General features: G+C 43.2%; 9 protein-coding genes and 2 non-coding genes across 11 annotated transcripts; 8 read left to right on the top strand and 3 right to left on the bottom strand.

Moving 5' to 3' along the window:
• The first annotated feature begins 338 nt into the window (after positions 1 to 338).
• Positions 339 to 1,617, top strand: LOC108103403 (proline-rich extensin-like protein EPR1). Its single transcript, XM_017208860.2, is given in 3 exon segments — positions 339 to 449; positions 590 to 1,082; positions 1,085 to 1,617. Coding segments are annotated over 3 exon segments (870 nt in total). The 5' UTR covers positions 339 to 446; the 3' UTR covers positions 1,459 to 1,617.
• Positions 1,618 to 2,066: 449 nt separating this feature from the next.
• LOC108103402 (remodeling and spacing factor 1) lies at positions 2,067 to 12,234 on the bottom strand. Its single transcript, XM_017208859.2, has 8 exons — positions 11,750 to 12,234; positions 11,032 to 11,213; positions 10,529 to 10,975; positions 7,232 to 10,471; positions 5,367 to 7,086; positions 3,713 to 5,267; positions 3,557 to 3,660; positions 2,067 to 3,336 (listed from the first exon to the last, which is right to left on the bottom strand). Exons 1-8 carry the CDS (start codon positions 11,988 to 11,990, stop codon positions 2,840 to 2,842), a joined length of 7,986 nt encoding a protein of 2,661 aa, XP_017064348.2. The 5' UTR covers positions 11,991 to 12,234; the 3' UTR covers positions 2,067 to 2,839.
• Positions 12,235 to 12,945: 711 nt separating this feature from the next.
• On the top strand, positions 12,946 to 22,813 carry LOC108103406 (WD repeat domain phosphoinositide-interacting protein 2). The gene is made up of 4 exons (XM_017208864.2): positions 12,946 to 13,253; positions 20,707 to 21,437; positions 21,504 to 22,058; positions 22,117 to 22,813. Exons 1-4 carry the CDS (start codon positions 13,216 to 13,218, stop codon positions 22,215 to 22,217), a joined length of 1,425 nt encoding a protein of 474 aa, XP_017064353.2. The 5' UTR covers positions 12,946 to 13,215; the 3' UTR covers positions 22,218 to 22,813.
• LOC108103405 lies at positions 13,277 to 17,841 on the top strand. The gene has a single exon (XM_017208863.2). The coding sequence runs from the start codon at positions 15,395 to 15,397 to the stop codon at positions 17,507 to 17,509; it is 2,115 nt and encodes a 704-aa protein (XP_017064352.2). The 5' UTR covers positions 13,277 to 15,394; the 3' UTR covers positions 17,510 to 17,841.
• Positions 18,604 to 18,743, top strand: LOC121529882. Its single transcript, XR_005993670.1, has one exon. It is a non-coding gene; the product is annotated as a U4 spliceosomal RNA (small nuclear RNA).
• An 822-nt stretch (positions 22,814 to 23,635) lies between the features above and the next one.
• On the bottom strand, positions 23,636 to 28,786 carry LOC108103404 (glutamate receptor ionotropic, kainate 2). The gene is made up of 11 exons (XM_017208861.2): positions 28,621 to 28,786; positions 28,401 to 28,547; positions 28,282 to 28,344; positions 28,018 to 28,221; positions 27,753 to 27,964; positions 27,355 to 27,696; positions 26,780 to 27,211; positions 26,333 to 26,691; positions 25,844 to 26,274; positions 24,989 to 25,257; positions 23,636 to 24,846 (listed from the first exon to the last, which is right to left on the bottom strand). Exons 1-11 carry the CDS (start codon positions 28,694 to 28,696, stop codon positions 24,373 to 24,375), a joined length of 3,009 nt encoding a protein of 1,002 aa, XP_017064350.1. The 5' UTR covers positions 28,697 to 28,786; the 3' UTR covers positions 23,636 to 24,372.
• LOC108103407 (cilia- and flagella-associated protein 299) lies at positions 25,387 to 31,815 on the top strand. Its single transcript, XM_017208865.2, has 3 exons — positions 25,387 to 25,398; positions 30,799 to 31,179; positions 31,294 to 31,815. Exons 2-3 carry the CDS (start codon positions 30,808 to 30,810, stop codon positions 31,681 to 31,683), a joined length of 762 nt encoding a protein of 253 aa, XP_017064354.2. The 5' UTR covers positions 25,387 to 25,398; positions 30,799 to 30,807; the 3' UTR covers positions 31,684 to 31,815.
• On the bottom strand, positions 29,656 to 30,750 carry LOC108103409 (cilia- and flagella-associated protein 299). Its single transcript, XM_017208866.2, has 2 exons — positions 30,248 to 30,750; positions 29,656 to 30,158 (listed from the first exon to the last, which is right to left on the bottom strand). The coding sequence occupies exons 1-2, from the start codon at positions 30,575 to 30,577 to the stop codon at positions 29,763 to 29,765; spliced, it is 726 nt and encodes a 241-aa protein (XP_017064355.1). The 5' UTR covers positions 30,578 to 30,750; the 3' UTR covers positions 29,656 to 29,762.
• A 289-nt stretch (positions 31,816 to 32,104) lies between the features above and the next one.
• Positions 32,105 to 36,069, top strand: LOC108103416 (glutamate receptor ionotropic, kainate 2). Its single transcript, XM_017208874.2, has 12 exons — positions 32,105 to 32,431; positions 32,488 to 32,637; positions 32,700 to 32,762; positions 32,839 to 33,045; positions 33,101 to 33,318; positions 33,375 to 33,524; positions 33,579 to 34,015; positions 34,074 to 34,251; positions 34,311 to 34,534; positions 34,590 to 34,727; positions 34,876 to 35,306; positions 35,369 to 36,069. Exons 1-12 carry the CDS (start codon positions 32,329 to 32,331, stop codon positions 35,791 to 35,793), a joined length of 2,724 nt encoding a protein of 907 aa, XP_017064363.2. The 5' UTR covers positions 32,105 to 32,328; the 3' UTR covers positions 35,794 to 36,069.
• A 371-nt stretch (positions 36,070 to 36,440) lies between these two features.
• LOC108103379 (glutamate receptor ionotropic, kainate 2) lies at positions 36,441 to 42,168 on the top strand. The gene is made up of 13 exons (XM_017208826.2): positions 36,441 to 36,846; positions 36,909 to 37,055; positions 37,119 to 37,181; positions 38,495 to 38,704; positions 38,773 to 38,984; positions 39,051 to 39,209; positions 39,270 to 39,428; positions 39,528 to 39,808; positions 39,946 to 40,135; positions 40,198 to 40,559; positions 40,735 to 41,165; positions 41,423 to 41,682; positions 41,747 to 42,168. The coding sequence occupies exons 1-13, from the start codon at positions 36,750 to 36,752 to the stop codon at positions 41,930 to 41,932; spliced, it is 2,757 nt and encodes a 918-aa protein (XP_017064315.2). The 5' UTR covers positions 36,441 to 36,749; the 3' UTR covers positions 41,933 to 42,168.
• A 3,039-nt stretch (positions 42,169 to 45,207) lies between these two features.
• LOC121529883 lies at positions 45,208 to 45,351 on the top strand. The gene has a single exon (XR_005993671.1). It is a non-coding gene; the product is annotated as a U4 spliceosomal RNA (small nuclear RNA).
• Positions 45,352 to 59,290: the final 13,939 nt, after the last annotated feature.

The raw sequence follows: 59,290 nt of genomic DNA, 5'->3' as shown, positions 1-59,290 counted from the left end.
TTGGTTCTCAAAATAATAGAAATTTGTAACCTGTTTTTATAGGCCTTATAATAAAAAAAATTAAGAAAAACAACTAATAGCAGAGATCCACAACTCAATTAACTTTTAAAACTGATTTTCCATATGATTTCTTGAATATGATTTCTTAGATATGTATCGAAAACTTTCCTGCACAGCTCAGCTTTGATTGAATCCGCTCGCCCAACACCTATCGCAGGGTTAAAGATCTCTGCTCTACTCTCTCGAGACCCTCAGCTAAAACGCGAAGTCGCGAAGACAGGTAAGCAGCTGGCCCAATCTTGGTTCAGACGTGTTGAACCCGGCTTTTCGGTATAAAAGTGCCGGCCCATCTGCAGTTGGTCATCATTCAGCTTCAGCGTCTTGCGACCAGAGCTTACCAAAGCAATCCAACGAACTTTAAAAGCCCAATCAACAAATCAACAACAATGGTGAGTACTCACTCCACTGGGTAGATCGTCGATCGAGATAGCCGCTGACCTTGGTCAACCGCTCACCTTGGCCGTCCGTTAGCACGTCTCGTATCCCGAATGGACACATTGCTCAGTGTTTCCCGGTTTCCTTCTTTCAGAAACTCTTCGTGTTCGCTGTGTGCGCCATTGCCTTGGCCTCCGCCGATGTTTCCCATCTTAACCTGGGCAGTGGTTACAGCTACAACAAACCCACTCCTACCTTTAACATCCCCTCGGCTCCGGCTCCGGCCTACCTTCCTCCCGCCCAGGAGGTGATCTCTGCACCTGCTCCTGTGTACTCCGCACCAGCACCAGCTCCAGCCTACTCCGCACCAGCCCCTGCACCAGTTTACTCCGCCCCTGCCCCAGCACCAGTCTACTCTGCTCCGGCACCTGCTCCTGTCTCGGAGTACTTGCCTCCTGTCCAGGACATCCCGGCCCCAGCTCCAGTCTACTCGGCTCCTGCACCCGCACCTGTTTACTCCGCTCCTGCTCCAGCACCCGTTTACTCTGCTCCTGCTCCAGTTCCAGAGTACCTGCCCCCTGTTCAGGATATCCCGGCTCCAGCACCAGCTCCAGTGTACTCCGCTCCTGCACCAGCTCCTGTCTACTCCGCCCTGCACCAGCTCCTGTCTACTCCGCTCCAGCTCCAGTTCCTGAGTACCTGCCCCCTGTTCAGGATATTCCAGCTCCGGCCCCAGCTCCAGTTTACTCAGCTCCTGCACCCGCTCCTGTTTACTCCGCTCCTGCTCCCGCACCTGTTTACTCCGCTCCTGCTCCCGCACCTGTATACTCCGCTCCTGCTCCTGCTGCAGAGTACCTGCCCCCTGTTCAGGACATCCCAGCCCCAGCACCAGTGTACTCTGCTCCCGCGCCAGCTCCAGTTTACTCGGCTCCTGCACCCGCACCTGTTTACTCTGCCCCAGCCCCAGCTCCCGTGGAGTCAGGCTACCAGTACAACGTGCCCGCCAAGCGTTTCCGCTTCTAAATGGGCTACAGGTGAACCCCAAAGAGCAGCCATTCGCGAAACGACGACTTGTTAAATTAACAAGCGCTGTCACCCATTGTTGTTGAATATTTGTTGTTACGCAAAGTTCCCGTTGAGATTTTAGCTAATAAATAAACATAAAAATTATTAAAATGTAAACACGGCCGCTGTTAATTGCAGATGGATCGAGCGGGCAAAGTGTTGCGCGATCCGCGACTGCTTTTTTATATTTAAATTCGGCGCCATAAAGCCTGGTGAAAGACGAGATCAGCAGATTCGCAGATATACAAAGATGACCTCATATGTAGGCCATAACTGCGTTGGCAAACTTCGTTGGTAGCTTTCATTAAGACCACTCTATATACTTGTAGGTCGATTGTATGAGGAAAATCTCTTTAGAGCTAGAGATTGACCCTTACACTTTGTACTTCAGCTGAGTCCCCGAGTTCAAATTATTTCCCAATATCTCTCCATCCTTAGCTTGTGATTTCCTTTCTTTTGTATGAAGTGTAGCTAAAAATTGTGGCAGGCGGAGGTTTAATTGATCAAACGATTAGCCCAACAAATTTCGTTAAATGTCTTTAATTGGAAATTAATAAAACAGGTGGTTTTTAATACTTGCAACTAATGATAAATAGTTTTATTATGAACATTAGGCTTTCGTCCATCTTTGACTTTAGTATACCATTGCCATACTATATAATGGCAACGTACGTATAATTTCAGAAGTTTGCACTGCATTATCGATTCACTTGCTTATTTAATTAACTCAAACTTTAAATAGTGTACAAGCCTACGCAAACCAGCTTTTCATTGTATTTAGTGTGTATTTATTGACTACATTTATGATCATAGGTTTCTTTTATTTATGTGTAATATTAATGGTATGTATCATATTTAACTTATCCTTACTTGTTAGCCCAAAAATATACAGCTAAATTAGAATACTAGAAGTAGATGCTTGCTTAAGCTAAACATTAAGAGCACGAAAGAGAACCAAGGTAAAGTAAGGGTAAGGTTTAGGGCCAAGAACGACAAATAATCGTCAAGGTTTTTCTGTGGCTTTCAATTATAACAGTACATTAAATTATAACTTAAAAACAAAACAGTTTGCTTTAAATCAATCAATCATACAAATTCACAATTTTGTAATCGATTCAACATTAACTGACCACCAGAGCGGCATAAAGAGTATCCTTGGACACCGTTTAGAGAATTAGAATCAGGTTTTTAGCGTTACTCTTCTGATTTGGATTAAACATAATGCTACTAAAAATAAATTAATGCCAAGATTGCTTTCTAGTCCTTAAATGAAATTTCTATATTATCTCTATAGATCGATCGTTATATACAAAGTCCCTTATGCGCCAGGTGGCGTTTGTTATGTGTCATAATCATCCTGTTGCGAGCTGAAGTAGCTTACCAAGCCACTGAACTCGCCAACGGCGGCAGCTCCCGTTCCCGATGACGGAGCTCGAGTGTCATGGGCCGATCCCGAGTCATCCTCGGCAAGAGCGGCCGGAGAATTTGTTGCTTCTGGCGGAGTCGATACTTCAGCAACTACAGCAATCGGCGATTTTCTGATGGGGTACGCCTCAAGAGTGGTCAGCTTTTTGCCGGTTATCACAGAGGCTACTAATGGCTTGTGGATGCCGGTATCGCTGGTTATTGCAGATGGCGGTGCGGCGGGTGGTGGACCTGAAGACTGCGCCGTAGGTCCTGGCGGCAGAGGCTTTCCATGCGTGAGAGTGGACACTGAGTGGTTCGTTGGCGTGAGTGTCGGCGGAGCACTTACGATCACTGAACTCGGCGCCGCATGAGCAGGTGGTGTGGTCAACGGCGGAGGCGGGGGATAGTAACCATAAGGGGAATACCCACCTGCAAAATATTAAGTTATGAAATGCTATTACTAAGATGGATTTTCAGTAAATAAACGGGAAAAGGTCTGTAAGTTGGGCAGTCTACTTTAGTTAATAATTTTACTAATACATTTATTCGTATTTAGTAGCGAACTCACTTTCTTTTCGATTGAGATTTAGTTTAGCCAAAATACTAATTAAATGTAAGCGAAAACAAGTTAGGGATTAATAATTCTTACGTGGTCCGGCCGCATAGTCAACAGATCCAGGACGCAATGCTCCAGATCCTGGTGGTCCACCGACGCGAGGCGAATAATTGGGATTACCATAAATTGGCGGGGCTCTGTAATAAATCCGGATTAGAAATGTTTCTAGCGTAAATAAATGTGGCCTACCTGTAAGGATTCAAGTGAGGCGATGCATGTCTCGCTGGCGGTGGTCCGGAGCCAAAGACACCTCCCATTGGAGGGCCAGAAGGGCCCCCGTGATGATCCGCTCCGTGAAGGTAAGGCGGCCTTGAATTGGACGGAACACCGCTTGTCGTGGATGTGGATGGTACAGACCCGCGAAGTGGAGGCGGTGGTCCATATGTAGGTCGCAAGGATGCGTGGGGTGGAGGCAGACCTGGCGGCAGTTGCGGTCGCAACAAGTGTCTAGGAGGTCCCGAAGATGATGAGGGAGAACGGCAGCCAGTGACGGCGGAGCTAGGCTGCTGGCCAGCTACTTGACCATAAAATCGAGCCAACTCCGCGCTACTTGGGTACATTCCACCGGGCGGGCCGTGACTTCGTCCATGGGGCAGGTGCGCCGGCATTCGCGTAATCACAGAAGTTTGCGGAGTGGGAGCATCCTCATGCGGCTTAAAGAGCGGCGGACCTTTGGCCTTTTCCGGAGGAGCTGGTACCGGAGTTGATGTCGAAGTAGCTGCCGTAACAGCCGCCGCTGTTTGTTGCTTCTGCAACTGATCCCTAAGGGGTGTAACCTTTTTTCGTCTACCTCTTGGTTTGGAATCAGTTGCTGGGTTCCCTGCAGCTTTGTCGGGTGGACGAATAGAGGCTGCCGATTGTATTAGATGAGCAGCTGCCGCTGCAGCCGATGGCATGGACATGACCAAAGGCAGGTGTTGTCCAGATCCGGGGCCGGCAGCATAATTAGCACAACCCAACGGCTGACCAAGGGGAGCAGAGAGCGCGTTTTGCAGTAGGTGCATGGCCTGAGGTGGGGGGACAGTCTGCGACAGATGACGCTGTAGCATGGGATGCATACTGTGAGGTGGATGGGGAGGAAGCAGTGATGAGGGGGGATGGGTCTGGCCGGCCGAGAGGGGAAACTGATGGCGCAAAAGCGGCGGATGGATGGTGGGCATGGGAAGACGTTTTCGGTGTGGCTCCTGCAAGCCTGATGCACTAGGAGATGGATTTGTAGATTGAGTCTCAGGCGTAGCCTTGCTGGTTTGCTTGGACTTGGAAGGCGTAGTGCGCAGGACCTCCTCTGCTCCAGGCAACTCTCGAGCTGCGACCGCCGCACTGAACTGTTCTTCCTCCTCTACCATTCGTGCGATAGCGTCCTCCATATCCTCGGGCAAATCGTCAGGCAGCTCAGCATCGTCTAGCTCGGACTCGTCCACGTCGTCTAGATCGCCAATTGTCTCTCCCTTCCGTTGCAGGTAATCGATGTCCAGCACCTTGGCCTGCCGAATAACTGAGAGCGGCACTGTGGAAAGCGAATCACCTCCTGCTGCCTTGCCTGGTGTGCGCTTTTCCGGCGCAGTAGCTCCCGATTTTATAGGTGTAAGACGTGGTGTAGCCGCCAGCTTAGCGCCTTCAGAATTCTTCTCTGCCAGCATACGCTTGATCTCCTCCTGCCGCTGAATGAATTTTTGACGCTCCTCGGGCGGCGTGTCAGGTCGATGAACGCCAGGCTTGATCCCGCCATCCGAGCTGTCGTCGTCTACATCAAGGATAAAAAATACAAAAATTAGATTTCTAACCACTTTAGGGATATCTCTTTTCCTGAAAAATTTCGAACAAGCATAAAGTTTGTACTTACCGTCCTCTATATAGGCGTATCGTCGTCCTCGAGTCCGAGTGCGATCGTCAGATGCGGCACCGTCCTCTTCGTCGGAGGACACTGTTTTTTTCTTTTTTGCCTTGCCTTTTCCTTTTCCTTTGCCCGACTGCGTGGCGGATCCACTTGATTTGAGAGGTTGGGAGCGAGGCTGCTTTCCGGAGCCTTTGCCCGATAAGGGCGCGCCCCCTTCGTCTTCCTCATCCTCATCCTCCTCCTCTCCCAAGTCGCTCTCGCTGATATCATCATCTGAGTACTCCAGGCGCTTTACCTTCTTTGCAGCCTGGGTGGCTAGCTTCTTTAATTTGGGAGATTTCCTGGCGATGCCCGCCCCCGAACACGACTTCTTTACCGCAGCAGCCTTTTTCTTTTTGGAAGAAGGGTTCCAGGCACCATCTTCACTCTCGGAAGTGGTGTCGTCGCACAAATCGGCACTGTCAACATTTTCAGATAACTCATTATCGTCGTCATCTTCGGTTTCTGTTTCCGTGTAGTCCGAATCCTCCTTCTTCTTCTTTTTTGACTTTGTGGTTCGCCGTTTCTGTTCCTCTTCTTCACTTTCGTCGCTCTCTTCCACCACAAACTTTCGATCCTTCCGCCTTTCACGTGCAGCTCTCCTGGCAGCCTTTCTCTGCTTTTTCCCTCGGCCAGGTCGTCTATACACCTCCAAACTAGAGTCTGAGTCACCGGATCCGGACTGTGAAGTATCTTCATCCGAGTAACTGGAAGTTTTGAAATCCTCATCGCTGCCGTGATCTTCCTCGCTACTAACATCCAAGGTTGTTAGTTTTCGAGGCTTTTTCTTGGCAGGAGGTTGCTTGAACTTGTTGCTACGTTTGAGGGGTACCTCGTCTTCCGACGAAGACGGGCTACTCCCGCTGGACTTGGCCTTCCCTTTATCATTCTTATCGGTTTTCTTTTCGTGTGCCTCTCCTTCCGCAGGGAGATCTTCACGCCGTGCCTTCTCCTTGTCCGCTTCAATTATAGTGGATATGTCCTTGCCACGGCCAAGATTTCCAGCTCCGGCTACCTCGTCCATCTCCTTTTTTAATGCCGAATTGATAAGGTCGTCATACTCATTAAGCCGATAGCTCACATTGATCTGGCGACGCTTACGCAATTTGTATATGGGTTCATCGTCGGAATCCGAGAAGCTGCTGCTATCGTCACTGCTTGAGCGGGATCCAGATCCAGACCCGGATCTAGAACCACTACCAACGGATTTCCCGTTACTGGAGTCGGACTCGTTACCTCGGCGGCGCCTAGTGCCCCGCTTGGCAGCACGTCTGTTACTGCGCCCATCTCCCCGACGTCTCTTAACCTTTTCAGCCTTTTTGACCACTTCATTGTCGTTTTCGTCATCATCCTCTTCCTTTTCTCCGTTGGAATAATCGTCCTTCGCCGCCAGTGTGGCTGCCTCCTGCTCCTGCCGCTCACGTTCAGCCTGTTCCTGAGCCAAGATTCGTTCCTGTTGCTTCTGGGCTACTAATGTGTCAAACTGCTGCAGTTGACGCTCCAGCGCACTTATGAGCTGCTCCTGCTGACAGGGAGGGCAGTGCCAGTCGCCTTCGGGAATATAGAAGAGCACTGGCGAAAGGCAGGAGCAGTGGTAGCCTTTGTTGCATGCGGGAGTGTCACAGAGCAGAATCCACTCGGGGTGGTCAGACTTACCGCATTTCTGACACGCCTCTTCCGCATCCTCCTGTTAATGAAATGAGTTTACAACTTTACTCTTAATTCGATAACTAATTAAGTAAAAATGTAAATATAAACGGCTATAGTAATTAAATCAGTTATATATCAAAATTTTATAGATTGGTACGGTTGGTCTACAATAGGATTCTTACCTCCTCGAGTTCATCGGCGTTTTCCTTGCGAACGGTGCGTGCCCGCTTCATCGGCACAACCTGGGACTCATCTTCAAGCTCGGATTCTGGTGAAAATTCGTGGTCGGAGCGGAAGAGTGGCGAACCAGGATCTGTTTCGTAGTGCGGTGGTTCCTCTTCCTCCTCCTCGCTTTCCTGCTGTTCTTCTGAGTCAGACGACCAGCCATCCTTGCCAGGACACTTTTTTTTCTTCTTGTTTCTGGCCTCCTCCTCCGCCTCGCTGGCCTCCGTCTCAGATTCCTCTCCCGAGGGCTCCAACACTGTAGGATCTGCTTCCTTCTCGGCCTTCTTTTTCTTCTTAAGTTCTTGCTTCATGCTTCGCAGGGCCACCTCCTCTTGCTTGCGGCGTTCCGCTTCTTCTTTGATCTTCTGCTGGGCAATACGCCGAGATTGGCGGACTGGAGTCTCAGAGTCGTTGGTCTCAATGATATTGGTGGTATCCACCTCTCGCTTTTTTCGCGGGCCTCGACCCCGTCCCACCTTAGGCTTTGACTCCTCTTTAGGGTCTTCCTTGATTTCCACTTCCTCTGGTTTCTTTTCTTTCGCTAGTTTTTCCCCTACTGGATCCTCTTTGACTTCTGGTTTGAGTTCGGTAGTAGCTTCCTCATCATCAGCAGATTCCTGGTTCACCTCAGCCTTTACCTCTGTCGCCGTTATATCTTTGGCGATACCACGCGTCCTTTTTGGCTGAGGTAGCTCGGAGTGAACGACAGCAGCCCCACCTCGACGACCAGAACGACGACCACCCTCCAATGGAGGCGATTGGTCTTTTACAGATAACGACTCCTTTACAGGCAATGCAAGTGGATCTTTAACCTCCTCCTCGATATCCACTTCGTTGTTGCGCTTTAACTTCTCACTAACGGCGGAAATTGGAGGTTCACAGGGAGAGGATTCTTTAGAAAAGGACTCCTTGGTGTCTTCGCTGCTTCGGCGCTTCCGATGACGTTCCTCTGGGTGACCAAGAGTAGGATTGGGTGCTGAAAGGGCAGGTACAATGGTCTCACTATTTGTTCGTTTTCTGGGGATAGCCTCCTCTTCACTTTCCTCCTGCCGCAGTTGAGTCAGGAGATTTTTCTTTAGCGGCTTAGTTACCGGCGATTTCTTTGGCGGACTAAAGGAACTGGTTGATGGTGTTGTTTCTCCAACTGTTTGAAGCGTCTTCTCGACGATCTTTTCAGTCGGTTTATCTAGCATGTCCTTCTCTTGAAGGTCCCTCTCCATTGTTTTCTTTAACTTCTTTTCAATAATTTCCTCCAAAGTAGGTTTTTGTTTAGGGTTAGGGGCAACAATCTTTCGCCGGCTGCGCGTATCCTCCTCTCCGCTGGACGATGTTGTTTCCTCTATCAGGGTCTTTTGCGCCTCCACCTTACGTCTGGCCTCTATGTTAGAGGTCTTCGGTCTCATTTTAATGCGCTTGCCCCCCACATCTATATCATCCAGTGCCGGATCGTCATTCTGCGGCTCCTCCTCCTGCACTTCGCTTTCAGAGGTAGAATTCCTAAGAGCGGGCTGAGAGTCATTAAGACGCCTCTTGCGGTTTAAAAGCGAAGAAGGTTTAGGTAATGAACAGGTCTTTTCGCTTAGGTTTGGTTCAACATCCGGCCTAGACTTAACAATACCCACGTTGCAGTTTTCATTATCTTTGGACAACAGGTTTTTGGAAGGGCTTGGAACTTCGTCTTGTATATTTTCCTTTAACCTGTCTTCTGCAGAACAGTTCTTGATTTCAAGAATTGTGGTCGGATCATTATTAGATCGTTCCTTGGGAGGATCAGAGGCTTGGTTCTCACTTGAAAGTGTTTTTTCAACACTTTCAAAGCATCTTTCAACCTCTTCTGGCTTTTCTTTTGTTTCATGGCTTTTACAAATTTCAATTTCTCCTACATTGGGCTTTTTTAATGATTTCAAATTAGCTGATTTAATTTGCGCTTCCGTTCCAAGTGTACCTTCCGTCGTTTCCTTAGCCCATGTACCCGATTCCGACGCAGGTTTTGTTATCGCATCGTTTTGGTTCAGTTTATTGGCTTCAGCTTCATTTGAAACATTGTCATTATGTACCGTCTCGTAATCTCTATTCGAAATATCTTGGACAGTTTGCAACGGCTCTTCCTTTTGGGAAGATTCGTTTTCAGGTTTTAGGGGACCATTTTCCTTGACGATTTCTTCTTTGATGTTTTCTGGGTCCTGGTTCTTAATTTGTTGTACGACTAACATATCTTTTTTAATATTCGGTATTCCATCTTTTATTTCTTCATTCTGTTCTTGTCCTTTGCAGATTGCCTCCTTTTCTTCGATCACCTTTACTTTGAATTCCTGCTCCGTTTTAGCCGTTGTGCCGGATTTCTTCACTTCGGAATGTTCTTCTGAGATTTCATTTTTGATAGCTTCTAGGTTTTTGTTAGTCTCCTTGGTTGTGGGCGCTGTTGCAGCTTCGCAATGTGCTGGAGGGTCATCGTTGCCATTTCTCGGCGGAGTTCTTTCCCTGCACTTTTCGCTCTCTCCATTGATTTTCTCGTCGCTTAAGCTGTCGAAAATACTGCGCTTTGCTTCCGGTTTTGGTGTTTGCTTCATGGGACTCAGCTTGAGACATCCTGGCTCGCCAAAGAAAAAGGTGGCCTTAGGCTCTGGTAAGTCTTTGGTTGTCTCCTCAACGTGAGCTTCGTTTTTTCCATTCCCCACAAGACATTCTGCGCCCCATCCTTCTCCCATCACATGAAGGACAGGATCTAAAATGCTTTCACTGATCTCTAGTTCATTCTCGTAACCGATGTGGCCCAGATAACCACCCATAAAATGGTGAGGAAGGGCCTCACAGTCGCGTCCGGACCCTTGGCCCCGAACGACTATTGTTGGATCATCGATGGATTCACTAACTTCTTCCTCTTCATCGTCTTCTTCAATATCCGCGGCCGCACTGTCGATATCCTCCTCCTCCTCTTCGCCCTCGTCCAGCTCAGAATCCTCATCGTCCTCTTCCTCCTCCTCTTCTTCTCCAGAGTCTCCTTCATTTTCTTCCTTGGTGCTTTCGTAGCGACTCGGCTTCTTGATGCGTTTGACATCCAGCAGTGTAGGCCGGTGTTTCTTCTGCTGCTCATCCTGGGATACTGTGGGGCTACTGTCCACGTCTTCAATGGAACGCTTTTTGGCTGGAGCTGGCGAAGAGCTGCCCCCTAGCTTCGCCTGGCTGATGAGCAATGGCTGTAAAAGCAATAATTCGGAGCTAAGTCGAATGCTCTTTAGATTTTTCATACGCACCTTGACTTTTTTTGACTTTTGTTCCTCCAGTTCGGGAGAGCGCAGTTTAATCTTAAGATTGGGCACAGTTTTACCAGACTCCTCTTCTTCCTCCTCATCCTCTTCTTCCCTTTCCTCGGGAGGCGGAGGTTTGGCAGGACAACTGTTGCTACTGCTGGTGTCTTCGTCAGCCTCGCCAATGTCCTTAGAGGGCAGCACCACTTCGTTTCCCTTAAGCCTGGCAATGAGGTTGACAAATTCTTCCCGATTCGTGGCCACCACCTGCCAAATTTCCTCATCCAGATGCTCCTGGTAGATACGCAGGTTGCAGTCGGCATCCTGCGTCAGCCAGTAGGTGTGCCCCAACCGATCCCGCCCAATCGGATCCGAGCGTAGAGTGTCTGCATTTAAGGTAAGGATGTGGGCCCGAAACTTGGCATTGCGCTCGAACTGACTTTCGAGGAGTTCCTATAGAAGTTTATTATTTAGCAGTCTTAGCCAATGGCATGAATATAGCCCCTTACCCGAAATATTCGTAGCTTGACCTTTAGGCTAGAGTTTTTATATCCGAAACGTTCGATCTCCCAGGCATCTTGCACAGAATAACCGAAGCAGAACTTGCTAAGGGCCGACTCCCAGCTCTTCTCGTGGACCGTCTTGCGCGTTTTCCGGAGCAGCTTAATGTGCAAGTCCCTCAGTTCGGGAACTGCAACGATGACCAGTAATTGTATATATTTAATGGAAGGATCTTCTCTTTTTAAAAATTTTTCGAAACTAAAAACTATCGAAACATATTTTACAGTAACTTTCGAAATCATTGGAAGTCAAAAATTAACTTTATTATTCCAAAAATTAATTTAATTTTGAACACATACATTTTAAAAAAGATAGAGCTAAGCTAATAGCAAAAATTTCCGAAAAACACCAATGTTTTGAAAATATTTACATCTCTCTTAGATTTGTTTTTGTTTATTGCACTTGTCTTGAGAGGAAAACAAAATAGGCTCTTAAAAAACACTCTCTCTTTTCTTAGTCACTCTCTTTCTGGCACAATAGGCATTTTCTCATCAAGGCCAGCTAAGAGTATAGGCAAAACACTGCAGTTGACTAATTCAAAAACAGTATTTTCAGTTTCCCCGTTGCTTATCACACAATAATTGACCAAGGAATAACTTTATTTGGCTGGACAAAACCTCTTTGCACTTTGCACACTCACTCACACCTACCCGAACTCTCACTCACCTTCGTTGTTGTTTGTCAACCACTCCTGCAAATGCTTGAAATTCGGCAGGCTGAGGCCCAAGTCCTTCGCGAACTTCTGAAGGAAGGCACAAATCACCGCAAAGTCTGGATCGTTGGCGCACGTGTGCAGCGTGGAGGTAAGGGCGTCGTCGTCCTTGCATTCCTCCGATATTGTCTCCGCCGGAATCGGATTCGGGAGCGGATTGCTGGTCGCCGCAGCCGCAGCTGAGGACGCCGCCATTTTTCATGCGTCCCCGAGAAAGAGTGAAAATTCGTAGGTTGTATACTACTCTGTCAAAACCATACAATTGGCACTGAAATCGCAAGGCATTTGTCTGAAGCTCAAGCTTTTTTGTTGCACGGCACTGGGGGGAGTCGATATTTCATATTTATGGCCGCGAGAATGCGCTATTACGGGCTTAAATCGTACTTTATGTCGAACGAAAAGGTTTTATTTTCTATTTTGAGTTTCAGTGTGGACGCGTCCCCGCTTTACGAGAATACAGCAGACAGAAACTACACTTGAAGCGAGTTGGCAGCTTGGACGTTGATGGAACCAGTTCCTAGTATACATCGAAGATATGCGAACTATTTTCAGTATCTTTTCTGTTTTCAAATTATATAGTCGGATCTCACTGATTTTTATTCTCTTTGAACCCAAGATAAAATTATTTTGCCTCTGGATAAAAAAAAAGTTATCAAAAGGTATATTAAATTATATAACATCAAGAGATTATATTAACAACTACATAATATAAAAAGTTTTTGTGGTGTTTGGATCCAATATCTACATTTTTCTTGTAGGAAGAAATTACTTTACTAAATTGATAAATTTGAGATGACAATGCAATTATATCTTCAAGCATAAATAAACCTAACTATGTTACTATATTATCATAAATGTTCTTTTTCATATTTCACATTTTTTATAGTTTTCAGATAACTTGTAATGAAAAATTCCTAATTAGAAATATTATATGAATTGAACGCACAAGTATACACTATACAAATTATGGCTACGAAATGATACAATGAATACGAAAATTAAAAGTATTTCTTATAATGTACATAGGAGAGGGGCTCAATTATCTGTTACATCAAATTTTTTCGTATGTATTACTTTTTAACGGTATATTCGGTATTTTTGAAAATAGAACTAGTTCAGTTTGTGCTCACCAGTTCCAGAGCGAACGATATATGTGTGTGTAGGGGGAATTTGTTGATAGATAGAACGAGAAAAACAGTCGCAGCAAAACAACAAAGACGACACAAACAAATCGAAATTAAATTGTTCGAAATCAAATCAAATCAATCCGCACTGATCATCTGTCTGCAAAGATTTCAGTTTTTTGTGTGCTCCAACGGTGGACCACAGCAATAACATACTGCGAAAAGTACGAAAATATCTAGAAGCCAGTGAAAGTGTAACGAGATAATCAGATACAATCAGCAAATCTCCAGCAGCAATGGCCACATATCAAATGAACTTCAACCAGGACTTTACGTAAGTAGCAAATCCTTGGTTCCAAGCAAGGAAGGTCACTAAAGTGCAAAAAGTGGCTAAACCACGGCTAGCAATTGAGATACAAAAATCGACAAATGAGACGGGTAAACAAGGCGAAAACAGCTGCTGTGGGGAGGTGGACGGGGTAACCGTTAGTCAAGTGTTAGTGTGTCTGTAGGTGAGCGTGGATTGGCGTCATTTGCTCGTGTGTATGTAGTTTATTAGGACATGCAAACGAGCAGTTCCAATTACAATGACATGCACTCATCTATTCGAAACGACGTTCCTAGAAACAAGTTCCTTCGGGATGGGTTAACATGCTGAATAAGGTACACTGTCTAACAAGATTTATCGCAGCATTGCGAATTCGATGGCCAGTGTACGCGGCACCAACACACGGACAGTCTTGTGTTTTATGCGCAACAGCTGATATCGCTTTACTATGTAAGTGAAGCTGCCTTTATAAATGCAGTGATCACCTGCTACGGTGGGGCAATGAGCACATACATACGTACATAGGTGATTAGGTGTTCTCTATTTTGGGAGAGCACCGTATCCAAAAGCATAGCCTATATTCTCAAGCTTAACCAGTTTCGCTCTTGTACGATTGTGTTTGTTTTATGTCAGCTGATGTCATTGGGTTAGGAAATAAACAGGAGAAAAAAAGCAAGTCTCCAAGTCTCCCGCGTTCTAAAAAGCAAAAGCCAATGAATATGACTACACAAATATGGCAAAAATGGAATTGCAGTGAACTTGGCAGCTGATCGAACCGCGTCATAGGCAAAAAGAGAACAAAGAAGATCGAATAGAGAGGAAAAAACGGAAAGCATTCGGAGAGGGCGGGGCGGAGAAATTCTAATCAGAAACAAATCAATTAGCCACCGCAGGTGAATGGACGCAAGAGGGTAAAACAAAAAACAGTTCTATATTATCATTCGGGGCACTTCCTTTGATAAGTACTCAGGGCCCAAACGTTGATCAGCCTTTCAAGGAGAATTTGGTATATACTAAATGCATTGATGATCAATTTATTATATATTGTACAACCTTTGGATGTTTTTTTAGTTTATCTGCAATACGCAAGATTTTTAATCGATCTCGTTTATTCAATAAAAAGGTAATCATAAACACGTTAGTTCACAGTATTTTATATTATTATACAAATTCGTACCTGAATAATTTACAAAAATATCACTTTTTGGGTTGAAAACATCCAATACTAATACAATACTAACCATCGAAATTACTTGATTTGAGTATATTGCCAAGTATAGTTTTAGTAGAAAACTTTTAAAATGAAAAATTTAAATAGGTCATGAACTCATGGTGACCTTGGTAAATTACGTGAGCCTTAAGTTAACCTTTATCTTTTCCAAGTTATTAGCTTACTCAGCAGGTTTATTTTAACTCTACTTTCTCGATGTGATATGAATGATTTTGTGAGAGTCACCATTGTCTTTCGGTTTGCTGTTATTTATTTGATAACCTACAGTCGTAATTTCTTAATGCAAACGACCGCAAATGCACTCCTGACTGGTGTGTAAATTTATTTTCGATGCCCCTTGTAAAAAGAAATGCAAACGTGTGCGTTTATTTTTTCTTAATCACTGCGTTTGTTTACCAACAACGCAAAAACAAAAACAACTTCAAACGACCAACAAACAAAGAGACCTCAACGCGCTATCGCATAACCTTGGGCCCCATTTTAGCGATGTTACGCCTTTGGCGGGAACTAGTTTCGGTTTCAAGAGAACAAATAGCAAAGTCAGAAAGAGACACAACAACAGCACGTGTTGCGCTCGCACATGAGACTGTTGTGAAAAGCTTATCTCTTTGAGCGTGCTTTCAAGCCAACTATAAATATGTGCCAAAAATCGAACCAATAATATGCAGAAAAACTTTGGGAAGAGTGAAAATCGGGTTTTAAATGTGGCGCTCAAAAGTACGACCCACCAAAATCCAAACAACTTAAAAGAATTTCAAACATCTGGCAGCGCTCTAAGGTACTCGAATATGGGCACACTCAATGATACGGCATCGCTGACATTGAAAAGGCGAGAATTAAACGATAATTGATTGCAGTTTGCAATTAGAGTGAGAGAGTGCATGGGTAAAAATCAATACGAGGAACAACAGCAGCGATGGAGCAGCGCGCCAACTTCCTGGCTCTGACCCTTCTGGATGCTCTGGAGGATGAGAACGAGGCGGACATCTTGTCGATGCTGGAGCGAAATAGCGTAAACGCCAGTATCGTGCCCTGCGATCGTGGACTGTCTCCCTTGCACTATGTGTGCGGCATGCGGAACGGTGACCTGGCCCAGAGGATCCTCGAGCGGTTCCTAGAGTGCCCCGATCTCGACGTGGACGCCCTGTGCGATGGCCAGACCACTGCTCTACATATAGCCAGCATTTACGGCCGGGTAGAACTGGTGAGGATGCTTCTGGAGCGCGGCGCTCGCGCTGATCTGGCCGACGAGGAGAACAAGCTGCCGGTGCACTACGCCATCGAGGAATGCCACTTCGAGGTCCTGCAGCTTCTACGGGATCACATCTTTCGGGAGCGGCAGCGCCAGAAAAAACAAAAGCAGCGAGTTCAGGTTGTCGACGCTCTAACTCCGAATCAGCAGAGGTACAACCATGATGTTACTTCCCCCTACTATATCAATATCACCCACAGGCGGCATAAGCCGCAGCCAAAGTTTCCGGATCTGCCGCAATTCCAAAGCGCCGATATTCCCCCTTTGCCAGAAGAGGAGTCTGTGAATCTGTTCGCCTTGACTGAAGCCCATCTCACGCAGCTCATCCAGAGCCAAAAGGAAAATCAATCGGAGGATGCCAATCAGCCAAAGCGGCGCACGCTAATCGAAAGCTGGCGCGAGAAGGTGGAACGCTCTCGCGCCCGTCAGTCCCTACTTCATCAGTACGATGAGCATGTAGAGTCGTTGGTAGATGAGGCACTCGGTCAGGAAGACTTCAGCTACGAGCAGCACCTACAACATCAGTTGAGAGCCGAGGACAATAAGAATGATCAGGCAGGGGATGTGCCCTGCACTGGCCGCCAAGTATTCGAGTTGCTGGTGGAGCAGGTCTCCCAAGCGGTAGTCGTTGAGCCGGAACCAGAGCACAGTTTCTTCACAGCACAGGGTGAGGAAGAAAGCGCGTCGGAAAATTCTCCGCGCCGGGATGAGTACTTCCTTCAGATCAAAGAGGCCTATGTTCACACTGACGACGAGAACGGCTTAGTTTTTTATGAGGCTAAGTTCCTACAAAACAGCGAGGGGAGGGAGCCCGCGGAAGCTCCTCCCAAAGAAAGGAAGCCCGATCTGGACAGCACAGTGAGCACAAATCATACGCTCCCACTTGATTATGAAACTGATGCCCTGCGCCGGGAGCTTACCCAAATGGGTGCTCCAGTGGGTCCCATTACAAAGACAACTAAGCGGCTGTACATAAAGCAGCTAATAAAGTACAAGCGAAATACAGAGGCTTTGCAGGCTGCCCAGAAGCACGCCCAAGAGGCTCAGATCCGGTACTCCGTGGAGCTGCATCGTACTCTCCGGTCGCCTGATGATTTTGCCAGGATCAGCCAGTATTTGCCCCACGAGGCATCGTCGGCCGCACATTTTGCTAAATGTGGTGTTCACAAAAAAAACCTGCGTGAAGGCCATCTTAAACAGAGCTTCCTCTACATGTTGATCGATCCCCGCATCTCACGAAACCTTCCCGGGGAGAGCGCTTTCCTCGAAAAGTTTGAGGTGTGGCAGCGTTTTCTTGACTCCATTTTTTACGTGGGCAAGGGCAAGTCCTCACGCCCTTACGCCCATCTCTACGATGCCATGCGCCAGCATACACGGCTTCATCAGAAGCGGGAGAAGGAAAAGCCACACAGGGAACGCGGTGGAGGATTTCGAACACTACAGCCAGATGTTTTCCGCTCCCCTCCACCAGCAGAAGGCAAGATGGGAAGCCGGAAACTGGAGCGCATCTTGGACATTTGGCAACATGGCAGCGGAGTCGTATGTCTGCACGTATTTCACAATATCTTGCCTATAGATGCGTACACCCGTGAGGCTTCCATTATAGATGCCTTCGGTCTAACACACCTGACCAACCTGAAGCGTGGAGATTACTACGGCCCCGCCCAATCATGGACGATGAAACAGAAGAAGCAGCTGGGCATAGCACTGCTTCTCAAGGCCATGCACATTTATCTGGCGGAGGGAGAGTCACAGCTGTCGCCTAGCGACCTTCTCTGAAAAAGTAACTAAATGGGAATCGAACAGGATGGAATACAACCTCGCAATTAGCACCAAGTACAAAGTGCAGCGGCGCAATTTATATATGTTCAAAGCTTGATCTCAAGATTGTTTATAGTTAAAAATTGGAATAGGGATAGAGAGATAGGATAAAAAAGCAAAATTGGTTATAAAATAATTGTTCGGTTCAAATCGAAGCATGAAAATATTACGGTACCATTTTAAAAGTTTACGGGACAAGCTCCTTGAATCTTTTGAATCGCTTTTCGGAGGGTAGTCTTAAGAATTCAGCATGCAGATTCGTTTCAAGTAATAAATGTTTACCATTCGAACTGCTGATTGTATGTACATATATTGGGCATGCATGTCTCGTAATCTGAAAATTGGTTATAAACCTTTAAGCCACTTTCTCGGCAGTGCCGTCTGTATAATATGCTTTAGTGCATGGCTTTATCATCAGATGGCTAGAAATAATAATATATTTATTTCCGATTTATTTATTAGTCGAGAGAACTCGAGAATTTTCTAAAAGTTGATAAGTGACTTACGCACTGAAATAAGTGTAAATTTTCCAATCAAATATTCTGAAAATTCTCTTTGCTTCATCTTCATATCTTAAGCCTATAAGGCAATCATTTTTATTTTCTCGTTTCGAAAGTTATAAAACCGTTCGTATGTACTTGGTAGTGAGAGCTCATCAAGTGGTTGGTTGCATTCCGTTCTATGTTGCCTAATTAAAAAAGTATAATAAACATACATATGTAAATGTACATACATATGTATGTAATATCCAAAAAAGGGAACGTATATCGCCCATTTTGCTTGCCTAATGTCTACTGTTGTCCGATGCTCTTGTCAATTAGGAAACGAGGAAACCACCCTCGAAAATCATCCCCGAACATCAATGCATCAGCTAGCACTTCAGCACAGCTGGAATCATAACACAAGCACGACGGGAGCCTAAAAGCATGCTGCACGTTTTGACCGGCTGCAAATTCGTTGCTTGTGATGTTTTGCGTGCGTGTGCGCATATAATTCCCAACTGTTTCTAACAGCGCCGGAATGGAGTAGAGGTCGGCCGGCAGTGGAAGGTTATCTTTGCGCAGTGGCAATACCGTAACCGATGAAGTTCTACTGAGGTGCGGTTATTGCTAGTTGAAAACTTTAACCAATACCCCGCCATGGGGACGTGAAATACCGTCCACTACGGCAATTTTTGGAAGCCCGAGAGGGCTAATTGAATAATAAATTATGCATTGTAGAAACATAAGTAGGCTAACACTTTAGAGGTGGAAAAACATCGATGTTCACGGACATTTTGGCGAAAACATCGATGTTCTAAATAGAAAAAGTGTGGAGTTATTTTAAAATATTTGAACTTTATTTTAATGTGTAATGTTTAAAAATTAAAAGTCAAATTTTTAACAAAAAAATCCAATTTATTAATTACTTATTAAATAAAAACGAAAAGAAAAGCAAATTAAAATAAAACTGTTCATGATATTCATGTTCCACTTCTTTGGTATATTGTCCTATTCTTAGTTTGTAAATAAAAACAAAAAAAAAAACAAATTTTATATCAATGTTTCTTCAATATATACATGGTCCAAAGAAACTAATAGTTCTTTTGGATATTGTGATATCCCTACTATACTTACTATCCCGAACTGTACTATACATATATGTATATTTGTTTTTGTTTAAAAAGAGGAGCTTATCGACATCGGTCGATGATAGCCGTGTACGACGTTCATTTATAAGTTGTCCAGTTTTACTGAAAACTCTTTCAGATTCGAACGAAGATGCCGGATCGCAGAAGTATTATTAAGCTAACTTTTTAAAAGCGTCGCCATTTAATTAAGTGATATACAGTGGATCCAAGCTTATTTCGTGCAAGAAAAAATCGAATTTTTAATTTGATACTGCTACTAAACCAGCAGAGATATCAAAAAAATTTAATCGCAGTAATGTTAAGAATGTCGCATATTATCAAAATAATAACAAAAGTTTCACTAATTTAAAAAACAAAAGAATTTTCATACAAAAACTAAAAAAAGGCAACCCGACAAAGCTATTTCGTGCAGGCACTTAACGGTTAATAACTCTAAACTAGGTCTTTTAAATCCATTTTTTCTTAATACTAGTAAAAATATATTAACAAAAGCATATTTATAAGTTAGGCGGGTGCACCCAAAATACGGATTAACGAGGATTCAAACTATGGCGCCACAATATTAGTCAATAGTTATTGAGCAAAGCGTATTAGTCCTTAAACATTTAAGGATGGGAAACCCAGGAGTGGTTGCCTCAAGCCCTAGTACAAACCCATACATAACCCAAACGCTTTTTGCGAAAATCGGGTGGCAGAAAGGGGCGGTAATGCACCGAACAAAATTTTTAATGACCAGGAGGAGAGACGTATTGTCCCAAAAGTGAAGGAAAAGCACAAGGTATCGGGTTCTAAAATAGTAGCGGAGATTGAGAACGAAATGGGCAAAAAATGTTGCCCAGGTACAGTTCGGAACATTTTACAGAACCATAACTTTAATGGTCGAGTTCTAGAAAAAAGCCCTTTATAAGTGCAAAAATAAGTTGGCGCGCGTCAAATTCGCCAGTCCGATTTTGGTCAGGAATGACGTTATAATTGTGCACGAATCTAAATGTAATATATTTGGGTCCCATGGAAGGAAATTTGTTTGGCGGAGTCCCAATACAGAGCTACATTCAAAAAACAAAAAAGCAGCGGCTAAGCACGGTGGTGGTCATGCTATAGTTTGGGCATGTATGACTGTGTCCGCCGTCGGAAATTTGGTTTTTATTAACGGAATCATGGATGCCAATAAATATTTAACCATTTTGAAAGAAAATTTGGTGCAAAGCTTGGGGTATGTATGTACTTACAATCTTCCTCAAAGTGCCTTAGAAATGGAAAAACATCGATATCCGGTAAATATCGATGTTGCCGATGTTTCGAAACTTCTTACTTGGTTTTATAACTGCCTATTTTTATGAAAACTTAAATGTCCTGATTATTAGCCCTTGTTAAAATGTATTTTAAACTCATTTGCTTTTAATTTAGCAACGGTTTTAAAGATTTAAATACTTCAAATTTGTTTAAAATAGATTTTCGAAGATTGAAAAATCGAAAAGGGCTCACAAGTAAATTAACCTTATGTGCGTTTTATGCTTCCCGGCAGGTCCCTGTCCGTACTAAGTCCCACGGGACTTCGGCTGTACTCGATAGCCAGCCAGGACAAGGTGGAGGAGATATTCGCGAAGGACAACACGGAGCAGATCCGCATCGTGGAGCGACTGTTCAACAGCTCGCTGGTAGTGCTGGTCACCGCCCAGAAGCCGAACTGCCTCAAGATGCTGCACTTCAAGAAGAAACAGGACATTTGCAACTGCTTCTACCCGTCGGAGATACTGTGCGTCCGCATGAACCGGCAGCGGCTGATTGTCTGCCTGGCAGAGAGCATACACATCCACGACATCCGAGACATGAAGATCCTGCACTCCATCGAGAACATCGCACCCAACGAGCAGGGTTTGTGTGCGCTCTCCCTTAACTCTCACCTGGCCTTTCCCGTCTGCCAAACCAGTGGCGAGCTGCGCATCTTCAATGCCAGCAAGTTGCGCACGGGCATGACCATCAAGGCCCATGCCACGCCACTCTCGGCGCTGGCCTTCTCACCCAGCGGCGCCCTGCTGGCCACAGCCTCTGAACGAGGCACCGTCATCCGAGTCTTTTGCGTAAAAAATGGCCAGCGGGTGCAGGAGTTTCGAAGAGGTGTCAGCTGCGTCCGCATCGCCTCCTTGGTCTTCTCTTCCAGCGGGGACTTTCTCTGCGCGTCCTCGAACACGGAGACCGTCCACGTCTTCAAGATAGACCCGCGGGCGGTGGAGACCGTAGAATTGAAAGCGATTGGTGAGTTGGCTTCCCAAATGGGTGACACGAATAGAATAATTAAGACTCTTATTATTTATATTTTAGCGGACGTGGCTGCCAGGTCGGAAAGTTCTGCCAAAGAATCAATAACATTCACTGCAGCTGAGGATGTCAGTAAAACTGCCACGCCTGTCGCTAGCTGGGGCGGAATGTTCTCGAAGGCAGTGTCCTCGTTGCTGTTGCCCACACAAGTCAGTGAAGTACTGGCCCAGGACAGGTCCTTCGCCACGGTGCAGCTGGACCAGGGGGGCTTGAAGCACATCTGCGCATTGACTCGCGTCCAGAAAGAGCTTCGTCTGCTGATTGCATGCGAGGACGGCTTTCTATACGTCTACGAGTTCCTTGCGGATCGGGGCGGAGCCTGCAAGCTGTTGTCAGTTCACGATCTGCGCGGAGCTCTGGAAGATGTTATCGAGCTACATCTGAGCGAAAGCGTGCTGAGGTCGCAGACCAAGTCGTCAAACCCAACGATTATGACGCAGCCCTCGCTTACGATGCTGAAGAGCTGCGCGGCCAGTGTGCTCATCGAGAACCCCGATCCGATGCAAGACAACAGCTATGCGAGTATTTTGAAAGGTGACCAGGCGGATGCCATGTCAGGTTAGTAAGTTCAAATAGTCATTTTCGCACACTCTTTTCAACGATATCCTATCTTTAGATTCCGCCAAGTTTCGCAAGCTCTGCGATGCCATCGACACGCCAACAAAACTGTACGACGAGCGACAATTTCCACCCGTGGCAATAGCCGCCAAGGATTGACCGCGCCGCCGATGCCACACGGATATGGTAGTACTAGATAAACAGCCGACAATTTAGCTCTTTTAGAGAATTTCCCAAGAGCAATACCTTAGAAAAATCACCTCAATCAAAAGCGCTAAGTTCCAGCTGGAAGCAAAAATACTCTTCAAAAAAAGTATTTTTATTTTATGTAATGTAAAGCTTGTTTTTCCCGTCTAATTCTGTACATATGAAGGTATCTAAAACAATAGCTCTTTAGAGAATACGGATGTTTTCCTTCTGATTATGTATATTTGTCTTAAGGCCTAGCAAGATTATTTTATCTTAATCATTCGAACTCTCTCTTTTTGTAATATATTAACTAAGGTATATGTATAGTTAAAGATAAAAACTAGGGATAGAAACTCAAAAAAAAGAAAAAAACAAAGAGCGGTATCGAGGAAGTTAAGCAACAAATTATGTACCTTAAAGTGGAGAGAAATAACAAATGTATTCAACTAGCTTTGCGAAATAGTTTTACCATATTAACTGAAGAGAAACAGGTGTAATATTTCTAAGAAAATTCTAAAGTATTCGCATAAAATATGTTAAATAAATATGATTTTGATAGAACAGCAGAATTATTAGAGCAATTTCTAACCCAAAACCTTACGAGAGTATCTAGCAATATGTTCGAATTATGTATGTAAACCTAGAGTATAAAATAATAAAAAACGACAAAAAAAATTAAAAATATTAAAATCAAATAAAAAATTAAAAGCTCAAAAGCCTTCAAATTTGTTGTTATCAGTAATTTACTTTTATTGTTATTATTCACTTATACTTTATTGTAATTTACTTTTATTGTTATTATTCAGAAACTATTTAATTGTCTTTGGAAACAGCAAAGCAAAGTTTTTAAGGAGTTAAGAAAGTGACAATTTCAACATTCTAAGTGTCATTTCAATTTTAGATCTACTCTAATCAAAACCGAATAAAATATCAAAAATAAACACCCAAGAAGATAAGAACGAATTTAGTATAAGTCCATCTGTAGAATCTGCATACTTAATCCCAACTTCCCTTCTCTTATACTTCTTAAAATCTCCGCGTTTGATTCTGCCCAGATCCACCTCTTACATACTTTTCAAGGTTTATACCCGTGACTCGTAGTCGTTACTTCTGTCCGTATGAACGCTTAGATCTCAGGAACTATAAGAGATACAAAGTTCTTGAGGTCCCTAAGCAGGGAAAGTTTATTTCAGCATCCTGCCACGCCTGAATGTCTTCGTTTGATCTTGTATAACACTTTTTTGACATGATTTATTGATTAGCCAAAGATTCTTCAAATCAGAACATTATATTATTTCGCTTTTTATTTAAATTTATGTTATGAGACTCCACATGGACAGTGACATCACCATCAGTTACTCAACACGCTCATTTAAAAAAAGGTGGCGTTTTGTCCCATTTCACTAGCAAAATGAATATTTATATTTATATAAACCGAAAATTGCGTAGCAGTTCCTTAATGAAACCCAAACTCAGAACTAAAGCTCTTGTTTTATTTTACAGCATCAAATTCGACCCACCTTAATATACTTACCGGTAAGTAACTGAAAAACCTTAAGAAAAAGGATAAAATAACTTAAACACACCTTTAAAGAATACGCCGATATAATTAAAATCTGAATTTGGCGCAATGCCGTTGGGTGATCGAAAATTAGTTTAAATGGGACTTACTCATGATCATCTAAATACGGATAAGCCATACGAATGCAGCATATACTCATATATATGCAGTATATACATATATATACTATATCATAGTATACCTGTTCATTAAATGCATTAATCTCGAAATTTAAGTAATAAATTTCATACATATTGTAAGAAGGTTGCTTTATTTGTATTCTTTGCCTAATAATAATGGAACAAAACTGGTGGTAGGATACTAGCAATTACGATGTATAGAATCTTCAAAGGCTTACTACTGACAGAATCGTTTCTATGCTTTTCATAAAAAAAACTTTATTATACTGATATAAAGTTAAACTTTAAAACTTTATTATACTGATTTTGATAAAGAAATTGTTCGCAAAAATGTATATGTTATTTAAAATAGTATGTTAATTAATATTTTAGGTTAAGAGGTTGGTAAGATGTTGTCCATTATTCGATTATTAGTCAATCGTCATTATTCAAGAGGTGATGGATCTCTATCATGCTCCTGATCGGGTTGATGGTGGTGGTGATGATGGCGATGATGGTGGTGATGATGATGATGTCGATGAGGCTGATGCTCTAGTTCTTCCTCCGGGATCAGTTCGGGTTCGCCTTCAGATGTTGGCAATTCATCGATTTGTGTCGACTTGTCCAATTTCCAGCCTATCTCGGGGGGCGGTGTGGTTGTCTTCTGTGATTTTAGTGAGAACATGGAACCGATTTTCTTCAGCTTGTTGTGGACCGATGCCTCTATGTCATGATCCCCTGAGCTCTTGAGGCTTTTCATAGAAAGGCCCTGTGACTTCAATGAATGCTTGGAGCGACTGGTCGAGGAGCTAGACGAAGATGAGCCTTCAGAGCCAGAGCTTGTGTGTACTGGTTTAGTAGTGATCCAAATTCTAGCTGCGAACAACGCCTCTGACCTTAAGGCATCTTTTAGCGAGATCTATGACGAGGAGAAATCGTTATTATTTAAAAGTAATACACTATAAGTCTGGATCACATATTGGTTGATGTTATTTTAATCACTTATAATATATTTCTTAATATGTCTCACTAAAGTAAGCATTTTCACAAGCATTAATTACCTTCTCTTCAATAGCCACAGATTTGACGTTCCAGAGAAACTCTGTACATCCGAGCACCATGGCTGCAAATAAACCAAGACCAAGAACCAGGAAGACACCGCCCACGTTCTCCAACCCTAGTTCGGGTGTATCTCCCCCATCTTCGTCGCTTTTCTCGCAGTTGCCCCCGCCGTGCATCTCCTTCCACCACTTTCGTTTTAGTTCAGCCAGCTGCCCGAGCTCGCCGAGCTTTAGCACTGCCCCGCTGATCTGTTTGCGATATGGCGAATCTGGAAGGATAGGCAAAGAAAAAACGCTATAGTCGAGTGCCGCGACTATAAGATACTCGTTACTGTTTTACACATTATATACATTTTAAAATTTTAATTTTGCAAGTGGAAATGGATAAAGCGCCACCTATTGTCAAAAAAGTATGCCTACTAACTGATGGTGAAGTCACTTTCCATGGGTGGCCTACATTTCCTTATAAATAGCGTAATAATAATCAGATTTGATAATTTTTTGGTAAATCGATAGATATTGATAAAAATATATTATACAAGGTTTTCCGTGATTTGTGGGCGTTATTGTGCCTGCTTAATCTCAACTCTATAGTTCTAGTTTTAGTTAGAGATCTCAGCTTTCATACGAATAGACGGACAGACGGACGGACGGACAGACGGAGAATATATATATTCTTTATAGGGTTGGAAACGCTTCCTTCTACCTGTTGCATACTTTTCAACGGAAAACGAACTCCACAAGTTTAATATCTAGGTATTAATCTAGAAGAAGTTAGTTAGAAGATGATGTAAGACTCATTTCCAAGACTCAGAGTGCTCTCTGTGATAAACCTTGAAGGCAAACAACACTCACTGAAGGGCATGGCGATGCCATAGCTCTTGTAGTCTAGCCAACCGCCAATCTGCACCAGATCGCACTTTCGCTCCACATTGTACTCCAAAGTGGTGGACTCCATCAGAAAGGCATATAGATTCTTGCCTTTCTGTACCCTCTCGACGCCCTCGTCGTTAGTTTTTGTGAAAACTGAGGGACTTGCGCTTTCCATGGCCGTCCACATCTTTTGGTATGTGCTGAAGTTGGAGTCCCGGAAAAAGCCCATCGTGGAACCACCGGCCATGGCTCCGTATTTAATCTTGTTCTGGGCAGCTAGGTCTTCTGCGCTGTTAATGGAGTTTCCTTGGCGGGAATTGGTTAGGAAGGCAGCCAAGTTGGCAGTGTAGGAATTCAGCATCATCAGAGCGAAGAACCACCACATTCCAGTCACCAACCTAGTAGAGGCGGCCCTGCAAAATGATGATCTATAAACCGAAGAACTCGGTGGTTTTGCAAAGGTTATCTTACTTGGGCAGAATATCACAGCCCTGCCCCATTAATGAGCCGATCGAAAGCCAGGTGGTGTTCATAATCGACCATATGTTCTCCACCTCTTCAGGCTCCTTGCAGGGATGAGGGTTTTCCCAGTCGTCGGGTGCCATACGAGCCAGTGCGAATAGCAGCAGGGAAATGAAGAGATATGCGGATCCCATGTAGATCCACACATCCAAAGAGAACGGGGACAAGAATGAGAACAGATCAGTGGGTGGAGTAGGGGGCTTTGAAAACAGTATACTGATTCCCAGAGTCATGAAAGGCGGCGTAAAGTCAACGGCCTGGCGTCGGGAAGACGTCATTGTCAAATCGCAGATTCCCAGATCGGCGTTCTAAGGGCAAGAGATAGAAAACTCTTCTCAAATAAAGAAATTTCAAAATCCCAAAAAATACGAAATACTATGGAACAGAAAAACGTACCCCGTCGATCAGTTGTCTGACAATACCATCCCAAGTCTGGGTGACCTTGTTGAGAGCTCCGTACTTGCCATCGGGTGACATTCGAAATTCATACTTAAAATTGAGCATTTTGGCAATTTCGTTGATTAAGTCTATGGAGTAGCCCTCGTAGCGGGCGTTCCCCGTAAGGATTTCCCCTTCCTCCGGCTCACGCAGTGTTAGAAATGGGGCTCCCAGGCGAGAGGACACAATAAATGTTTTGTTGGACAGCTTTTGACCCACTCTCTTCTCGCTCTCTTCGTCGTCATTAAGGACATCTAATCCGTTAACCGGATCCCAAGTGGCCAAATCCAAAAAGCCACCAGCATTTAGTTCCATAAACCGCAGGGTGAAGAAGCTTCTTTGTCCATTCTCATTGAAGTCAATTCGGCCCGTGGACGTCTCCTCGGAACGCTATGAAACGCAAAGGATCAAAAATACAATAAGTTCTCTAGTTTCATAAACATTAAAAGAAGTTACATTCAAAGCTGTAGAGTGCACGTCGACCAGCATTACAACCTTTTGGGCTATGATACCCATATTTCTATGCGACTTACCGCTTTCATGAACTCAATAATTCGTTTGCCGAAAGGCCATGGTTTCTTTCGTCTGCACTCGAGCTCGGGCGCAGAAAGCTCTTCGAAAATTCCGAGCTCCGTCAGTCCCTTGGAAAAGAGCCAAACGGCATCGTTGAGCAGTATCATCTGGGTCTTTACGCGGTCTGATTCAACTTTAAAGTAGCGTCCCTCGCGCTTCTCGCGCTCCTCCCAGTCATGCACCACGTTCTTTATATGGAAATCGGTTGGATCAATTATTCGGACCGTAGTTATGTTGGCCTCGACACCAGAGAGGTCGCCAAACTCGATGGAATGGGTGTCAAGTTGGGGTATGAAAACGCTCTGAAATTAATGGGATATGAACAAAAGTATTTCTTTCACGGCCTTCGAAGATGAACCTGATATTCGCCCAACATCTTAAGCTCATTTGCTTGTTGCAATATTTTTAACAGGTTATCTGGGGAGCAGTGCAGGATGAGGCAGTTATCGGTGGAGAGCTTAATCTCCTTTAAGAAAGGTCTGTGGTCGTCATCTGATCCCAGCTGTTTCACTGTTGTTGGATTACTGCTGGGCTCACCAAATTGTAAGATATCCTGAAGTTGCTGAAGCTCTGCGTTACTATAAAAACTAGAATCTTTAACTCAATCTCAATTTATGATTTACCTTTATCGGACTCATAGACCACTGTAAAACTACGCCAGCCAAAGCTTTGCACAATTTCCGCTAGTCCCTGGGACAACAAGAGGTTATCTGGATGCACATTCAGGGTCATTGTGGAGTGCTCTCGGTCTGGTATTGACTCATTGGGGATCCAGTCGTACACTATGTGCGGTATATCTAGTGTATCACATATGGAGGCAATTATATCTGCAATAGGCATGTAACATAATACATTTTCTGCAACCTGTTAAATCCTTTAATACTCGCCAGAACTGCTGCCTGTGCTGGGCCCGAAAATGGCAATTACTCCTTGAGAGATCAAGTTGCAAACTAAACTAAATTTGATCAAATTCATTAAGATTTGTCCGGAGCACATTAGGTCTTACCCATTTTCTCCATGATAAAACTATCATCCGTGTTGGCGTACATCACAATTGGGACGAGTTCTATGTTTCGCTCCAATATGTTAGCACGGTCCACCGCTGTTCGGAATGCAATTTCCGATTCATCTTTGTCTGATGTAAAGATGCTGCCTAGAGAAAATGCGCCAGTGGTACACAAACGAATGGCAGCAGGCGAGACTGTGACCTAATTTCAAGCACTTACCCACCATAAACTGAGTTCTATCTGCGGCTACTGGCAAGAGGATCAGTAGGATAAGAGTGAGGTTTACCGAATACATTGTGCATAATATAACTTGAATAGTTCCTTCAAACGAAGCTGCTTAAGCTGGTTGGACTTTCTGATGATGTAAAACTGCCGAACACGTAATTTTCGCCCACTGAGCTATTCGGAGGTCCGCAGTGCAATGAGCAATGGGCGACACACGAAATCAGAACGGCATCAGATCTATGCTAAATTTAAAGGCTCCCGAGCGAAAATAATCTCGAGAGAGGGCTCTGATGCAGTTTGTTTTGCTTTGCTTATTCTAAACAAAATTAATTATTCTGAGAGCAATTGGGGACAAAGTTGTATTTCCTCTTGGAATAGTGCCAAAAGTGTTGTGTTTCGCTGCGATTCATAGGATGGTTTTAATGAATATTCTCATGTTAAGGGTCAACAGACCTTTATTCCCCTTTAATAAGTTGTTTGCCAATGACATGCTTGCATGCTTTCTCTTTTGTTGAAATTATGCAAAAAGGTAAAAAAACTGATAATTCGAAACTTTTTACATCCATTATCTTTGTATGTATATTACAAGTACAGATTTTTGAGATTTATTTTTCATTCATAAAATGTTTCCTTTCCTTCTCTTTCTCTTACATTTTCAATTTTTCAATTATTCGATAACAAAATTGTTTTTGTCTTGAAAAAACTCTTTCGCTACGAAGATCACATCTACTACTAGCAGATTTTCATCTGCTTAACAAGGGTTAAAACTTGGTTCAAACGTCGGAATGAAATGCAAAATGCTTCTACTTTACATAAAACTTTCACTTGAATGCTATTTTCTTTTTCAGTAAAAAAAGCGTGGTATAGCTCCTTAAATGCATGAATTTACAAAACAATCCCTGTTCCTTCGTCGCCGTTGCTTCTTACGGAAAAAGTCGTCAAGTAATCCTGATAAAGAATATATCAACTTTATTTTTTTAAGAATAATAAAATACTTGTGAGAATAATTTAAAGCAACACGAAAGTTCCTATGGAAAAGTTTTTATTTGTTAATGTTACTGTTGCATTGGCATAATTTAGCGGCAATCATTACGGAAAGGAACCTCGTACATTTCAATATTCATCTCACATAGATGCTATACCTTCTTGCGCACAAAGTGATCGTAGAAGACAACATACCCGTACTTGGGGGAGTAGACCATCGAGCGCTTCGCATTTCTGGAATAAATGTTAAACTGTCCGCCCACCGAGATCATTTTGTGATCGCCCCGGTGCATGAAAATCAGTCCGAAGTGGTGATCGTGCATCACCTGGTAGTTGTCGCTGTTGGTGTACTTGACAATGTTGTAGCGAGGGTTCGAGTAGCTCAGATGGTGGGGCATGGGCTTTAGTCGCGATCGTCCTGTAAAGACTCCCCGCCAGTCAGTGTGATCCAAGGCCTCGCGGTAGCAGTTGCGCCAGCTCATGTCCAGGTCAATGTAACCGGAGATCTCTGAGCCGTCGACGTTGATGTATGAGGTGAACACGATTGACTGGAAGAAATGTAATGGAATGTTTTTATGTTATCAATGTTTTAATTCAACAACTGTTTTCTTCTGCGTCTATTTTTGGGGGCACTCACCGAAAGAATCTTGTTTAAGTTGAGCAGCTCCCGGGACTTAAACTCCAGAAGCACTGGGTCGAAGTTTGTTGGGGACATATGGTCGCTAAACAAGCCTACATGGGCAATCTTTGGCCGGATGGCCTCCAGGGCTATGTCAACCCTTTTTTCATATTCATCTGAAGTATAGGGAATCTTTGTGGTGCGGTAGCCCAGTTGGACGATGGTCTTGATCGTGTTCTGGTTGCTCAGATACCTGTAGTCCTTAACGGTGGCAAATGAGGTGATGTAATCATTGTAGTTGTCGAATTCCAAAACGCTGAAGTCCACATTCTTGCCCTGTGTGCCCATCCTTGGTGCGGGTGGGCGTCAGCCAAGAGCCTTACTCTTTGTTTGGGTCTCAGGGATTTAATTTCTAGTGTGTAGTTTTTCTAAGAAAGTGTTTTTGGTCCGAGTTTTCTTTTGTCTTTATTGACATTTTGCTTAGCTGTCAGTTATTGTTTGAACTTTACACGTTACTCTAGAAAATGTTAATACTTAGGTCTGTAAGTTGCAATAATTTATATTACTAGCGCAGCAAAATGGAAGAACAGGGCCTGCACTTTAGCGACTTGCAGGGGAAAGCCGCAGGTTCCAAAATTCTTCGAACTGGAAAGCAAGTGGTAAAGATAACTGTGCCGGAGGGAAAGCAGAGCACCGCTTACGACAACTATCTAAATTCGTTTATCAAACTGGAGGACAGGCGGTATCTCCCGAACGATACTGTGATACACCAACTAGTTCCCTTGAGGACCAAAGTGGGGACCGTTGTGATGACTCCCGACCAGTTTAACGAAGTGCACTTTTCTCCCCTAGGAACGTTCTTCTATTTCAGCGAGCACAATGTCGCTAACGACCCGTTGACCACGGCTCTAGCAGAGCGCGAAAAGCTAAACGCTACTAAAACACTCTCGGTAAGATCCCTAATGTAACCGCCCTATATAGTATTTAAATAAAGACACCTCTTGAGGAAGAAACAAGTTAGGGCGATCTTGAATACCGCCTAAAAGTTTGACCTTTTCTTTTAGACCATCATTTTTGTAAGCACCCGTGACTCAAAAGGGTTCAGTGTGTCTGGCTATATCGACTTGGAACAGAGCTTACGCAGCTTTAAGACCGCTGGGGTCAAGTCTCATCCTTGGGCGGATATTTTCGCAGGTCGTCGGCGCCTGGAACCAAACAATCAGGATCTGAGCTTCATCACCTGGGGCAATGGCAGGGTATTTTACAACGAATCAGATAACTACAAGGTTATCCCGGACGCTGTCAAAGGCCTGTGCTTCTTGTACAAGGGCGATGGCTCTTTGCTCATGATAGAAAAATTTATAACCGACGAGCATCCGTTGTGCACTTTTATAGAGTCGCCCAAGCACGGATCGGTTGTCATATACGATCATCGCATTCGACGGAAAATGTGATTGATATATTGGGTACTCAAAGTGGATATTTGTTGGCCGAGATTTTTTGTTAATCTGGAAACATAAAAGGCTTCTTCATTGGGATTTAAATTTATGTTGCCGCCAATAATAAAAGATCATTCGGCCGTTTCAAATTCTACTTTTGTCGAGCACAGCCCAAATGCACTTCCACTAAATATGTTTCTCAGAAATCAAAACAATATCACGATCGTCATAGTAGTCGGCAACGAATCGCGAGGAACAACAACTCAGTGGAGGAAGTGGCGAATGGCCGGGCAGACTGACTGATGCCGACGACGTCATGGACAAGCGCTACAAGAGTGCCGCGAGAGCATGGGTCGGACTCTCTGCGGTTGTCTGGAGAGAGATCCCCCGGCTGAGATGCCGCTCTTGGTCAGCGTGCCAGTCGATCCGCCAGTCAGTAGGCGTGCGAAGCGCTCCAAGACTGGGTGCTTCCGTTGCGTGAAAATAGATCGTAAAGAACACACCGCTGAGTGTTTCACCTTTTTGTGCCAGTCTGTGTGCGCCTGTAGATATAGATTAGTACATATGCAGCTAAGTTAAAACGAAATGGCTGCTGCATTTAGAAAATTCAATTAGTTTCGAGTGCTTAGAGGTAAACAGAGGAATTTGGAGGAGAAAAAAATGCGTTTCTGTCCAGTCCACGTATATGCATTCGTAATAAACATAGTCTTCTTCGAGGCGAGTCTAGCCCTTGGCGGAGACGGTGGCAATGAAATCACAGTGGGTATGTGTCTCGAACCTCAGTAATAGCCTTTTGTTCACCTTTTGCCGTCTTAAAAGGTGCCATTTTCTATGAAAATGAAAAGGACATCGAACTCAGCTTTGATCAGGCGTTCCGTGAGGTCAACAACTTGAAGTTTGCCGAGCTGCGATTCGTAACCATCAAGCGATTTATGCCCACTAACGACAGTTTTCTTCTGCAACAGATTAGTGAGTATGGAAACTCAGATCTTTGAGAATCACGTTATGAGCAATTCATCTTCCGTGTGTAGCGTGTGAGCTGATTTCCAATGGCGTTGCGGCTATTTTCGGACCAAGTTCAAAGGCAGCCAGTGGTAAGCAAAGCACATACAGAGAGGGTAAGGCTAAAAACACATGTTCGCGATGTGACGGTTCCTCTTCCCATGACAGATATCGTTGCGCAAATCTCAAACTCGACCGGCATTCCACACATTGAGTACGATTTGAAACTGGAGGCCACGCGCCAGGAGCACCTGAACCACCAGATGTCCGTCAATGTGGCACCCTCCCTGTCCGTATTATCGCGCGCTTACTTCGAGATCATCAAAACTAACTACGAGTGGCGTACCTTCACTTTGATCTATGAAACGCCGGATGGTAAGTAAGGATTTACCGCCTGAACCTATTACTACATTTTTTGCACACATCTCAGGTCTGGCACGCCTTCAGGATCTAATGAATATTCAGGCTCTAAACAGTGACTACGTGAAGCTTCGGAATTTAGCAGATTACGCAGAGGACTACAGAGTACTGTGGAAGGAGGCGGACGAGACCTTCCATGAACAGCGCATAATTTTGGACTGTGAGCCGAAAACTTTGAAGGAGCTGCTGAAGGTTTCCATGGACTTCAAGCTGCAAGGACCATTCAGGGTAAGTTATTCATCATGAGCGCCGAAAGAGGTAAAAATAACTCAATTGTTTTTAAGAACTGGTTTCTCACTCATCTGGACACGCACAGCTCGGGTTTGAGGGATATTTACAATGAAGACTTCAAGGCCAACATTACCTCAGTGCGCATTAAAACAGTTGATCCAAATCCCTTTGATCGAAAGAAGACCCGAATAACCAAGGTGGATGTAAGTTGATTTTTGAGGACTTTCGACTTGAATCTACCTATGTACTCTCCTTAGGAAATATTGGGCAACCAAACTATGCTGCCCATTTTGATCTTTGATGCCGTGGTCCTTTTCGCCAGCTCTGCCCGGAATGTTATTTCTGCCATGCAGTCTTTCCATCCACCCAACAGACATTGCGGGAGCCCCTCACCCTGGCTGCTGGGGCCATTCATAGTTAACGAAATGAAAACCATTTCCGAGGACGATGTGGAACCGCGCCTTAAGACAGAGAACATGAAGCTGGACGAAAACGGGCAGCGCACCCACTTTAATCTCGAGATCTACAAGCCGACCGTCAACGAGCCCATGATGGTCTGGACGCCTGACAACGGAATAAAGGTGCGTCGCCTCAACCTGGAACTGGAGAGTGCCGGCACTACTCAGGATTTCTCGGAGCAACGCAAGGTCTACACGGTGGTAACGCACTACGAGGAGCCTTACTTCATGATGAAGTATGTTCGGAGTAGTCAACTAAATTTCACACACTATAGACTTTCTTGTTTTCGTTAGAGAGGACCACGAAAACTTCAGAGGCAGGGAGAAGTACGAGGGGTACGCCGTGGATCTCATAAGCAAGCTCTCAGAGCTGATGGAGTTCGATTACGAGTTCATGATCGTCAACGGCAATGGGAAATATAATCCGGAGACAAAGCAGTGGGACGGAATAATACGCAAACTAATAGACCACGTAGGTTCCCAAAGAAGATTTATCCTAACTTTCCTCAAAATAATTTATTTTCACCTCAGCATGCCCAAATTGGCGTCTGCGACCTCACGATCACCCAATTGCGACGATCTGTGGTGGACTTCACGGTGCCCTTTATGCAACTGGGCATCAGCATTCTGCACTACAAGAGTCCTCCGGAACCGAAGAACCAGTTTGCATTTCTGGAGCCTTTTGCTGTAGAGGTCTGGATTTATATGGTCTTTGCTCAGCTGGTGATGACTTTGGCCTTCGTCTTTATCGCTAGGTGGGCACATGCCTATCTTAATTCCCACTCAATGAGCTTCATAGATACTTTGCAGACTTTCCTATCGTGAATGGCTACCTCCAAACCCCGCCATTCAGGATCCCGATGAACTTGAGAATATATGGAATGTCAACAACTCTACTTGGCTGATGATAGGCTCCATAATGCAACAGGGTTGTGATATTCTACCCAGGTAGGAGATGAAATGTACATTTTTAAAAAGTAGAGTAGTTAAGTTTAATCAGTTATTAATTTGGTCATAGAAAATATGGTTTCATAATTACAATAATTGATCAAGCCATTATCACATTTTTTCTTCACTTATATATTTTAAAACTCAGAGGTGCCCACATGCGTATTCTCACGGGAATGTGGTGGTTCTTTGCTTTGATGATGCTCAGTACCTACACCGCCAACTTGGCCGCCTTTCTGACCAGCAACAAGTGGCAGAGCAGCATAAAGGGCCTGGAGGACCTGATCGAACAGGACGAGGTGCACTTCGGCAGCATGCGCGGCGGCAGCACCTCGTTGTTCTTCTCCGAGTCGAATGACACCGATTACCAGCGGGCCTGGAACCAGATGAAGGACTTCAACCCCTCTGCCTTCACAAGCACCAACAAGGAGGGAGTGGCACGGGTGCGCAAGGAGAAGGGCAACTATGCCTTCCTGATGGAGACCACCAGTTTGACATACAACATTGAACGGAACTGCGACCTTACCCAGATTGGCGAGCAGATCGGGGAAAAGCACTACGGCCTGGCCGTGCCCTTGGGTAAGTACCCGAGCACTGCGTATAGTTAGTACTCAAGGTCGAGTTTTTTCTGTCCCTTTCAGGCGCCGATTACCGAACAAACCTTAGTGTGTCCATTCTCCAGCTGAGCGAGAAGGGCGAGCTTTACAAGATGAAGAACAAGTGGTGGAAGAACCACAATGTCACCTGCGACTCCTTCCACGAGGTGGATGGTGACGAGTTGTCCATTATTGAACTGGGCGGAGTCTTTCTAGTACTGGCCGGGGGCGTCCTTACGGGCGTGGTACTGGGAATCTTTGAGTTTCTGTGGAATGTGCAGCACGTTGCGGTGGAGGAGCGTGTAACTCCGTGGCAGGCTCTAAAGGCAGAGCTCGCCTTTGCCCTGAAGTTCTGGGTGCGTAAGAAGCCAATGAGGATCTCCAGCAGCAGCGACAAGTCTTCGTCGAGACGATCATCCGGCTCCAGGCGCAGCTCTAAAGAGAAGACCCGCAGCAAGACGGCCAGTTAGGAGCTCTAGAAATCTTGCCAGAGGCTCTTAAGTTGATTGTATTTCCATGAAGAATCGTCCGAGAAATGTTGTACTATGAGCGCACATATCTCTATATCGAGTCATACATATATAAAGTTATTTTAGAATAAAGAAAACGCATTTCGTTATACTGCACTAAGCGGAGAATTTCTAAGGGAAGAGAAAAAGAATGTGAACTGTAATCTTTCTAAATTACTTTACGAAAATAGTATCATAGTATCCCTGCTGTTGACAATAAAATCTCATGGAATATAAGCATTGAAATTTGTATTACCTTTGCTGTTCGGGTATTTATTTTCCCCTTGCCACCTTACACCACCTGGAAGGAACTTAAATAAAATGTAAATTATTTATCTTAATAATAATAATTTATCATCCCCAATATATACTAAATTATAATCTGTGCTGAAATCCAATGATGATAATGCGTTTATCATATTTATTATATTTATCTATCTGAGTACAAAACACTTTTTCCATTTCTGTGGACACTCTGCTTGGCTAGATGCGTGGGCGTCCGGCTCGCCTAATTTTAGGTCACTTTTAGTTTTCATTTATTGGGCCATTTCCAGCTTCGGCTCGTGCTCGTGCTTGTTTTCGAGTCTCTATGGTCTAGAGATGTGATGGCTGCTCTTGAGGGCGAGAGTGAAACCCGGAGAACAAATGAGACTCCGTCGAGCGCCTTTCCTCACGCAATGTTGTGGCTTCCGATGACGTAGTAGGTCTCGCAAAGATCGGACGCGGCAGAGGTTAAAGAAATGGAAATTCGGTATAACTCTCTCAGTGCTCTTCGAGCAGCGCGCGGAATTGGCTGATATCTTTTGTTGGAATTATAGTGCTGCCGCGACTAAAATATTGGTTCCTTTCGATTTTCGGGGTTATCAAAGTGCTTTTCGCAGCAGGGAAATCTAGAGTGTGTAAACGGGACCAAATTTATGCGCGGCTCAATCATGGTTGGTCTTCAGTACTTAGTTCTTGTGGCAATGATTTTCTCCAGCGGCTCCAGTGATGATGCTTTAGTGGTAAAAATTGGTTGGTTGATGGTAAAGCATTTCGGTGGCCACTTATAAACTGTATGCACTGATTTCGCTTAGGAGCCATTTTCTTCGACACGGAAATTAAGTTGGCCGAGGCTTTCAGCGTGGCAGTGGAAGAGGTGAATGCAGTGAACCCCGCTCTGAGACTGGAAGCCATCAAGCACTATCTGACCATTGACGACAGCATCGTTCTGCAAGATCTGTGTGAGTGAGCGTAGTAAAGGAAAGGTGTGCCTACATACATCCTATTAAATGTCAATCCTCTAGCTTGTGACTTGATTGGAAGTGGGGTGGCTGCTATATTTGGACCAAGTTCAAAGACGAACAGCGGTAAGTCTCATTTTCCTTTGTGTACCCCTTAGATAATTTATTTTTAAATCGAATCATATGGTTCAGCGTCATAAAATACTGTCTGGCTGCACATACGTATACAAGTCCATAAAGCAAGCTATAGAAAGAGCATTTTGTCTGCGAGTCTAGAGAGAACTTCTAAAGGCTCGTCACCTCGTTAATGATTCTTCAAAATACCCAAAGCACACTCGCACATGTCGGACGAGAAATTGGGCTACCATTAGTGGGTCCAAATATTTTTGCACTAAAAAAGCCGCCCGGTGGTTGGGGGCCATTTGAACCGGTGCCAACAATAATCCCCCCACATTCGTTGCTATTGTTCTCTTTGTGTTTTGATCGGCACTTTCGTTGTGTGACTTGGCACTTCCCCGGATCATTCTAAACAAAACAAGAGGAAACGCTCTAGTCGAGTGCCGCGACTAAAAAATACCCGTTGTGCAGGACACAATTTTAAAATATTCATTTTGCTGGTGCAAATTACAAAGCGCCACCTATTGTCAGGCCCATGTGAGGCCTTATAACCCAAATTTCGTCATAAATAGTGAAATAATTATTTGAAAAATCATTGGTGATTCGATTGATATTGACAAAAATGTGTTATACAAGTAGAGTATAGCAGTTTTCCGCTATTTGTGGGCGTGGCCGGTACGTATTCTTAAGCACAATTTTCTAGCTCTTATAGTTCCCGAGATTTTCGCATTTTTGGTTGATTTTTTTCGGGTTTTGTGGGCGTTAGAGTGTGCATTGGGGCATCATAATAACCTACCTACTTAATCCGAACTTCCTATCACTTATAGTTACCGAGATATCGGCTTTTCTACAAAATGGGACAACCGTCTTTCGAGCTTGGTGGGCGTAAGAGAGGGTGTGGTGGCGCTGGCATATAAAGATTATACATACTGAATTTCAGCTTTCTAGCTCTAATAGTTCCTGAGATTTCAGTGATTTCAGTTTCGTGACTTGTGGGCGTTAGAGTGGGCGTGGCATGATGCCACGCTGCTTATTGACCTCAAGAATCTTCAAGCTTAATCTCAACTTTGTATCTCTTATAGTTCCTGGGATCTCAGCGTTCATACGGACAGACGGACGGACGGATAGGCGGACGGACAGACGGACATGGTTCAATAGAGTTCGCTATTGATCCTGATCAAGAATATATATATACTTTATAGGGTCGGAAACGCCTTCTTCTACCTGTTACATACTTTTCAACGAATCTAGTATACCCTTTTACTCTACGAGGAGTACAAGTCTGGGGCAATACAAGGTCTCATGCTCTCGTTTTCCCTCAGATATAGTCGAGGTTCTGTGCAATATGACAGGCATACCGCATCTTCAGTTCGACTGGCACCCTCAGCAGTCGGGAAGGGAGCGCCTCAACCACCAGCTCAGTGTGAATGTCGCTCCTATGGAACTCCTCCTGTCTGCTGCTCTCACGGATATTTTGGGCAGTAAGAGTTTCGACTGGAAGTCCTTTACTATCGCCTACGAGAAAAGTGCTCGTACGTACTAAAATTCCCTTTTGGCCACATTTTATCCTTACATATCCTAACATAACGCTCCACCCAAGACCTAAGTCGTTTGCAGCACATTCTAGCGTGGAAACAGCTCCATAAAACTGGGATCAAGATGCAGGAATTCGAGCGGGGAAGTGACTACAGAATTCTCTGGAAGCGCATTAACAACGCGCGTGAAAAGTTTGTTCTTCTTGAGTGTCCCTCAGACATTTTGGTGGATGTAATCAACGCCTCGATTGCATTCAATATGACGGGGTCATTTAATGTGAGTATTGACGTGTTATTCATAGTTTCGAACTTTTATTATTCGAATAAACATCATTTTCTGCAGCACCTATTCCTAACAAACCTCGATACTCACGTGAGCGGCATCGACCGATTCTATTCGCGGGAGTTCACTGCATCCGTGGCGGCGGTCAGGATACGGTCTTACATTCCCCCGCCAGTGCACGATGAGATTGACGTATTCGACAATTTTGTTGATACCACGGTAGACTACATATTACATAACTCTCCTGAATGTGGGCTTACCTTACTATGTTGTTTGCAGTTTTCTTCCCTTGAAACTCAGTTGGTCTACGACGCGGTTGTTCTCTTCTACAACGCCCTGATGGAAGTAAGTCAGCTGCCTGGATTCTACATTCCTCAGTTTAGCTGTGGACGTGGCTTTTGGCAGCCAGGGCCGCGTTTAGTAGAGCAAATGAAAAAGGTATGCTATTCAAAGTTTCTATTTAGATGCTGCTTTCGTTTCTCAATATAGAAGCCATAACTTTCTTACGCTCGAATGTGGTGTTTCTATGTTTTCCAGATTTCTCCAAAAAAAGCAAAGCCTCCATTTAAAACCCAAAGGCTGCAAATAAATGTTGACGGTCAGCGAGATGATTTTAATCTTGAAGTTTACAACCCTCTCACTTACCGCGTGACCCACATATGGAATAAGGAGTTCCAGCTTGTGGAGTATGAAAAGTTGAGGGAGAACTCAACTCAAGCCGTTAAGCAAAGGCGGCTGGAAAACAAAGAAGATTTCTCCCAAAAGCCCGTTAGGTATACAGTTGCCACTCGGGTCGGAAAACCTTACTTTAGTTGGCGGTAAGTATATCAGTTACTATGCCGATGAATCTGTTTCTTAGGATTGCTAGGATTGCGAAAAACATAACTATAACAACCTAGTTATCACTTCTAGCTTCTAGCTTCTAAACCTATATAAAAGTATTCGAATCTTCTAGTCCGGAGCCGGAAGGAGTCCACCATGAGGGAAATGAACGTTTCGAGGGTTATGCCGTGGACTTGATGTACAAGTTGGCAGAAGAATGCAAATTCGATTTCAATTTTGAACCCGTTAGGGACAATAAGTACGGGAGTTACGATGCTGCCACAGACGAATGGGATGGAATTATTCGACAACTGATTGATAATGCAAGTATAGAAATCAATGTCCGATATGGAGTCTATATATTTTACTATTCATATAACACCAGAATGCACAAATCGGAATCTGTGACTTGACCATTACTCAGGCTCGTCGGTCGGTGGTAGACTTTACTGTTCCATTTATGCAACTGGGAATAAGTATTCTGTCTTACAAGGAGCCACCACCTAAGGCAGATATCTACGCCTTTCTTAATCCATATGGCGTCGAAGTTTGGATATATGTAATGATTGCGATGATGATCACCGCCTTTGCCCTAGTTTTCACCGGTCGCATAGATCAATTTGAGTGGGAGAAGCCAGTGGAGAACACGGATCACGAGCTGGCGCGGGAGAACATCTGGCATTTGCGCAACACAATGTGGCTAGTTCTGGGATCTATACTCAATCAAGGCTGCGATCTTTTGCCCAGGTAAGTTAAACATATTCAGCTTAATTGGTTTAATATTTTAAGGCGAACCAAGATTTTCCTTCCTTCTGCATTTATCAGAACATCCTTTTAAGATATCTTCACTTAAACCAAATAGTTAGCTTTCTAAACACCATAAGGACATTCTATCAATCAATCGAGCTTATCTTTTATACAGGGGTCTTCCCATGCGTTTGCTGACAGCCTTCTGGTGGATCTTTGCCCTACTCATCTCCCAGACGTACATTGCCAAGTTAGCTGCATTTATTACCGCCTCTAAAATTGCTGGCAATATCGCCTCTCTGCACGACCTCGTTGACCAGAAGAAGGTGCAATTTGGAACGATTCGCGGAGGTGCCACTTCGGTGTACTTTTCGGAATCGAACGACACTGAAAACCGGCTGGCGTGGAACAAGATGTTGTCCTTCAAGCCGGATGCTTTCACCAAGAACAACGAGGAGGGCGTGGATCGGGTCAAGCTGAGCAGGGGAACCTACGCCTTCCTGATGGAGACCACCAATCTGCAGTACTACGTTCAGAGGGACTGCGAGCTAACCCAGATTGGGGAAAGTTTTGGAGAGAAGCACTACGGCATTGCAGTCCCATTAAGTATGTGATCGTGGGATTTAGCATTTCAGTTCTAGTTCTTAAAGCAGAAAACCTAAAATAGAAACCAAATATTATTGTCATGTTTGTAGCTTGCTTTATATCTGGCCAAGATTATTTCATCCTTGGAATTGTTGGTTATGCTCAAGGATTAGTGAGAGGTTTTTCTGTTTTATTATCTTATACTGGGGCTTGTTTTTGCCATTCACTTTCCTAAAAACTCTTGAGTTTGATATTGACTGAACAAAAATCGCCTACAGATGCTAACTTCCGTTCCAACCTCAGCGTGGGAATCCTCAAGCTCAGCGAGAAGGGCGTTCTTTACACTCTGCGGAACAAATGGTTCAACAACAATGAAAGCACCTGCGACTCAAATGCCGCCACGATCGATGACGGGCAGTTTGATATGGACTCGGTGGGAGGGCTGTTCGTGGTGCTCATCGTCGGTGTGATCATTGCACTCGTGATTGGCGTGGCCGAGTTTTTGTGGCATGTGCAGCGCATCGCAGTGAAAGAGAAGGTATGTTCTAGCATAGAATTACTATTACTATAAAGCGTATTGGTAATGTCGAAATCTATTTTAGATCCCGCCTATGCTTGCTCTGAAGTCAGAGTTCCACTTCCTCATTCGATTCTGGTTGACCAAAAAGCCCCTTCACACCTACCGACAGAGCCGAGACTCGACGTCAACGGGCTACTCCTCATTAGAGCACATTTCGAGCGCTTCCAGTGGGAAAAAGAAGAAAAAGAGCCACAGGATCGCGCACTAGAGCAGTGGAAGGACTTCCTTACATTCGGCGAACTACACTTTAGCATAGGATAAGGAAATTCTGGATCAGCAGGGCTCAGTACCTTTCTCAGTTGCTTGCTTGCGAAAAAACTATTATGAAACTGGAGTTCATGCAACTCCGCGATTGCCTCACTTCGAGAACCTACATATATATCTATATCTATATTAAGTTAAGAACGAAAGGATTAATTCATAAAAGAAACATAAATATAAAACTCTTTAGGTTTAGCAAATATTCCTTTAACTCTTTTGTTTTCTTGGTTAATTATTCCAAACCAGAAATATATTTTATGTTTCAGAATTTGGTCATCATCGTCAGCTAATGCTTTTTGTAAGCAAACTATGTTTTGGGCTTGTTATTTGAGTTTATTTTACAACTGCCATGCTTAGGAAGACTTAAGAAGAAAGCTGTCGAGTCCAGTTGCAACAAGAAGAAACACTATAGTTGAGTGCCGCGACCATCACGTACCCGTTACTGCCTTATTCAGTTTTAAAATATTCATTTTTCTACTAGAAAACACAGTTTAACAGTTTTTGTCGGATGAAATATCACCTCGAGCTACGGTGGCATCTCTAGAATCCTTTTGCCTAATCGACTCGGCTATTGATCCGGATCAAGGATATTTCATCCACGTGTTAAACACTTTTAACGAATACAATATACCCTACAATATAGATACTTTTATCGATACGGCGCATCCCTCCCAATTCGCAGAAGTAGTGCATGAGCTTTCGTAAAGGGTTTAAAAAATAAAGAAAGGTGGGTGTTCGTTTCCCAGAATAACAAATTATCACCATAGACGACGATTGTAAGGGAAGTTTAACAAATCATAGAAGCTAAAATAATGATAAGCTTTCCTACACATTGAAAGCTGCGAGTTCTGTATTCTCATCTGGAACCAAAGACATTCTTTGAATATCTTCATATTTTGACCGCTTTGCTCTGTCTCGAAATGTATGCAAATTCCTAAGTGCGGTATAAGATAAACTACGTAGTAAACGCTTTAGTGTTTTGTATTCAATTAATATTAACGTCTCCATCTGGTGAATGGAGGAAAACTCAAATGGTAAACTTTTTTAAAATAAGTGGCTAAGGGCTAGTGTTCTTAGCATAATTCTTAGCAAAAGGAACCCAGTAAATAAAGCTATAAGACTTTTGCTGTTGCCTTTTGGCCTTTGTTGTTCAAGGTGAAGATTTTTAGCCAATAAAGTCATTTAGAGATCACAAATGCCAAGTTTAGTACATGGTTTTGAAGCCCTTAAATGCATATCCTTCCGGGCACAATAATACATTTTTCTAAAATTCAAATTTTTTGCCACAGCTGAAATTGGTCTCGTTTTTGGGGAACATTGGCCGAACTTTAATGGAACTTTAATAGACTTATGCATGCGAAATTCATTTCGGCCCATAAATACCAATTAATATTTTATCCGCAATAAAAAACACAGACAATAAAACAATTTGCGGTTTTTTAGAAAATTTTTCCGAGACTCGCCAAACGAGTGGGCTGTGGCATAAATAACAATAACACAAATAGTACAATGCGGTTAAGCACTCGGAACAGCGCAAACAATTCGGCCAACGAAATCAAATAAAGGAAGAGGAATCAAACACATTTATTCAAATCAAAACAAGCAGAAGGCCCTGTCAAAAAAGTCCTTACAGCATTGGGCCAAATCTAGTGTGGAGGACCCCGGAAACTAAACAGAGCTCGACCCACATTTAACCCGACTCCCCGACTCCCCGGCCACCCGACATCCATTCACACGCACTCTTTGCACTTTCCACAATGTTCTGTGTGGTTTTTTTTTTGTCTTGCTGCCCTTTTTGTTGCCTTTATTGGTCTGTCATGTTTATGTTGGCAAGTTGTTTTTGTTTGCCGGGTAATCGAGTCAATTGTTTCCGGTTCGTCGATGAGGCAATCGAGTGAGTCTGCTTTTTTATGGCCTTTTTTTGTTAAAAAGAAGCTTTTGTTTGCCATGTTGTAGTTGTTCCTTTCCCTTTCCCCGTGTACACATAGCCAACATCCGTTTAGTGAATTGTTACCGGGGGCGTCGCTGACAAGGGTTAATAAGCTGGTGGCCTGTCGCTTTTGCCAAAAGCTGAGAAAGTTCTGCGTTAAATGATTTGCTGGCATTCCAGTTATAAGCCCACTGTAATGAAGCTCCATCTCTGAAGACGGACCCTTTAGATTTCCGTTCGAGGAACACATTCGTCGCTTGATTCGGAGTTAAAGGTTGCACATTTTCTCTAATTGGTTGTTTCTTGTATTATTGATTAAGGCTTTAATCAAATTGCTTGTGATGATTGGAATGGAATTGAATAAGCTTCATGGAAAATCTGTAATGTGTGGAGAAATGTTTTTGGTTTCCTTCAGCATATCATCAATGAAAAGACATTGTGTCTCGGATTATATTAATTGTCCATTTTGTGTCATAATAGGGAAAAAGCACAGGTCCTCTTTCTTCTTTAATTTGAGGCAGAGGAAAACAAGGAGTTGGCTTAAACTCTCGCTAATTTACAATCCGCGACCCAATTGCTGTCCACAAATTTGGGCATCTTATGTTGGCATGCTTGGCGTCAACTACCGGGACATAATTAACCCTTATTTGTACATTTTACGACCGCCACCATAAAAGAGGCATTTAAATTGCAAAGAGCAATGCTTGGCCATTTCGCGGGCCAGCGAAGTCGTTTGTTAATCGCCGGCTTTCAGTTTCGTCTTGGATCCAAAAACTCCGTGGAGGAGGCGAAAGGGAAGCAGGATTGTCTGAGGTGGAATGTCGATGTGTTGAGTGGCTCTTAGGTTAAAGGCGGAATCGGCAGATGCCTGGCTTAAAGCTGCTTACAATTTGGGCGGTTTGCGGGCAAGCGGCTTAACTCGCATAATCCAAGTATCTGACCCGGGCGCAGGCAAACACTTGACCCTTTCGCTGCAGCAGCCATTTCCAATCTGTACGTTTTTATGTTGGTCCCGAGGGGTCGGAGTTGCGGTCTCAATGCTAGCAATGCTCGTCGTCGAAGTGGCTGGAAATAGAGCAAGGAGCTTTCGAAGGTCATAAAAATGCAATAGCTACGAAATCCACTGCCACCCCTTATCAAGCCCGTGACGTTGGTCATTTCATTCAAGGGGTGATAGATTGGCAACTGGTTCCTGCAAGCCAAACGAGAAACCACTTATTTCACTTATAATTCCCAATATCTTCTAGCATTCTCCTCTAAAGGTGCCTAACTTTTCCATCGAATGCATCACCAACCTTGTGCAGTGGCAATATCTCAAGCCATGAAGTCCAAACTGAGCTGAGATTATTGCTAGTTGAAAACTAAAACCAATAGCTCGCCCAGCAGGAAGATCAACGGTCTTCTAACTGAGGCAATTTTTTCAGGCCCTTAGAGGCTGACTTAATAATAAATTTAACTGCTCTTCTATGCACTTAGCACATGGAACTGTCAGCATTACTGGCAATTGGTTACAAAAATGTAAATACAATTGACCAAAAAAATCACTTAACTACAGAAAAAAGGAAATGTTCACACTCTTTTTTCACGAAGTATCTTTCATTTCATCTTTCACGTTACTGGAGTCTAGTCCTTGGCCTTAAGCTAAAGGCCATGCCATGCTAAAATCCTGGGTATTACGTTCCTTACAAATATCATCGCATATAATGTATAACATAATTTTTGAACGACACAAAGTTCGTGACAGGTAAATCTGCCCTGCCCAATAAAGCCCAATATTACCCCTGTATTCCTGTACCCCTGGTAAGCCAATTTACAGAGCTATGTTAGCCCAATTAAAACGAAGCTAATAGCCAAAAAGCGAAAAACAGTAAACAACACTGTCACTTAATTTAATCACATTTATAAAAACCACTAATTGACTTTTGAACGTTAATGCCTGAGCACCATTGAAACCGCCGGTGCACAGAGCCACATACCCATATGACGTTATGGCCAGGCATGAAGATGGAATCCGGTATTGGGGACAGCAAAATGTTGCCATATAGTAATTGGTATTTCTGATATGCATGCGAAATTTCGTTCGGAGGACTCCGATACTCTTCGTCCTACCCACAATTTCCCGCCGGTGTTTGGGCTAATTAAATTATTATTTTCCGCAAAATGTTGGTTCGCGGGATGAATGCATAAATAAATTTAAATTATGAGCCCATATTCGACCTAACAATGTTGCCTGGCGAGTTTATATAAAATATTTTACGCGTTCAGTTTTGTTTTAACCAAAAATTATGGTACAAACGAGAAGGGATCTTCTCTCGTTAGAGGTAATACCTGAATTGGATGAATGTCATACTGAATGGATATTTAAAATCATGTTTTTCCTTTGCGATTACAACACAGATTGCCTTGTCTCACTAGAAAGTCTCTGAAAGTCTTGTTGTAGCAAATACCTTTGCCAAGCTACCTCTAAACCAAACCGGAAACTGAACTATGAAGTTAGGTAAAATAAGTTTAAAATAAGTAACTAGGATCTACTGTCTGTTGCCTATGAAACACGTTTGACTTTTAGAGAGTTCAAGTCGTGGTTGGAAACCTATTCAATAGAAATAGCTGTGTCCATATCTATGACAAAGATATTCCATGTTATCTTGTTAAGGAAGCAAACAAACAAAAGGTTTGCATTTACCTTTGCTTGCATGTCCGTTAGCTTATATTAATTAGTGACTTTCCAGGTTATGGATGGCCGACGAATCGAGATTGGCTTCCGCTGCTAATTGCCACTGGAAAACCGTATGTCACAAAAGCTTGGCTGAATGAAAAGTTTGCCAAACACTAGTTGACATATATTCGCTGATAAAGGAGGTATCAAGCGGCTTTTACGATGAATTGCCTATCTTGTAGGCACAAGAATACCCTTTTAGATTATTTATATTTTATTTTATTCTGCGAACAAATCTTCAATTGAGTACAATATTTATAGTGGTACACCTTAACCCTGTTTCTACCATGACAATTTAATCTAAATATTTACAAAACTTGACCCAATTTATGTTCTTCTTTATTCACTGCTGGTATCCATGATTTTTGGTAGCGCATCTGCGCCATTCGATATACTCGACCAGTGACACTTCATATTTATACCGACTTTTCGTTTCGTTTATTCTTTCACACGCTATCAGTTTTCAATGAATTTTCATTTATAAAACAAGTCTCTCTGCCTTCCACTTTGCACTCTGCATTCCCCATAACCCATTCCCCATTTCCCACTTCACCTTTCACCTCTTTTGTGTTTCTTTTCCATTTTTTTCTTTTTTGCATCGAAATGAAGACTCGAAGAGCGTGCGTCGCACCGTGGGGCTCATACAGCAAAGGGATATATTAGAATGCCAAAAATATTTATGTTTATATTCGTCTTTCGACTATCCAATACCTAATCGAAACTTTAAAGCTCAAGATTTAATTGGATGAAATTCTCTTAAAACTTTTCATTGTGAAGAGAATGAAACTCAATCTGATTAATCTAGGGCCTTAGGGTAACTCGGACAGAAAGGCGGACATGGCTTTACCAACTTTTGTGATCAAGAATATTCGTGGTTCAAAGGTTCAAAATGATATCGATTGCTGGGATTCAGTTGTGCAATAAGACAATGATTTTTAGTGCTCTTTGAGTACCAAGTAATTTGAATGCTGTTAGCCAGCTCTGCGATGTGTAATCAGGTAGTGTGGTTTGATAATAGAATAATAATGTATATAATGATTATTTCCTGCATTGTCCAAACTTAAAAGCAGCTCCGTTCGAAGCCAAAAAGTATGGATTGGACCCCATTGTACGTCAGTAGTTAATCATGACTCGATTGCGTAGGGTGAGCGGGAGGGGCGCTGGGGGAAATTACAAATGCCGGGGTGTGCGTTAACCTGCAGCATGGCGAAGTACCCATCATCCATCCACACCTACCCCGATCCCCTTTCACTGCGATTGCCAATCAATGTTTGCGCAAAAATATTTGCCTCTCCTTTTTTCCACACTCTTAGCTTTCATACCCGGGGCATGTGTACTCTTTGTTTGTGTTTTCGATAAATCTGTCTAGGCTTGAAATACATGCCATGACGCTCAATTGCAGTGGATTAAATTATTAAAAAATGGCCTGGCACGCAAACGGAAAAATCGAAATACGAAAATATGAAAATACCCCGTATGGAGCCCGGGAACAGGGCTTCAGGTTAATTGGAGCGGGTGGCTACCTTAATTTGATTAACATTTAAATTGGCTGTGAGTTGCTACTGAGCGGCTGGCAATGAATAATTATATCATCACTTGCGGTCAAACGATATACAGGGCTTCCTCGGTCGACCCGTCTGTCAATTTTCATCTCGAGCACAATCAAACTTGCAAGCCTGAAATAGGGCTGGAGAAAGACCGTAGAACCCGAATTGCCTGGTCCCCAGTAGCCCCGTGGCTAGCAGAAGCACAAATAACTACAACATTTTTTCCTGCACGCCATTTTCATATTAAAGAAGTTTGAATTTATTTCCCGCCTGCTCTTCCCTCCATCTTGCCGTCCGTTTTTATTGTTTCACCTCACCGACAGGTGGGAAAGTTCTCAGGGCCTTAGCTACTCTAAAGAATCACCAGGGAGCAGGACAACTTTGGCCATTTAATTAAACATAAATCAGCCATAGGCGCCGCATCTTGTGCAACGGCGATAGCCGTGTGGCCTTCTCAAAGGGGCTATAAACTGTCTGACTTTAAGTTCTTAATTAATTCAAATTACAGTTCTTTTTCAAATTAGCTAGATTCGTTTTATATATTAATCTGTTAGATTAAGTGCATTATTTAGGCATCTTTTCTGGGCTTTTATGCTCATCTCGGGTAGTCTTGATTGATAGAGAATGCGTTAGTTCGTAGAGTAAAAGGGTATATTAGATTCGTTGAAAACTATGTAACAGGTTGAAGAAGGCGTTTCCGACCCTATAAAATGTATATATTATTTATTTCTATCAATAGCGAAGTCGAATAAGCCATGTCCGTCTGTACGTCCCACCGTCCGCCCGTCCGTCTGTCCGTCTGTCCGTATGATCGTGAGATCTCAGGAACTATAAGAGATACAGTTGAGATTGAGATGGCAGATTCTTAACGCCCACAAATAGTGGAATACTGAGGCGTCCATAGTATTATAGTGTATGTCTTCGTTTGACCTTGTATAACACATTTTTGTCAATATCTATCGATTTTTTTGTTTCGCTATTTATGAAGAATTGTAGATTATAATGCCTTACATGGGCAGTAACGTCACTATAATTTACTCAACATGCTGTCTCTGACAATAGGTGGCGCTTTGTTAATTTTCAATAGCAAAATGAATATTTTAATATTGTGTAAAACAGTAATGGGTATCTCATAGTCGTGTTTCTTCTTGTTTGTTGTGGTTAGATAAACCTTTAGCATATTTAATACATGGCAAAATCGAACTAACTAACTGTAATACGTAGCTGCAGAAATTTACCAAATTTTCACACAAATTTACCACAATATTAATTCATAGCACTGAGTACAGTGTGCATTCGATATGTGAGCATACTGCAGTAGGTATAGAGTATTTGTATTCGTTGAAAAGTAAGTGGATGGAAGCGTTTCGCTCCCCAAAAAGAATAAATATTATTGATCAAGGAGAACGAAAAAAACCTAAAACGCTTTAATCTGAAAAACTAAAAGAGCTAAGAATTATAGATGACGTTTACACAGCTACAGACGAAACTCACATTTTAATATTTTTCAAACTGGTATGTAAAGTTTGGGATTGTCTACCATACTTTATTGACCCGTTACTCTGTTAACCAGTTTTGAAATAACTATGCTAACAGAAATTGACGCCGGTAAGAAGGTCTTGAAGGCAAATCTATGTAGAAGATGATGTTTTTCGGCCTGATGTTATTCTGAGTAAAGAATGTGCTGCTAAATAAATTATGTTTAAATTTTTTTCTCAAGGGAAATTCCAAACATGTCTACATGAAACTTTTTTGTTCGAAGTATTTTCCTTCGCATTTTATTTGTCTAACCAAGGACTGCAGGACTGTTTTTAAGCCCTTAAACACAAGAAGCATTTTCCACCAGCTAAACATTCTTATGCGGACACATGCCCACCCTATACAGACTCATGTGAGGCCTTTCAACTTGTTGTCTCTCAGCATTTTTAAAATCAAAAAGCAACACGACGTCAAAACAATTTGTCGTCATTTAGAAGTCGACATTTAAATAAGAAAATGCAAATGAGGCGGTGATTACGAGGACGACGACGGTGGTAGGACGAAGGAAGCAGACGGTATGAGCTCCCAAATGTATGCAATAATATTTTTTATGCGCTTGCAAGAAGACGCATAGGTTCTGTTTGGGTAAAATTAAGTCTCGGCTAGGGCGGACACTCAACCTCGACGGCGTCCTGCTTTCGGTCGAGAGCGGCGACCGCAGCTGTAAATATAAAGTGTCACGGAAACCGCCATCGCACCGATTCCCACACACATGCCAACAGGCACTCACACTTGGCTTTGGCAAAAACGTGTCTATTACAATTCAATTTGACAATAGGTGCACACAAAAGCCAACCCAGGCCACAGCCACCAAGCCACCAAGCCACCAAGCCACCCAACCAACCACCCAGCCGCACTAAGCTACCGTTCAGAAGCCCGCCGCACTCACACAGACGCACTGGGGCCCACAAAGGCGCGGAAAGCCGAAAAGTAGACTATAAAAAGTCAGCAGTCCGACCGACTGTGTACCCTTCTCTCGAGTGAAGCTCGCTAAAAATCTTCTAAGTATAAATCTGTTCCGCTTACATTTATTTTGTTTATTTCTATTGTTATTTTAAATCTTTAATTTATAATATTTTTAACAATTTACAAATAAAAGTAGTTAAATTTCAAGGGACTTATATATATAGAAAGAGAAAGAATTAATTTGTTTCAGCCAGACCAGACCGCAAAACAGTATCCAGACTTCGAATAGAGCTAGGCTTCGCTTCATTGCCATTCTTGTTTGTTTATTTGTATTTTGCCCATGTGTTTTTACTGCAACGGAAACGTCAAGTAATTTTTTCCAGCTCTACGTAGTTAGTTGATGAAAAAGCCTAGGGAAAAAGGAAAGGACGGAAAACCTAGCAGAACAAAAATCTGAGCGACGCAGGTGCCAGTGGTGGCAGTGGAGGCGGTGGCCGCAACAATGCTGACAATATGGAACGTTGGGGAACTCGACTTCGCCTAGTCCCTGGGGCGATATTTGCACGTTTCCGGTATAAATACATAACGGTCGAGATTTGTTTATGCGAAATGAAGCGCGCAGAAGACAATTCGTATAAATGTTGCTGAAACGAGTCCCTCAAACCCCTCCCCCCTCCCCCTGCAGTGAATGTGGGTCGGTGGGGTTCAGTTCCCTGGTGCGTGACTTTGGCGGAAATAAAATTTGTCAGCTTTGTGGGAGTGCCATGACTTTAAATCAAGTTACAAGTACTGAATACTGTTGTTAACTTTCGGGAGTGGTCTTCTCTGGTCCTAACAGGTTGCAAATTTGATCATTATATAATGGAATCCATTATTTAACACGATTCCCTTGCCAGCCCTGCCCTCGAATTCAGAGAAACGACCCACCTGGCTATCAATCAATAGAGGCTGATCAAATTACTAATCGCCAGGAAGCGATAGCCATCTCCATAATTTGCTGCGTCCCAAGTAGAAAAGTTATCAACTAAATAAATCATAAGAGCAAACTTTTTCACTTGGACAATATTTTAAGGAAGCAAATTTGTGCGCTGCCATTCATGCAAGTATTATGATAGCCATAGGTCTGAGCCAACTTGCCATACCAAACGGAAAAGCACTCTGGTTCCATGTGCCTCAAACGGGCGATGAAAATGATACAAAAATTGGGACCCAAATAGATTGCCTCGTCTATTTGGCCATTGCGTAATATATTTGAAATTCCTTTGCAAATGTAACATAACTATTAGCTATCTTCAGATGATTTAGAATCTTGCTGTGTAGGACTACTGCCGGTCCTATTTCGACCGAGAAAATCCATTTCGAGACACTGTGCTGGCTTGCATTTCCTTTAGACCAGCCGAAAAGTTTATCCAAGGCAAATAGCCGTAGGCTGCAACTTGTAAACTTATTTTCACACAAGAACCCACACACATTCAAGCTTATCCACTCCTGTAGATGAATGTATCTTTTATCCCATTTGCTTCTTAGAACGAAATGCGAGAGCCTTGTGGAGGGAGGCGGGGAAATCCGTAGAAAAATAGAATATTCATCCCTGCCCACGCCTCCGCCTCCGCTGCTCCCGATGATGATGAATGGCTTGCGTGTGTTAGTTTCACGTGAACATGTGAAAAAATTCACATCAATTTGTAAGCAACCCACACGGACTTGCACCCGCACCTCGGGTTTTCACTACTTTGACTGGTTTTTTGTTTAACCAAATCGCTGACTTTAAGAAACCGAAACCAGTCGGAGCGAGACCGAGCCAGAAACAGACAGGTCACGTATTATTATGGCTACAAAGCTTTGTCGCCCTGCCAGAATTTGATTTCGTTTACCAACTTATAGGCAGTGATGGTAGAGGTACTATTTTCGCTCTCGAGGTACTAACTGGTCTATGAGGTACATTTTACAGGGCTCCTAACAAATAGTCGGAGATCTCAGATCAATATTTCCATATTTCTCTCCTTCAAAATGATTCTGAAAAGTGGTAAGATATTTATGAAGAACCTTATTGAAGATAGAAAATAATTGATGTTCCTATTTTGCGAATTACCAAATGAATAATAAGTAGTGCTGGTACTGGTACGCCATAGGCGTGAGTGCATTACACCCCTTGGCCTAGCCCATTTGACTCCTGGCCGAAGTCCTTGTCTGGGTGTTGACAGCGTCCGTCAGGTCGGGTGATGATGGTGTATGCCGATAACATGAGTCCTCGCTCGTCCCCCTAGCCAGACCCACTAATTTTTTACGGCCCTCTTTGGGAGCGGGAGCTCCTCCTCTGATGGCCCTCTGCATTTGCTGGCCAAATGTCAAATTGTTTTTAGAGCTCTTCCCGAGTTCCTGTTTTTTGTGTCAGCAGCCAGCCACTTTTTATTGTTATCGTGTTTCCAGTTTTTCCGCACCGTGCCCTGTAATCTGCCCTGGTTCGGCACTGCCTGCTCTTGGACGCGCCTGGGATTACAATCGCTGCTCCTGGAGGTCGGTGGGGAAGGGCGGCAGCCTGTGTGTGGAACCACAACATGCTCAAAGCAACTTGAAGCACTGCCCCTGTCTCCATTGTCATTGGGGTCTGAAAGCACAAACGCCACCGCGCTCCACTGCTGGTATTTGGCATCTCAATTGTCAGAGCTTGTGGTCGGTTCGAGCACTGGAATCTGATTGGAAGCATCTTGAGGCATTGATTAAGGGTTTGAAGGAATCGAAACTGTTGACTTGGCCGGCAATTAAAGCTCTTCGATTATTGCATTCTGAGTCAGTGCTTGAACTCTGGTTTTATTCCACCTGCTATAGCTTTGGAAATAATTCAACACTTTTTGTTAAGATGTAAGTTTCTTCGGGCTAAAAGATTTATATAACAACCTTCAACTCTTCTGATTATTTATCTTTTAGAAAATGAAGAAAAAATATGTAAGCAAAGACCTATGTGCATAAGGAAAGCGTTCCGTCCTATTATAAGTTCGTTTGAAGCTCAAGATTTCTGATTTTCTATTCCGAAATATTTTAAAGCCGAAACGAAGTGAAACTATTTCTAGAGTCTAGAGCTAAGAAAAGCTGACATGGTGCACTTTGTTTTTTCTCTGACACCATAAAACACAACACAATCAGTGACATCATTACCAGTTAAGAATGCGCCTCTGAGGAAGGCTTTGCCAACAATTGGAGCTGTAAAAAAGAACAAATGGCTTTTTCTGCAAAGGGGTATCTGATAGCTTCCTTATTGTTTTCGAACTCTATTTGTAGTTCTAAAGACTTTTGTTTTCGGTATTCAAATGTTACCCTGAGTTAATTCAACAACTTGCGAGAATGTGTGGTGATAATTTAACCACAAAAGGCTTACACACCTCAGAGGCTTATACAAGCCAATCTGGCGCCTTAAATTATGCAATGATTCGTCATCGCCGAAGTCCTTGAGTATAAAATATTAATAACGGCAATCTTCTTCTGCCGCCACCATGCCCAACCCTACTCTTTATTTTCAATTTACCACTAATTCCTTCGGGTCGTAAGGTCATCAAAATATTTACGTTTGCGCCTGACCAGCATGCAAAATGACAAATTACGAAATTGCTAATTAAGACTCCTGGTGGTTCTGCATGCCATTCCGTTCTGCCTAAAATTATGGCAAGACATTACGATATTAATAATTTCCATATCCCGGCACACAATAAATCTTACAGAGTTTGGGCTTTGAGTAAGCCATCTCCTCGACTTTCCAAGTCAATCTCTCTCCCTGTCCCTGACTCCGTCTCCGTCTCCGTCTCTGTCTCTGCCGCTGTCCCAACCAGGAGCCGCTTAAGTTCATGTCATTTGTCATATTTGAATTTTACACTTCCTTCCGGTCGTCGTCTCTCTTGGAATTGCAATTTGCCAGCGTCCTCCGCAGGCCTCTCTCCGCCTCCTCCCTCCTGATTCTATCGGCCCTTAATCACTGCACTCCCCCAAAAGCCGCACCCATTATAATTAACCAAGTTGCTTAGGCCGCCCGTCATCGTCCTCGGCCCGTCATGGGCATGATAAATGTCTTCAATTGCAGATCCTGCCTATCTGCGGGATGCATCTCGCACACTGTTGCAGTTGCACTTGCAGCTTCAGATACCTAGATGGCCCCACTGCAGTGCACTGTCCACCGAGTTTATGTAAATGTCATCGTCGTTGCCTCGATGACGTCGTCCTGATTCCCGCTTGCTACTTTAGATAAATTCCTGTGATTATAGTTGCTCGATTGCACGTTTGTGGGCTTGTGCGGGTGTGTGTGTGTGTGTGTGCCCAGACTGCGTATGTGCGGGTGTGCTGGTGTGCTGGGGATTTAGCAAATTGATTTGAGATTTACTATTAAGATGATTTCCATGCATTTTGCATGCTGTTGCTCAAATTATTTTCATATAAATTATAGATTTTGTAATGAATACGAAACTAATTAATGCCCCGAACTCAGCGACAAGAAGTCATGGCATTTGTGAATGCATTTTCCAATTTTAAGTATTAATTACGTAATAGGGCCAAAGTTTTCATAAATGGCTAAAATGTTTTTCCAGTCTTTCTGGCATATTTACATATTGTCGTAGATGGTTAATGGGGTCTTCCATCTCACCTGCTATTAGTTTGCACTGCAGCTACGACCACAGCACATATCTGGGATCCTTTCTGTTCGATTTATACAGCAATTTAATTTCTGTATATTAAGATGCAATTTCTTATTAGCGTCACTACACAATCGAAAGTTCACAAGCGACTTATGAAAGATATTGATTTAAAATATCCTAAATTATTACTTTGTACGCAATACACGGAGTAGTACTTTCCCCTAATTTAATATATGTGATTTATGCAAGATTCAGACCTGGAATGGAAGTTTGGCCTTCAATATATCTATTGAATGGCCCTTAGAATGCTGCCTCAAAACACTTCCAAAAGTCTTCCGCTTTTGTTTCCACGAAGAGCGAACCCAATCACGGGAAATGTGAGCCAAGTCGAGGTGAATGCAAACAATTGGCAAGCACTTCTCGACGATTGTCGGAACTGTTTCTAGTTACAGATTGTTTAATTGCCAGGCAACTTTAATCAAAATAAATGGCCAAGTTTTCCGAATGCTGGCATGTCCTTTGTCTCCCAGTTCAATTGAGGGCGAGCTGATGGAAGGGTTCGAGCTTGAAAGTGTTCATGTGTGTTGCATTAGGTTTGATTTCGAGCTCACTTTACACACTTTGATTTCAATTACAAAGTTGCTCGAGTGGAACTCTAATATGAAATTGCTCTAGGGAAAATTCCAGCTGCAAGTTTTATGCAAGCTTCGTGGGGAAATTGCATTAGCCCCTCGGTGACCCCTCGCAGGACCGCGCCAGGAAACCTTGACTCGAGGATCAAGCCACAAGTTGCATGTTAGCAGCGCGTAAATTTCTCTGTTTATTGCCCAGACAGACAGCCGAATGGGAAAGTTTCATGTGCGGACAATAGTGGTTGGAATAAAGATTTTTTATTTATTTTCTGCTTGCATTGCGCGGCGGAAGTGTTTAAAATTGTAAAGCCCGGACACGCCTCATCCACTTCAATGGAGATACATAGATGCAAATGATAGGCCTAAGTGGTCTTGGGGCACGCGTGGGTCATGAGTCAACTTTAACTTGGTTATTCTCAGCTTTAAGTCCATTCACGGGCTCATCAATATTGGCATGTAAACAAGGAGAACACACTTATATATCTTATCTTCTATATATATATTAATAAAAAAACTAGCTCTCAAGGGTCATATCAAAGCTAAGCGCTCTTGGAGATTACGCCTTTGGTTTGGAAACTTACCACAGACAAGAGGCGTAAAGCACATTACACAGACACCGAACTGTGGCAGCAGGTTTCTGGCCAGCTGGCTTCCCAGAACTCCGGATGACTGGCAAGCTGGTAGCAGACTGGTGGACTTCCCGCAGCTCCAGCCACTTCAGCTCTGCCCACATAAAGTGTCATTAGCTCGAGTGGCGAGCAGGCTGCCTTGGACTTGGGACTGCACTCGGCTGCCACATTTAGCAGATTACAACCCGACAGTCAGCCAATCCACCAGGCTGCTAGTCTGTGAGTTCGGCAAATAAATGCTACCGCATAAAAATATGAAATTATTTGCTCCAAAAAAACGGATGGCAATACACTGATTCGGGAGACGAAGGCTTGAGACTCTTTCCGAGTTTTTAAAATAAAGATATTTCGACTTTTTTGATAATGCATCTAGCTTATGTCTTCAAGGGCAGGCACACATACATATGGAAGGAGAAAGATCAGCTTGAATAGGAACCTGTAGGGAGTAAAGTAGCCCGTATTGCAGCGAGTTCGTTAGTTAGCCTCGCACAGAGCAGCAATAGTTTGGGAAATCTTCCATAAATGCTGATTAACTTGCACTTTGGAGCATCTCAGTGTGGTTCTTATTTGTGTTGTTGATGCTGGCTCCCTTGCTGTTTATCTGTTTGAACAGAAAGTTGCTATTGCATTGGCTTTGTGGCTGGATTTTAATATGGGCACTAAGTAGCTATCAGAACGTCGCCGGACCATTCAAAATGAAGTGGCAAACTTGTTTATTATTGTTATTATGACTCGGCTCCCTTTTTATCTGAGTCAGGTCTTTCTCTTGCCCAAGTTTCTGTGTTGCGAGTAGTTGAGTTTTTCGAGTGTCTGCTCTTCGACAATGTTGAATGGTATTTTCTTTTAATTAAAAAGCAAATTTCGACCGTCCCTGTCATTAGGCTGATTGAAAACCGGAGATACAAGGCTCTTTTGAGTGGTAATGGAGATGCCACCGACTCCAAGTAAGCAATTTTCGCCAACTGTAAATAACAAATAACTGCATACCGTGTCGATTTTTAAGTGCTTCCCTTGAAATGGGCGAGGATGCAAAAAAGCGGAAAGCAAACTGAAACTCGAACTGTTAGTTGAAGGTGCTCTCGGTGGCGGCCCCTGCCCCTACCCCATGTTCAAATAGGCACTTGAGCCACAAACCGTGGAAAATAACCAGCCGCATAATGACCACGGTTCGGTACGGATTCCGGAGTCGACGTAACCATTGGGCTAGCATCAGCTTTCCGGGTGAGCCGCCTAATGACTTTTGTCAAAAGCATGCACTTTGCGAGTATTACATCCAAGTTAATAATACACGTGAGCATAATAGCGAGTTGCAACGCAAAATGGACGAGGAGATGTGCACGGGGAACGAATGCTATGCGTGCATATCGTAGAGTCTCACTCATTTCGTGTCGGCCATGCTTCTCTTATTTGTTAGGGTATCACAATGTCATTCGAACATTCCAAATCGGACAAAAATCCTGACCAGCAGTAGATGGAGCAAAGGATCGGAAAAACAATCGGAAATACTATATTGGCATTGCTTCGTTGTACAAAATATTTACTTTCTTCTCGGTGTATAAATACCCTTACATGTGTTCAAATGGAATAGATATTATATAACAGATACTTCTCCTTTCATGTATTTTAACCATATTAAACGAAAGATTAAATAAAAAGTAAAAATGATAAAACCCTTTCACCATTAACTAGGCTACGGAAACTCACCATACCTTTTCAGGTCCCAGCTAGGATATTTTCACGAGCGAGAAAATCCCTTTCAACCTAGTTTTGGCACACAGCAAAATCATTTAAAACAGTCCTGTGAAATGCAAAGTAAGACAAGGATGTGTAATGTACGCTGTAAAGATAAATTTAAGAGTAATTTAAGTAGGCCCTGATCAATTATAGTATTTGCCAAAAAACTTAATTTAGTATTCATGAAATTGTTACGCAGAAACAATTGGTGTTAGGCTTCCGATGCAAAGTTTTCTGACCTATTGGAATGTAAATATTTAACCATTAATCAAGTTTAAGCCACAACTTTATAAAACTCTAGCTTTAATGTACAATAACAAGCCATATTGCGGCCTAATTGAATTGGGTTTAAACCGCAAGTGACAAAAGTAGCTGGCGGAACAGATAAATCAATTTCTGCCAGCAAATGAAATGAAAATCTTGGCAAGCGGTAAGAAAAACTTCAACTGAAAACCAAGTTCAGAGTTGCAACGTCGAAAGTGCAAGGAAAGTGGCGTTGGTCAAAGATATTTTCATTTAAATGAACTTTTCTTGACATCTCAAGCTCAACTTTGCTTTTTTACTTCAGTCACGTTGTGGTCTTCAGAAGGTACGCTTTCCAAAAAGTCTTTGAACATCGATTTAAAAATCAAATCAATAAACGAGACGCAAACTGACCTTTGACTCAGATTCATCGAGTCTCAAAAAAATATATGTTTTTATTGCATTACAAAGAACTTATCTGGGTATTTAAACTGGACACCCTATCCCTTAGTCTGACATTAAAGATTCCCTTTTTTACTAAAGGCTTGATTGAGTTTTGTTATATCAGGTCCTCCGTCGGTAACATAGAACTTTTCTATAAGATAAGATAAGATTACTTTTACTGTTTTACACAATATTAAAATATTCATTTTGCTAGTGGAAATTTACAAAGCGCCATATGATGGGCTGACATCTCAATAGTGTACATACTTAATCCCAGCTTCCTAGCTCTAATACTTTCTGAGACTTCAGCGATTTCAGTTTTCCGGGGACGAGTTGGGGAGGGCGTGGTAGGATGCTGAAATT

Source organism: Drosophila eugracilis, unplaced genomic scaffold (genome assembly GCF_018153835.1).
Source record: "Drosophila eugracilis isolate 14026-0451.02 unplaced genomic scaffold, ASM1815383v1 contig_2065, whole genome shotgun sequence".
NCBI classification, from domain to species: domain Eukaryota; kingdom Metazoa; phylum Arthropoda; class Insecta; order Diptera; family Drosophilidae; genus Drosophila; species Drosophila eugracilis.
This window is presented reverse-complemented; position numbering and strand designations above follow the sequence as displayed.

Excerpts from the sequence above, each read along its gene's own strand:
- LOC108103404 (XM_017208861.2), bottom strand. The coding sequence starts at position 28,696 with ATGTATTCGGTAAACCTCACTCTTATCCTACTGATCCTCTTGCCAGTA. Across the intron at positions 28,222-28,281 it reads CAGCACAGGCAGCAGTTCTG|ATATAATTGCCTCCATATGT; the intron begins GCGAGTATTAAA and ends TGCCTATTGCAG. Across the intron at positions 25,258-25,843 it reads TGGCATCGCCATGCCCTTCA|ATTCGCCATATCGCAAACAG; the intron begins GTGAGTGTTGTT and ends CTATCCTTCCAG.
- LOC108103407 (XM_017208865.2), top strand. The coding sequence starts at position 30,808 with ATGGAAGAACAGGGCCTGCACTTTAGCGACTTGCAGGGGAAAGCCGCA. Across the intron at positions 31,180-31,293 it reads ACGCTACTAAAACACTCTCG|ACCATCATTTTTGTAAGCAC; the intron begins GTAAGATCCCTA and ends CTTTTCTTTTAG.
- LOC108103409 (XM_017208866.2), bottom strand. The coding sequence starts at position 30,577 with ATGGGCACACAGGGCAAGAATGTGGACTTCAGCGTTTTGGAATTCGAC. Across the intron at positions 30,159-30,247 it reads ACTTAAACAAGATTCTTTCG|TCAATCGTGTTCACCTCATA; the intron begins GTGAGTGCCCCC and ends CATTTCTTCCAG.
- LOC108103402 (XM_017208859.2), bottom strand. The coding sequence starts at position 11,990 with ATGGCGGCGTCCTCAGCTGCGGCTGCGGCGACCAGCAATCCGCTCCCG. Across the intron at positions 10,976-11,031 it reads TCAAGCTACGAATATTTCGG|GAACTCCTCGAAAGTCAGTT; the intron begins GTAAGGGGCTAT and ends AAACTTCTATAG. Across the intron at positions 10,472-10,528 it reads AAAAGTCAAAAAAAGTCAAG|CCATTGCTCATCAGCCAGGC; the intron begins GTGCGTATGAAA and ends TTGCTTTTACAG.
- LOC108103416 (XM_017208874.2), top strand. The coding sequence starts at position 32,329 with ATGCGTTTCTGTCCAGTCCACGTATATGCATTCGTAATAAACATAGTC. Across the intron at positions 32,638-32,699 it reads TTTTCTTCTGCAACAGATTA|CGTGTGAGCTGATTTCCAAT; the intron begins GTGAGTATGGAA and ends TTCCGTGTGTAG. Across the intron at positions 34,016-34,073 it reads GAGCCTTACTTCATGATGAA|AGAGGACCACGAAAACTTCA; the intron begins GTATGTTCGGAG and ends TGTTTTCGTTAG.
- LOC108103405 (XM_017208863.2), top strand. The coding sequence starts at position 15,395 with ATGGAGCAGCGCGCCAACTTCCTGGCTCTGACCCTTCTGGATGCTCTG.
- LOC108103379 (XM_017208826.2), top strand. The coding sequence starts at position 36,750 with ATGCGCGGCTCAATCATGGTTGGTCTTCAGTACTTAGTTCTTGTGGCA. Across the intron at positions 39,429-39,527 it reads TAGTAGAGCAAATGAAAAAG|ATTTCTCCAAAAAAAGCAAA; the intron begins GTATGCTATTCA and ends TATGTTTTCCAG. Across the intron at positions 40,560-40,734 it reads GGCTGCGATCTTTTGCCCAG|GGGTCTTCCCATGCGTTTGC; the intron begins GTAAGTTAAACA and ends TCTTTTATACAG.
- LOC108103406 (XM_017208864.2), top strand. The coding sequence starts at position 13,216 with ATGGCCACATATCAAATGAACTTCAACCAGGACTTTAC. Across the intron at positions 13,254-20,706 it reads AACTTCAACCAGGACTTTAC|GTCCCTGTCCGTACTAAGTC; the intron begins GTAAGTAGCAAA and ends GCTTCCCGGCAG. Across the intron at positions 22,059-22,116 it reads CCAGGCGGATGCCATGTCAG|ATTCCGCCAAGTTTCGCAAG; the intron begins GTTAGTAAGTTC and ends TCCTATCTTTAG.